This window comes from Bombus bifarius, unplaced genomic scaffold (genome assembly GCF_011952205.1).
Source record: "Bombus bifarius isolate JDL3187 unplaced genomic scaffold, Bbif_JDL3187 scf7180000009537, whole genome shotgun sequence".
Classification (NCBI taxonomy): Eukaryota; Metazoa; Arthropoda; class Insecta; order Hymenoptera; family Apidae; genus Bombus; species Bombus bifarius.
In genome coordinates this window covers 47,169-119,257 of record NW_022885185.1, presented here as the reverse complement: position 1 = coordinate 119,257, position 72,089 = coordinate 47,169, and the positions used below count along the sequence as shown (strand labels likewise).

The 72,089-nt window shown below is 33.3% G+C and overlaps 1 protein-coding gene and 1 long non-coding RNA gene across 4 annotated transcripts; one reads left to right on the top strand and one right to left on the bottom strand.

Annotated features, from left to right (window-relative positions):
• Nucleotides 1-11,644: 11,644 nt before the first annotated feature.
• On the top strand, nt 11,645-65,452 carry LOC117215350. 3 transcript variants are annotated; one of them, XM_033461715.1, is made up of 3 exons: nt 11,645-11,777; nt 18,863-19,151; nt 65,171-65,451. In XM_033461715.1, the coding sequence occupies exons 2-3, from the start codon at nt 18,945-18,947 to the stop codon at nt 65,330-65,332; spliced, it is 369 nt and encodes a 122-aa protein (XP_033317606.1). In that variant the 5' UTR covers nt 11,645-11,777; nt 18,863-18,944; the 3' UTR covers nt 65,333-65,451. The 3 variants fall into 3 exon arrangements, with proteins under 3 accessions (XP_033317606.1, XP_033317605.1, XP_033317607.1); XM_033461714.1 differs by having other exon boundaries at nt 11,663-11,782; nt 65,171-65,442; XM_033461716.1 differs by lacking the exon at nt 11,645-11,777 and adding an exon at nt 11,935-12,137 and having other exon boundaries at nt 65,171-65,452.
• Nucleotides 21,705-27,665, bottom strand: LOC117215352. The gene is made up of 4 exons (XR_004489073.1): nt 27,322-27,665; nt 24,191-24,421; nt 23,282-23,538; nt 21,705-22,183 (listed from the first exon to the last, which is right to left on the bottom strand). It is a non-coding gene; the product is annotated as an uncharacterized LOC117215352 (long non-coding RNA).
• Nucleotides 65,453-72,089: the final 6,637 nt, after the last annotated feature.

Below are 72,089 nucleotides of genomic sequence, written 5' to 3'. Positions count from 1 at the left end.
TAACGTATTACGTTATATGGTATAACGTTATAACGTATTACGTTATATGGTATAACGTCATATGGTATAACGTTATAACGTATTACGTTATATGGTATAACGATATAACGTATTACGTTATATGGTATAACGTTATAACGTATTAGGTTATATGGGATAACGTTATAACGTATTACGGTATATGGTATAACGTTATAACGTATTACGTTATAGGGTATAACGTTATAACGTATTACGTTATATGGTATAACGTTATAACGTATTAAATTATATGGTATAACGTTATAACGTACTACGTTATGTGGTATAACGTTATAACGTATTACGTTATATGGTATAACGTTATAACGTATTACGTTATATGGTATAACGATATAACGTATTACATTATATGGTATAACGTTATAACGTATTACGGTATATGGTATAACGTTATAACGTATTACGTTATAGGGCATAACGTTATAACGTATTATGTTATAGGGTATAACGTTATAACGTATTACGTTATATGGTATAACGTTATAACGTATTACGTTATATTGTTATACGTATTACGTTATATTATAACGTATTACGTTATATGTATTACGTTATATCGTATTACGTTATATGGGACGACGATATAACGTATTACGTTATATGGTATAACGTTAGAACGTATTACGTTATATCTTATGACGTTATAACGTATTACGTTATATGGGACGACGTCATAACGTATTACGTTATATGGCATAACGTTATAATGTATTACGGTATATGGTATAACGTTATAACGTATTACGTTATATGGTATAACGTCATATAGTATAACGTTATAACGTATTACGTTGTATGGGATAACGTCATATGGTATAACGTTATAACGTATTACGTTATATGGTATAACGTTATAACGTATTACGTTATATGGGACGACGATATAACGTATTACGTTATATGGGACGACGTTATAACGTATTACGTTATATGGCATAACGTTATAACGTATTACGTTATATGTTATAACGTTATAACGTAACACGTTATATCTTATGACGTTATAACGTATTACGTTATATGGTATGACGTTATAACGTATTAAGTTATATTGTACGACGTTATAACGTATTACGTTATATGGTATTAGGTGAAGTAAAAAGTTCTGAGCGCTTTTTCGCTTTATTTCGACGATGAAATTAACATAGTCAAGATTATTCGATTTAGATTAAATATGCGCCGTTTTGTTCGATTACTTTTGTCCATTTTGAAGGCAATTTCATAATTCCGCGGTTGAAGAAGTCCTCGTCCCTATTGGTAAAAAACTTGACCAGCTCATTTTCACAAGCCTCTCTTGAGGCCAGTTTTGTACCATCAAGAAAATTTTGCAAAAACTTAAAAAGGTGATAATCGCTTGGTGCCAGGTCTGGACTGTACGGCGGATGCGATAGAACCTCCCAGCCAAGCTCTCGGAGCTTCTGACGCGTCGTTAAAGATGTGTGCGGCCTGGCGTTGTCTTGATGGAACACAACACCTTTCCTATTGGCCAATTCTGGCCGCTTCTGGTCGATCGCCTGCTTCAGTCTGGTCAGTTGTTGACAATAGAGGTCCGAATTAAGTGTTTGCCCCGATGGGAGCAGCTCATAATGGATGATTCCCTTCCAATCCCACCAAACACACAATAAAACCTTCTTGGCCGTTAATCCACGCTTGGCGATCGTTTGGGCCGGCCCACCGCGATTGGACCACGATCTTTTTCGGCTGTTGTTCTCGTATGTGACCCATTTTTCATCGCCAGTCACCATCCGCTTCAAAAATGGGTCGATTTCGTTACGTCTCAACAAAGAATCGCAGGCATCAATTCGGTCCAAAAGGTTCTTTTGCGTCAATTCATGTGGCACCCATACGTCGAGCTTCTTCTTGAGACCAGCCTTATGCAAATGGTTCCAAACGGTTTTCTGGCTAATCTTCAGTTCCTGGGCAATGGAATAAGTGCTCACATGCCGGTCCGACTCGACGATTTCCATGATTTTATCCACATTTTCGACGATTGGCCTACCAGAGCGTGCCTCATCTTCGACGTCCATATTACCAGAACGGAATCGTTGGAACCACCGCTTTGCTGTTGCATTCGATACTGTACTGGGTCCATAAACAGCACAAATTTTTTTGGCCGCCTGCTCCGCCTTTTCACCTTGGTCGTAGTGGTACTGAAGAATGTATCGAATTTTCTCTTTTTTTATCTCCATTTTCGAACGCTGTAACACACAACTGGCTTCACCGAACACAAAACTGACAAAGAACCTTTTTGATGCGTAATATCACCTTGAAATCGGTGTATACTATGACTCGATGCGATGTGCACATCGTGAGATATGGCTCACTAAAGACATCTAGCGAAAAACGCTCAGAACTTTTTACTTAACCTAATATAACGTTATAACGTATTACGTTATATGGGACGACGTTATAACGTATTACGTTATATGGCATAACGTTATAACGTATTACGTTATATGTTATAACGTTATAACGTAATACGTTATATCTTATGACGTTATAACGTATTACGTTATATGGTATGACGTTATAACGTATTAAGTTATATTGTACGACGTTATAACGTATTACGTTATATTGTATAACGTTATATCGTATTACGTTATATGGGACGACGATATAACGTATTACGTTATATGGTATAACGTTAGAACGTATTACGTTATATCTTATGACGTTATAACGTATTACGTTATATGGGACGACGTCATAACGTATTACGTTATATGGCATAACGTTATAATGTATTACGGTATATGGTATAACGTTATAACGTATTACGTTATAGGGTATAACGTTATAACGTATTACGTTATATGGTATAACGTTATAACGTATTACGTTATATGGTATAACGATATAACCTATTACATTATATGGTATAACGTTATAACGTATTACGTTATATGGTATAACGTCATATGGTATAACGTTATAACGGATTACGTTGTTTGGTATTATGTTATAACGGATAACGTTATATGGCATTACGTAATAAGGTATAACGTTTTATACTACTACGTAATAACGTATGATGTTGTATAGTGTTACGTTATAACGAATGACGTTGTATAGTATTACGTTATAACGTGTAACGTTTGAGGCGAATGTAAAGAGAGAGAGAGTGCGTTTCGTCCCGGGACTACCGGTGGACTCGTCAGTAAGGCTATGCCCGGTAGTCCCTGCCTTAGACGTAGAGGGAGTCTCGCTAGGTGCGGTATTTATATCAATCGCTCGTATATTCGACCGCTAGCGAGTTAGACAGACAGACTCGTTGTCGTCGTAGCCCTCTAGTGTTGGCGGTTGGTACCCGCGGATCGCCCGGGAGGTGTTGCGCCGCGTTGATGCCTCTACCTGTCGGCGTCCTGTTGATACCGATCCGCCACACAGCCTCCCCCTAGCGCTATAGCGTGACCCCAAAGCTATATAGCGCGATACAAGTTAGAGGGAATGGCTCGTCGTCGATGATGGAAGGCTGATCGTCGTGGGGACGAGGTGGTTGTCGCCTCTGCTGACGTGCTGCTGGAGGTGATGCCCATGAACTATTGCAATGGCTACATCACTTCCTGGCTTGGTCGTCGTCGGTGGTTGGCTCCTTTCCTGACTCCTTCTCCAAAGGTGCGTGTTCGTTGTCGATGGTCACCAATGAGGCGAATGAAAAGAGAGGGAGTTGTGCGTTTCGTCCCGAGGCTACCGGTGGACTCGTCAGTAAGGCTATGCCCGGTAGTCCCTGCCTTAGACGTAGAGGGAGTCTCGCTAGGTGCGGTATTTATATCAATCGCTCGTATATTCGACCGCTAGCGAGTTAGATAGACAGACTCGTTGTCGTCGTAGCCCTCTAGTGTTGGCGGTTGGTACCCGCGGATCGCCCGGGAGGTGTTGCGCCGCGTTGATGCCTCGACCTGTCGGCGTCCTGTTGATACCGATCCGCCACACGTTATATACTATTACGTTATAAGGTATAACGTTGTATAGCATTACGTTATAACGTATAACGTAATAAAGTATTACGTTATATAGTATTACTATACAACGTATAACGTTATATAGTATTTTGTTATAACGTATGACACTATATTGTATTTCGTTATAGCGTATTACGAGAAATAGGATGGAGTTATAATGCATTACTTTATATAGTATAACGTTATAGTGTATTACTGTATATTGTATCACCTCATATTGTATCACAATATAATGTATTACGTTATATGGTATTACGTTATATTATATTATATTATAATGTATTGCGCAATATACTATTATTTTGTATTACGTGCATGTAATATATGCTATGTGAAAACACGCCAGCTTGTCTTTATATGTTATGTGTAGGCTAATCGGCTCAATACTCTAAATGGTCTGAAGGACAGTGTTAAAATTTTAAATGATAATTTTCTATTACGGTTACTGTTGAAAAATATGCTTAGCGTAAGATTATGTGATATGTCATAATTCAAATCATATGCATTAGGTACCTTGTTATGGAATGTGTTAATTTATATTGGCCGGCAAGGAATCTATCATGTAATTGTTGAAAATTGCGATGCGGTTTACGGAACAAGAGTTTGAAACTATTTAGAATTATTTGACGAGACTATTTCAAACTGTTACAAAATATTAAATTATATATTTAGAGTCTGATGGAATTTCAAGGTTGCACTGTGTTTGGAATAACACATGACAGAGAAAGTTGTGTACATACATGTAAAATAACGTGAGTGATATTGAAAAAATCATAAAAAATAAAATTTATGTGAAAATTGCTCTTCCATCTTATTCGTCTCTTGATGTCATGTGCGTAAAAAACATTTCTCTTAATATTACAGGTGTGGAAATCATTTACGTAGCCTGTTTTAAACGAACCAACCTGTTTATACATATACAGGTTTATGTTTATTCACATGACAAATGTAAGTTCGAAATGAAGTTATAAATTGTTTGAAAATGGTATCACGCTTCTGCAGATATTTCGGTACGTATATCTAGTCAAAGTGTCTAGTGGTGACGCTCGTGAACATAGGAGTAACTATTAATTTCAGATGCAGTTTATATGTTTCACCGGCAGAAGTTTGCTCTTAGTTAGATTAAGTTATATGTGCTGGATTTCTGAACAATGATCCAACTATTATTGGAGTTATAGTGTAGAAAAACAGTAGCAATACCCAATGAATGGTTATACATGCTATGTGAAAACAAATATGTATGTAGAATATTTCCATATGTTACGAGAAACTATACTTGTAAACTGTTTTACTTGTAAGGTATAATGATTTTTTAGTTTTTTATTTTAAATGATTTTTTCGATCTGTAATATCTTTCAAGCGTCATACCTATATTATTTTATATCAAGGTATTAAATTTTATTTGCAATTACTCAATATTTGCATATTAATTCAAGGATTACAAAGAACTTTTTAATCGAAAATTCTGATTGCCATCCGGTTGAAAAAAATACTTTTTAGAATTTTGTTACACCGCAAAAGATTAAATATATGAAGTGGAGAATTATCTTCAACACAAATATGTTAAATAGTACAAAATTTTCTTTGCTTTTAATGATTTCGTGTTAATAAGTAATATCGTGTTAATAAGTATTTATATACTGAACAGCAAAATTGTGCAAAATTGAGAATGATTCGGAATTCTCTTTAATTTAGTGAATATGACTAATATCCAGACATGTAAAACATAAGTGCTTATTGGGCAGTACTATCGACATCGATTACGGCAGATGAGCGGTGGCCGCGTGACGATGAAACACTGTATCGACACTTTTTTGATCTGTTCCAATTAAAAATTGCTCCGACACTTTATCTGTATTGCTTCTCCTTTAGAAATTTTTGCAGAATTTAGCACTGTGTTATGAAATCGTGCTACATAACAACTGCAGAAGTACAGATATCGATGCTTTCCTAATCTCTTGAATCGATCTTCCTACTTCTTCAGCTTTTATCGTTTTTGTAAAAATTCACGGCTTTTAAAAATAGAGTAGTCATATTACTTCTTCGTTTGTGTTTAAAACGAGGAATTGTACAATGATTTCCCAGTGGATATTACAGACCAACATTGGTGTTACATAATGGAATTACAGCAACAGTAGATTTTTCAATAACGTAGAAAGATGTTAGAAAAATAGAAAGACGAGATGTATCAGAAATTGCTTTCAACCACAAGTACAATTTGATTTAAATTTTGCTCACTTTGAGATTTCCATTTTTCATTAAAAAAATATTTTATAAAAACATCTGATTATTTAACTACTAGAATTACTTAATCGATTATTTAATCATATGATTATTTATCTAATTATTTAATTTAAATTATTAACATTATACAATTTACATTTTTAAAGATGTTATTATAACTATCATGTTATTAACATTTCATTATAAACAAAGAAGGAGAAGAAGTTAAAACAAAATGTTTGAAAATCTGTGTTTATGTTAATTGCATGTGTATGTATGTTGATTTCCGTAATTGTTTCCGTTATTCTATATACATAATCTGGGTAATTTATATAATATTTTATGCAATTTTTGTTCATCATACTCATCGTGTAATATGGCTACAATTGGAGGAAATATACGAAGATATGATCTGAATTGTCAAGGGGATTGGAAGACTTGAACCTGTCCTATATGGGTTGATAAATTGAACGAAACAGACGATTGAAACCTTTCCCTGTAACCTTTGGGAATTCGATGTACATATGCGGACAGGAAAGCAAATTAAGCAAGGTTGCCTTCGTGTGAGTAGTAGAATTCTAGCATCTTCCATGTGTATAAGTAATTGAATATAAATTTGTATATGGAAATATTATGCATTGCAATATTAAAATCAAGCTGATATCAGCTTTACTATGAATTTACGGCCATAAATTTACGGGTTATAAGATTTATCAATTGCAATAATATAAATTATAATTTACAAATGAATAAACAATTAATATAATAAATTCGGTTATATCTGTATCCTTTAAATTAATTACGATTTACATCTCTAATTTAATTATAATTTAGTTTCCAAAAATAACATATCATAAATAATATTTTGTTTCAGCGTTTAAATATTGACGTACACATATACATTATAAACACAACGAATCTAAAATTAGAGAAGTGTGTCGAATATCCATTATTGATTCCTTATAACCCTTAATACAGAGGGCTTACAAAATTTGTTAATTCTGATATCATTACTGAAGATGTTACTACGTACTTCTTATTTATTGTTGCAAAACGACAGCTCAGTCAAGTGTTGAATATTTAATAAACATTATTTTATATACACAAACATTATCTGTACTATTTTTAAATACGAAAATATAAAAATTACAGATTATGAATACCTGTAAGTGAGCAATCCAGTCCACACTCAATCAATCTCTCATTGTTTATTCGAGTAATAATTTAAGTAAGTTAGCCTGCTCATTTGCTCATCAATGCACAACGATAAACAAATAAAAGAAGTGTCGTCTTCAGCTCTTTATCCTCTTGATTGATTGAGGGAATCTGTAATTTTGACACAATCGATGGATGAAAGATACGATTCTCTTGGTAAAGGTGATTAAAGTGGAACAAAAGTAAATTAGTTTAATACAAATACAATTTGTGTAATCTGAATGAAGATATTTTACTACGAAATAAAACGTAGTTTAATTTATCAATCAAATTTTGTTTACACGAATTTAATTTCGGAAGATATCTATATTTCTATTAAAAAGTTTCTTAATAAATCTACAAATTCTATTTCTATTGATTTATGTGAATTGTTAAATACACACACAATAAAATATTTGGCGATATTATCTTTTATAGCTCGTGAATAGTTGCGAATCGATAGATGATCTCACACGTTCGTTTTTGGGTTGAATTGCGAGGCATAGAGTAAATCGATAGTGCTGATCCAAGAAGATTATTGGTCACTTGCCAGGTCTTCTTCAATATGGCACTTCATATCAAACCCAGCACCTTTATCATTCCTTCGTAATCACTCGATTCTTCCATACATAATGTATAATACATACAACGATCTTACAAAAATATCTCAGCTTGTAAAACTATTTGAAAATAATGTTATTAACTATGTTTACAAGATTGTACATATCGATGTATCTCTTAGTTATTTATTATTGTTTATTCATAATTCATGTTTTGCGGCTATATCGATGCATCTCTTTATTTATGCGATGTGAGTTTATTATATTATGTATATTGTATATAGCATTATAGCACAAGCAGATGAAAATGTCTCTGAAATTTTTGAATGATTTCGTCGCATTTAATTCAGTTGAAATAATTTAATGTACTGATTTTGCGAACATATAATTCTTGTTTTAAATTGGACAAAAGTTTAACAATTTTTTCAACAAAATTATTATGAATACGTTCGGATTTGAGTCCAGTTTATTAAATTAGAATTCTAAGGATCCTTAGCACGTAACAAAATTAAACGTTTAAAGCTCTGTTTACTATCGGATTTATCCGGATTATGATCATTGCAAACTTGAATCCTATTATATTCAAACGCAACTAATTGGGATACAGGAATATTTAAGAACCTGAAATGAGAAGATTAATAAAGTAGGTCACGAAGTAATTTGTTCTATTATCATCAGTGTATAAAAATGACGATTGGAACGAAATAAACTCTAATTGTTCCAATCCAATTAAGAGCTGCAGATTGATTTGCGAATTCGAATTTGTCGATTTTCAGGTCAGACCAGGCTTATTCTGGAGTTTTAAAGTACAATAGCTGGCAGATGAATTAAAAGAACTTTAATACTTGACAAATAATTCGGTCGAAGTTCCCAAGTCTTTCTACCCTTCATTTTACGCTTACCTCCTTTTTTCTATTTCTCGATTCACCAAGAAGGAGATTGGCATTCGAGGTTCAATGATAAATGAGCTGCGCTGAATTGGAACGACCCTTCCTTGCTATTTTCTCTTCTCAGTTTTCTCTCACTTCATGAACTCCCCTCTACTTTGCTGCTTATTCCTCCGCATCCACCTTAATCTATCGGCTTGGCAGCATGCTGCACGATAATTTTGAAGCTGACACGAAACAACTTTTGCTTAATTTCTGAAGCAACATTTCTTTATTTTACTTTGATAATGATGTGACATGAATTTAATTAAAATTGTAGAACAATTTTGTTTCATAAATTTTTTGTCTTATATCCTGAGATAAATTTACTTAATAGTAATAAAATTGTTAGCTAACAATAATAAACCAATTTGTCATAAGTATCGGTTGTAGTTTTTCAGTTTTGGTGCTGTTTGAAGTTTCTGTAAGTACAAGTTTTGTTTTTATAAACAACGTAAGAAAATGCAAATATTATTAAGATTAGAATACACTAACCTGATGTTATTGAAATTTATTGAAAAATGATGCACAGTAAAGATAATTCATCTCATTTCTGGCATTCAGTCCATTTCATTTATTCAATCAATGATCAAAATATGTATAAATAAAATTTCTTTCTAATTTCCTATGACAATACAAAATAATATTTTATTGAATTTTTCGTTTTTCTGGATATATGTGAAACGATGTGTCCATACGTCTTTGTTTCTATCTGTTATTTATTGTGCGGTAAGTATACATTTATGTGAATGGACTACGCGGAGCTAAGTTTCTGCAAGATATCCCAAGAGTTCCATACACATAACATGCACTATTGGTCTACGATGGAAACGCCACAAGAAATACCATTCAACCGCTTATGTATCGTGTGCAGAGACGTATCGATGCAGGCGGCTAGCTCTTTGAATATCCTACAAAACAAGTAGATTTATTATTTTTATAGTGTTCCAATTTAAATTAACCTTTGTTCCGTAAAGTCACTTCTAAATTATGATGTCATAGTTCGTTAAATTCATCTCGATGCTAGCTACTATGTTATGTTATAAAAAAAACATGTGTTAATATGTAAAAAGATAACAGTGATATTAAGCAAATCTTAAATAAATGATTTTAGGATTGAAACCGTTTAAACGACCCTTCGTCATTTGTTTATTTTTAACAACAGTGGAAGTAATTTAAACATTCGATTTAAGCGTGACTGTATATATGTAATGAAAAAACATATTAATGCAAATCGTGGACTTGTGATCAGACCGACAGTAGCGAAAAGAAGTCTGAAATGGTTTATGTATGGTAAAGTATCCTCAAGAGACGACTCTTAATCAACATAAAATTTTTAGTACCTTTGAGTAAGCATGGAGGAAGAGAATGTTTTTTCTCATATACAAAACCTAAAGGATTGGTAATAGTTGCGATCATGTAGAATAAGTAACGTAGTAAATTTAAGAATAAGAAGATCACGTTTCAAAGATTGTTTCGGTTTGTTTCTTTTCTTATTATATGAACTATTTCTATACTTTATTTTTTAAAGAGTATTATATTTTGATATTTACGCATTTCGTTTTAAGCGTGTTGGTGCTGAACTATATGTTTTAAGCATTATTTAAGTGATCACTGTAATTTGTGATGCAATTAAAATAATTGTTTAAAATAACAAACGTAAAAAGGAAATTTATTATGATCGCGTTGTATATTCATAATATAAGAGAAAATTTGTATTATAAAACTGTATAGCTATTTTAGATGTCAATCTGGTACAATTATGTCGTTTTTTATTAAATTTCTATTAAATTTTTTCGGCAGAGTTACACTTTTTAAAGTTACAAGTGTAATACAATTTTTAAATAAAAACGTCATCAGTTACAACGAATTTTAATATAATTTTTAAGAAACCTATTAATATCATTGAAACAACTGATCACATATTAAGAATCGAAAACAATGAAAAATAATTACTAATTTTTCATGAATGGAAGAAGAATTTTTTCCTAAAGGATTAAATATAGCAACCTAACCCTAACCTATATTATCTGCAATTGTTTTCAAAGTTGGTCTAAGCTTCTAATATAATAGTATGGACTATAATACACTAAAATTCCAGAAAAAGGTGTTTAAGCATAACTTTCAAGCCGTGATACGTAGTTTATGCTAAAACTGTATATCCTAATAATATCCTAATAAAACAATGATATCAGAAAAATGAGAATAATTCTCCCCACAGTAGCTTTTCCTATTTTTAAAAATGAACATTATCTACGTAGGGTAAAAGATACCTTTTGAAGCGAGAATAGAAGATTTCTTTTAATTCTTCTGAAGCACACTTGACGATTCAGGTAAGATTAGAATTCACGAAACCGCTGTTAGTAGTAAAATCTCCGCAAGAACTATATCCCATTAGCTCTTCCTCATTCTTCACTCGTTAGTGATTCAATTATCCGCGTCGTTTGCGCAGATCAAAGAAAGGGCTTAATCTTTTCTACAACGAAGCCTTTCGTGGGCGGAGCATCGACACCTTTTTTTTTTGAGATAGCACCTTGCCGACTATTGTACCAATACACCGCGTCGCGTGCATACATAAAGGCATCGCGCTTATGCGCGCGCAAGATTGGTCCAGATTCCTACCCGACTCTTCGTTGTCCTCTCTGTCTTTTTCTCTCTCTGGATCTTGGTGTTCTCCTGTTACGCTTTCGCGGCTCTCCTGGTACGTGTGCGTGCCCAGTGGCGCCGCCGGCCGGGCGAAATCCTAGAACCCTAGAACGACAGCCGAGACTCGGACCCCCCCGTTGTTCAGTCGTGGGTGCAGTGCGTGCGAGTGTGCAGTGGTTTCGGGAGCTGTTTCAACACCGGCGTGGCCTGGAGCGTGCGAGGTTAAGTCAGTGTCATATTGCCAACCCTCGTTGCGATTAATATACGCTTCGATCTTTGCTTATTTTTTTACGGTACTAACGTTTCTTATTTTTCGTCAATTTGTTTACTCTCGTAATGCATAAACTCCACGCTTTATGACAGAAGATTTTTACAAATCCAGGGATTAATGTTTCATGTGTTTAGTTCTTAACAGCGTTTGTCATTTGTGTATGCAGATTGTTCGAACAACGACACAGTTTACGTTTGCCAGGGATACAGTTTAGACTGTTGGCAATTAATTAATCACTTAACGAAACGTGATAAAAGCTTGATACCCTTGTGAAGCAACCGATGGTTCTTATCGGTCATAATTGTTTATCGTAAATTTTCGTTATTTATTTTTCGTTCAGCCCGCACGGTTAATTTCTTCAAAGGTTCATAAACCGTACATTCGTGCAACTGCGAAGCCCGCCATAAACTTTTTGTGTATATTGATGGCGATCGTGATTGAACGGAGGGAAATAGCGAGAAGTGTTCACGAAGGGTAAAGCACGGCGAAAATACACCGTGTGAAAATCGCGGGCGCGTTAATGACTTGGTGTTGGTGTGTTACGACGAACGAAGACGTCGCGCAGTTCTCGCAAAAGAAGGTCACCTGTTTCATGAGCTGCGATTATCCGAAATAAAATATCATTGACCTAGTTAGCAGCGCAAAAGTAATTAGACATTCAGACTAGTAGGGACCGTAGGTGAGAGTAGAGTGTTGATCGATCCTTCGTCATTGCCGAGCGCATGTACGTGATCCATCGTAAATTCACGTTTCCACTTGTGTATCGGTGCGTGCGGTGACACCGAGTTGAAATACGGCACGCGGGCCGCCCATCGGTGAGTCGCGATGCTTAGAAGAGGAGGAAATTTAGTCTCGTACGGGTAATTCAAATCTCCAGCCAGCTACGAGACGGAAACGAATGGCCGGATTTTCTCCCTAACGACTAACGACATTCATATTCGTTAGCTTCGCTCTCTCGTTTTTCCCCCTCTTTTTTGCTTTTCGACGTTCGATGGCGGAATCTTGTTTCCCCTATCTGACTAGCGCACTATCGATCTATCATCGATATCGATCATGAATCTGCGATCTCCATTACGATGTTTCGAGTTGTGCATTGTGTCAGTCTTCTAGTGTTTTCGATAGTATTAACTACGTATTTCAGTTTCAAATTTTGAATTCGAATAACGGTACTTTTTACTTGCTTAATACGTTTTTACTTGTATTTTGCCAATATCAATTTTCATTGCTCTATTTTATGTATAAAAAGTCCAGTTGATAATTTGTCGATATCTTGTTTCCAGCAATGTGCGATTATGTTTACAACATATGGCAGACATTAAAATCTGTATACAACTATGAAGGAAGTATATCAATAATATCAAATAATTTCCGACATTGCAAGATATTTTATGTGTGCATTTGTCATTGACATGTTTATTTCAATTAATCGAACTGTATGGCATTGCTGAAACACATTCTTCACCAAATGAAACAAGTGAAATTAGTTTAATCATAATTGATGCATCAAACGTCATGAATTAACCGCATAGAAGCTCGGAATGTTCGAGATTATCTTCAAAGATTTATGACAAAGTCGCGAAGAGCGATAGATGATCTATTGGCAGAAGTAGTTATATCGAATACTTTGGTAATATTGGATACTTTGTGTATGTTTATAAGTAACAATAACAGTATACCTAATACTATATTCCTTGCTGATATACATATATGTAATCGAACTGTAGATTTCAACATTTATATCTATGTTTAACGTAACATAAATATAACATTTTTATGAGTAGACTGAATGTAACATTTCTTATTCTTAAAAGATAAAACCTAGATAGACAATTGATTTATTAAATATAATAACAAGTATTATATTTTTGGTTTACTTACATGCTTTTCTTTATTACGTGCATTTTTTGGGGCCGTCAAATTTCCTACGAATATATAAAAAGTCGCAGTCTACTTATGAGAAATAATAATATTATGAGAATATAAACGTATTATCTCGCTATTATTATCAGGAAAGATACGCTACCTGCGTTCAGGATCCGATACATGTATAACATCAGCAACTATTCGTGATTGAATCGTAACGATATTGTCTTCTGTTTACGTGAATGTTTGTAGCATAGCGTAATTTGTGAGTGGAAAACGTACGAGTTGCCAGTTTGATATCCAAGTGGAAAATCCATTGAGCTAATCCTAATCCCAGCACCGATGAGTGGTTCACCTGGACTGATCAGACTACCTGCATAACGATCGTTGAAAATCGGATTAAATGCTGTCAGGTATAGGCTTGAATTTACATCCAGCGGTTATCTCGTTGAATTGCAGCGTACTTTCCTCTAATGGCCTTTCGCGAGATACGCGAATCAATCAGTTGCTTGCCAATGTACCGCTCGGAAATGATGGGTGCAACGTTTCGTTGTCCTTTAATAGCGACACTAGCGTTCTTATTTGCTTTCGCTTCTGAGAAATTAAGCACACCTTTCCGATTTCTACTATTCATTGCATTTGTATTTTGAACTTTAGTGGCAATTACTTTCGACTTTCCGTTGATTACTTTCGAATAAATGACGCATTAAAATGCAATTAAGCGAGTATTAATAACTAACCTAATTGCATACATAGCTAGGATACTTTCTGGTGTTTACAGGTTACCACCTTTGTGCGTTACCAGTTCTTTTAATTACGGTGCCATGCGCGTTTAATTTAAAATTGTACTTTTATTCCTTTTAGTTAAATTTCCTGTATTCTTTGGATCATCTCTGACTAAATCATATTTTCCTATCGTTGGAAAGTATCATAAGTTTCAGGAGAATAAGAAAGAATTGTTATCGATAGGTACGTATAATTTTTTATTTTAGTATTTCTCTAAAAATATTCTTGAAACGTTGAAAGTCTTTTTTTCGATAGAGATGGAAGTGAATCGAGTAAAATTCGAGGATCCTAACAGGATGAAGAGTCACTTATTTAAATTATCTGTATGAGTATGAATCGATAAAGTATTATCTATCAGGTTTGAAATGTCTGTCTCACGAATCTGTTACTCGTGCCATTAACGTTTCGTTCACCTGACATTATGGTTCTTCTCGAATTTCAAGACTGTCCGACTACAATTTCTTTTCGTAATGAAATATCGTATTTCGCTTTTACTTTTTGAAGAAGGCAATTCTTCTATCAATTTTCTTGCTCTTAATACCTCAGTCGGAACTTATTAAACGGATTAATCCAACTTTGAATAGCGACTTGACTGACTGTAGTTCGTTCTCTGCAGAACAGGTAATTAATATAATTGCGAATGGCGTCTAAGTTGATTCTAAGTATTATACCCCTGCGAAACATGGAAATTTTATTATGGCGCAGATGCATGGCAAATGGAAGTCTTGGAACTTAAAGTAAGCTGCACGACAGTATTAATAGCTTTTTAATGTCAGGGAAAATATGATTACCGCAACTCTCTTAATATACATTATCGTGGGACCGATGTGCGATAAATTAAGTTATTTAAATTATATTCCGGAGCGTGCTAGGCATTCAATTTTGTACCTTTCAACGATAGGTTAGCGAAGGCGCTTTTTGTCTTTCCTCTTAATCTAATTCGTCGCTTGACGTTTAACTTCTATAAAGTATAAAGGGAAATCCAACATTTTTTCTATGTATATATCGTACTTCATATTTCATTGAAACCAAGACATAAATATTGTACACGGTTATTTTTGCACTTATTATACTATATATTGCATAATTGTCTCGATTTATTTGCACGATAAATACTTCTAAGAGGTCCGAATTTGTTATATAATTACCATAAAATTTGCAATCATTTTGAGCCAGTTACGTCACAATTATTGAATGTTTAATGTTCTCGGCTTAATTACACCTGGGCGGTGTAACGTTCTCCTAAACTGGATGTCGTTAGCAAGTGTGACGTATCTTTACTTTGCTTAGGTGATGAGAATAGAATGGCCGTTGAGATCGTATTTGCCACTCTTACGTCGAATGTGTTCTTCTAGTTGATCGAGATTCTTAATGAAGGTCTGATAGGCTAAGGCAAATACAATCTCTTCTCCATGAATTTTCTTAATACATTGGATGTAATTGTCTAAAGTTTAGACGACATTTGGAACTATATTTGATTGTCGTTGCTGAAAGTACTCCTTTGCTGTCGTGTTAAATAATATTTTATGTTCTTATGTCGTTCTTACAACGTTTTACTAATTATATTTTTTAGAATTATATTATTTGTATTTTAAATAACGTGTTAAGTATTAAATCTGGTATTTTATTATATGAAAGAGAAACGAAGGGAAAAGAGATTATTATGTAAACTGTGGATATATTTATGCGAATTCATATTTGGAAGAACGCAATTAAACAAATAGTATCTATACAAAGATTAATTTCACGTATTATCATGAATATTATATGTACGAATATTGCAATATATTCTATGTGTTCTTGTACGCATAAAACTCTGCAGTCTAGAAGTCGTAAACTGTAACAATCTCACGTTAGTGAATTGTTTTATATTTCTTAAATCTGAATATAGTATGTGATATATTTCAAGTAGACGAGTTACTAAAAATATCCGGGACACGCTTTAGGTCTTAAAAATGCAAAATTTTAATTTCTGGAGATACAGCTATCAACATTCTTCTCTTAGTACTTTTTGGGTTGCATCGTCGCACGAGAAGAATATATACTTCGACAGCTCTTGCCAAGTTTTTTTTTCACTTGTCCTGTACAAGATTTAAATTCAGTTTATCTCGTAAAATATGGCAATAGTATTTCTAGAATAATACTGCCGACTGTTCTGTTTTAACAAGTTATGATGAAAATTATTGAATTGAATAAATTGTGTGTATATATGTATATATAATAAAATATGAAACAACTATTGAAATATATTGTTAGGGAAATACAAAGTGGCATAACAAGACAATGGATAAGCAGAGTATCGATACATTTTTGTGTCTTTCTTTTCATTCTAAAGGAATTCTATTGCGTTAAATTACTATTTATATTTATATTGGTTATATTAATTATATAGTTAATTATACTACTTAATTATAGTATACCAGTTATATTAATATATATGTGTTAGTAAAATTTGGTTAAGTAACAAATGAATTTTTCAAAAATTCTGTGACATAGTAGTACAGTTTATTACAGCCATTTGGAAATCCATTCTCCATTGCAAAATCTGCGCTCGAATATGTAACAAACATGCCTTATCGATTATTGTTCGATTCTACCATATTAGACAAGTATGTTTCACAATCAAATTTCACTTCATTAGATATAGGAAACCAATGAAATGTCTTACTTCATAGTTTGAAGATATCGATGCAGCTGATATGGTTGGAGTATCTACTATTTGAAAGCATTGAAATTCGCGCATTTCATGGATACTTCAATACATTCCATGGTCAGATTGATCGTACACCTATCATACCAGTACAATCTGGAATCATGACAATTCAGATAATTGGAGAAATACTCTACAGCATCGCATCTATGCCTACCTGACATTTTCAACCGCTTTAATAGCTTAACGCTGGTGAAACATTTTTTCAAGTACAATTTAGAACATTATCATATGGCTTACAGCTATTTTCGTTTTAGTAGCACTATAGCAGATTTTTCATATACAGCTTATATCTAAATTGCTCTAATTATTTAAATGTATGTTATTCGTAGACTTCCGAAAATTCTTGAAAATCTAATTAAGTATCTTTAGAAAGGCTGTTGAAAATGATTAGCTCTTTAAGCTAATTTTATGCGAGATATAATTTATGCCATTTGTAATGAAATAATATATAGTAATGTTCACAGATGAACAAGACACATATTTCAAATTTCAGAACATGTAAACAATATAATGTAACATGTAACAATATTAATTATGACTGAGGTAAACGAACAAAATATTTAAGATTTAAAACCTTTCTTCAAACTTAAAAGACTTGTCGTAGGATCCAAAATTCAATTGCAGATTCAGCGTTTGTTTTATGTTGTTCTTTTATGTAGTCTAAATTGCGTTAACTTTTATACATGTAGTCATGTAAATAGTGGTAGATGTTAATAGAAAGTGAGATGAAAACAATACAAAATATATTTACGTTTGTCATTTACAATAATTTTAGCTTTCTTAACTTCTTTTAACTGTAATATTCGTAATAGTAATCGTCTCATTACAATAAAACAGCAACAGAAATTATCGTTTCGATGCATTATCGTAATAGTACTACAAAATCAGTTATTTCACATTCGGTTATTTTTATTTGTATAAAATTAGGATTTTTAGTATACCATACTCGTATTATACCATATCCAAAAACTAGTATGAGTCAACAAATGCGGAATCTTCTTGTACTTAATCTTCTACATACAAGCTGAGACTTGTTTGTGTAAAAGAATAAACGTAGTTGATTACAATTTCTCTTTTTAATTTCAAAAGTAGGGACCAGCAATTGCAATACAGACGTGCATTACTTGGTATCAGTACAATGATGTATTAAATAAAACACAAACAGTATGCAGAGATAAGCAAATAGAATTTTATAAATATTCATAATACTTTTCTCCTATGGTACATTGGTAGACTTACACAAATTTATTACTATCTACATGATAATATTGTAACAACGTTAAATGTCATTGTACGTATTCATTATTGAAATTATAAAAATAAAATATTGTTACATTCTTTTACATATACCTAATGCAATATAACATTCAATTGAAATTTATAGCAAAATAATCGGTTCAGATCTATAATAAAATAATTCAATTCAGATTTATAAGAAAACAAACAATTTATATTTATAAGGAAACATTCGATTCAGGTTTATAACAAACTATTCAATTCAGATTTCTACATCGATCACATACGTTATAAAAGTATTGTATCGTTAATATTGTCTTTACAGCGATATTTTCAAATAAAAGATGTTCATTCAATAATTATCTCTGAAATATTAGAATTCCATTATCATTAAGAATTCACAAGTTTATACGCGTTTTATTTGATACTTTTTACAGATTCGTGGTTCGTGGTTAGTGCAGTCGAGCAGGAGTTCGATAGGGACGAGTGTGTTAGCCATAGTGGAGGAAGCAGGGGTCCATGATGCCCCCCATAATAGGGGAAACACTGCGCGTATGGTTCCTCTCGGCGTTGGTGGTTCACGGTGCTGTCGCCGGCAATCCAGACGCGAAACGCCTTTACGACGACTTGCTTTCTAACTATAACAAACTAGTGCGCCCTGTTGTGAATACCTCGGACGTACTACGTGTATGCATTAAATTGAAACTTTCGCAGCTCATCGATGTGGTGAGTACAACTATTTGTTCTATTTGTTTTGTTTACACCGTGATCTGGCGGATAATAGAAGGGCGTCGTGGCATCTGTGAAATTAGTTTCCCGTGTAATTTAACGAACGAAAAACGGGGATCGTTTTGAAGTTTCTCAAGCCTGCGATTATTATCTTATTATAGAAAAATGGCAGATTAAAATGAAATAAATTTCCGTAGATATAACATCAAATTTATCTCTTAAGAAGTTATATTTATGATTTTCTAATACTTCTAAAATACAGCTGTTTCTTTTTAAATTTTACTCAACCCTTTGACTGAAACTTTAATTTTACTGGCGTCATCTGCACACTGGGTCGTTTACGTTCATGTTTAGAGATTTGAAGGCTCTTGTGTTTTTAAATATCCCTTAAAACTCTTCAACATTCTTCCAGGTTTCTAGAATATCGTCCCATAATTTCTACTGCTATATGTTACCTTAATTTATTTAAGCAGAGCACAATTTAAATGAAGATATAGGAAAAGTAAGAAATTATTTAAAATTATTGTCAGAAGCAAACCAGTACGTGGATGGAGGGTTAAGATAATTAACTCTTTATACGCGCCAAGTTAAATGTATTTTTCTTGAATAGCGAGGCTCGTCTGTAGCTTCCCCTAGTCCCATGCGCACCTCTTAATCCGCAGAGAGACAGGAAAATGTATGTATTTTATCTGGATTGTTTCTTCGGAAGAAGTGGCCTTTGTACTTCTTACACTTTGCCGGTTTATGGCACATTTCATCACGGTATGCGCAGTAATCGCTCGTCAACGAGATTGAGGGGAAGCAAGGGACCGTGACGGTACGCCGTGGTTAAAATCGCACGTAGTAGTGTGCTCGTATTTGGGCTAAAGTGGATGGATACGATTATTCGATTACATGGTTATTATGTCGTTACTGGAAATGAATTTAGTCGTCGATTGTACATACATAGATATATGTATCTAATCGATGAAGACTAACAAGTTATACGCATTGAAAATTGGTTAGGAATTACGCGCTATTATACGTTGCATGTTACATAATTTCCTTTTTGGAAAATATTTCTTTTACTCGCTTATGTGATTAGCACTGGTTATGTGAAAACGTATCGTGGATGATTATAACTAAACAAATCTTCCTTTAGATTATTTCATAAATAGTAACTGTGGTCGTAGGTTTGTGAATTTATAAAAGTTACATGATATTATTGTAACAATTTTATTGTATCTATATATTCATTAAAATTACAAATTATAAAATATTATTTGTTTTATATATAGTATAACAGAGTATTCAATTGAGATTTCTACATTGAATTTGTGCATAGTTTACGCAATATATTGGAATTTTTAGTAAGTCATTTTTAATATTAAATGGAAATAATACTGATCTTCCATAGATTCCTTAGTCCTGCATTCGAACTTAAAAACTTATAATTACTACTAAACTTATTAATAAACTCGGTTTCTATTAAATATATTGCGAGGAATTACATTAAAAGCGAAAGCAAGAAATCAATTTTAGCAAGTTCTATTTGAGCAATAAGATGTCTGTACCGTGTTCATTTAATGTATTACCGAAGCATTATTTGAATTCAGCATGCAAATGCTTTCGCAATCAGTTGATTAAATAGACAATACAATTTCAACATTATTTCAAACGCGTATACATTAATATAATATCGAAGCGAATACAGAATATATTGACCGTTATTGTGATTTAAATTTGGCAAACTGTCTAACATAAAATCGAAGCAGATGATCTTTCGTGATTTCTAAAAGCATTAATTAAAATTCTCGATATCTTTTCGATCCTCATTTTCATTTTGAATTTGTCAGATTATTCTAACTGCGTAATCTTCTAAATTATATTTTGTCATAACAGAAACGGAAGATCGGTTATTTCAATCCTATGCGAAGCATCTTGACGCGAAATGTACGTTTCCATAAAAATTTCCATTACCTTTTTGAACTTTTTGACAAGTAAATCTGTTGATTAGATTCTTTTCGCCTTTTATAGAATCAGAGTAGGTTACAGCTATTTCACCTCGCGCTCAAAAGAATATGTAAATGGATAAGCGCCTCGCGTTGAAGGTTTAAAAAGTTACACCCTCGAGGAGTATGAGTTCACTACCTAGGGATTCTATGTTACCTAGAGCTCCTCTTGATCTTCAGAGTCTTAATTGCGTCAAGTGTTTGATTGACAACCTGCAGAGGTACTGGTCTTTATTAATTAAATACTTCGTGTGATAAATTGTCTTTTGTAGGCACGTGATGATTTATTCTGCCTTAATTTGCATTTAATCATTCATTAACTTTTCACTTTTCACTTTTTTTATCGCCGTTCGAAAGTTTTAGAACAGCTATTATGTTGGCTCCAAAACTGAAAAGAACAAACCATATAATAAAAATATCAGGACGTGAGATTTCATCTAATTTTTATATTATTGTATATTTGCGATTCTTGAAATATGCGCGCAATTTAAAATTTCTATTCTACACCAAGTATTAAAATTTTATTAAAATTCAAATTAGAAGATTCCCCAAGACTTTTGAGCGAGAGTGTATGTACATCTTTAAATGATTTTTGTTAGAAAAAGTCTTTTCCACAAGCTTCATCTTATATTATTAAACATGTAATTCGTTTGGACGACAATAATGTCATTATCACTTAAATGCTGTTATGGATTGTATCGAGAATTCACGGTATCGATAGGAAAGTATTCCTCAAAATTAATAACATCGTTTATGCTGTTCTTTTATTCAACGTTCTTGTCAATATCCATTATACTCTTATTTCTTGTTGAAGGAATTAAGTTCGCAGATTATCTAGATTGCATGATCTCTAGTATTCATTTCGTAATAATTTTCCACTTGAATACGATTTTCATAATTCACGGAGATGAGATGCTGCATACCAGAGGTTTTATCCAGGTTCAATCGACAGGCGGAATTCAACCTATTTAATTCTTCCGATGCAGCATCCCGAATCTTACAGACCAGTTATATCCACTATGAATTAGTCAAATCTGTCTGAAATGTCAAATAGTTGTAGTAATTATTTACATATTTCATGATAAGAAGTCTATTTAAAAAATATGAAATTATCTCTGATATTGGTTCTTTAAAATTTTGGGTAAATTTGGGCCATCGACTCTTGGCGTTATTTACAAATTTCATGATAGGCAGTCTATTTAAAATATATAAAATTATTTCTGATATTGGCTTTTTAAATTTTGTATGCTTCAACATTAAAACCATCCGTTTCTCGTATTAATTTTTCTATTATTGTTACAATTTTCTATTATTGTTACAAAATATAGAATCTGTGAATTGTTAAAAAGAAAACTATTTGTCATATATATCAAACTATCACGCGGTTATTAATATTTATTGTAATATACGTAGCAACGATTTGTTTGCAAACTTTAGTATAGTAGTTATATATGCAATGTCAATGAAATAAAAATAAATACACTTTTTGAAAGATTTTTATATAAAACTAAATAAATTTCCTTTAATCTCTTCATATTTTTTATCAACGAAATAAACGTAGCTCGTTCTCTTTCTCTCTTCGAAAATCGAACCAAGACATTAATATTGGAAATCTATAGTTCATACGCGTCAGCAAATAAATTAAATAAAATTTAAGGAAGATCAATTTTCCCAAATAGTATCAAGAATTTTATTTTTGGGAGATACAGATTTATTAAAATATGTGCGAAATACTAACACGAGATTTATCTCGTTTTCATTTATTGATAGGTAGAAATATTCTCTGAACAAATATAATACCTTCTAGTAATATATCTTATCGTTGCTAAATAGACGTTAACACAAGATTGCTTCAATTTTAATATCAACTATATATCAATTACTTATGTGCAAGTATATCTTAAAATGTTTGTATACGTATAACTTCGTAATAACGTATCATTAACGAAGACATCGAACTTTATTACAAGTAATTAATACAGTTAGCGTACGACGTTAACGAACTGATATTTGATATCGTTTTAACGACGTAATCTATAACGTGAAATTACTTAATTGTTTCTCGATGTCACCTGCTGAAGAAGGGGATCCTGAGAACCATTAATGCGCTGAGGTGAAAATACAGAAATTACAGACCTTCTGTAAAGAAATAAGTTCGAGGGGAAGTCGTGGAATTATTTCCATTAGCATGTACTGGTTGTATGGGTGGCGTGGCAGCAAATTGCGTGGCTGTATGCATATATACATTCTTCGGGTAGATTGCGTGGTTTCTCCATGCTATTACGTCGATTTGAGGAGAGTATTCGCACGAGTTCTGATAACTTTCCTTAGAATTTTCCTTTCTATCGAACCTTGCACGAAATTACATTCATTCTTGGCTCCATTGGATAACTCTGGTATTTTAATGGACGACTTTTTATTATGTAATTTAGAAACATTTTTTTTAGAATGATATTTATGGCATAAACAAGAAAATACATATTGTTTGATAGAGTAGTTACACTATCTTGGTTTTACTTTTTAATTCTGGTAATAACGATATTTTTCTAAGAGCCAGAAGCCTAACGGTTTATTTTTTAATCTGATCATGCATCATGATAGTGTTTCCAATGCCGAAGTTATTGATTCGGTAGTTAAACGTTCTATTTTGTCAAAGTTTTGAATAGATCAATGTTTATTTAGACTTAAGTATAATTTTTGCACGCGTTCTTTACGATAAACGTGTATTATATTATTTATCTAATTATACTTACTTCATTGAAAACGTTTTTATTGGAAAAGAAACGATTATGTTATTATGCAGATTGGCTATGTAGATTCTTAAAAATAAAAATAATTGTTTTGAAAATATATCGTTCTCACGTCGTTCTACGAAAATGATAGTTTTGTATGGTACCGAATATGATTTTCAAAATGCATTAAAATCAGTTCTATTCTTGCTTTGACTCTTCAGAATAAAGAGTAGCTCATAGAGAAATAAAGGAGAAGAACTCAAGGAGGAGAGAATAATTGTAATAATTGTTTATTGGAAAATTATTATCACACCCTCGATATCGTCTCTACGACGATACTATCGTCTTCAAGCAACTCCTCTCAAAGGCAAATTCTTTCAAGTCAACTTCCCAACGTTAAACTTGTGATTATCTTCAAATCCGATCAACTTATCTTCGCTCTTAAGAAGTAGCTTCTCCCCATTAATTTCATGTGCAGCGTGCTAAGAACATCATCGCGTCACGTAATCTTTGTAGTGTATTGATGATCGGTGACGACGCTCTTCTATAATACGGTTTCTATAATACGGTTAAATAGCTTTATACTTGTTTTAGTTTCATTTGTAATGGGGCATGTATATAAAGATATACATTGTTAGCTTATATAAAATTATACAATGATATATATGTATATGTATACAAGAGTATGCCAAGTTTAAACGATTAAAATTCACCAATATGTTCCGAAATATATTAAATATATTATAGATATATAATAATGTATATGTATGTATATAATATTATATAATAATACATAATATATATAATAAATGAAATGTATTATAGAAATAATGAAGAAACGTAATATAAACGTGGATACGTACACGCTTTCCACTATTATTAATAATTATTTAATGCGCATTGAATGAATGTATTATGAAAATAGAAAAGTCTTGAAGCACTGGAATATAATTACAATGGCACAATCAAGTACACCAGTTCTCTTGTGTTAATGAATAATACACACGACATAATGTTAGTTTAACATAAGCAACAGTAACGTTCCATGTAAATTATGTTTATATTATACCTTAATGAGTGTAGCTGTTAGTTACGTTAATTCATTGTTGTGAACACAATATTTTACTATAAGCTAGTTATCATTTGCTTCAAAGGCGTTAACTTATTAATATTACAACGAAATTTTCAAACTGTGTATTATACGAACCATATATGGCATTTTTGGATATTAATTTAAATCGTAAAAAAAACAGATAAAAATTACTCTTGAACAATGTGCGCTAATATCTGATAAATATTTCATTATACATAATTTTACATATTATACGTAATTTGTCTAGTGATAGCTCGGTTATAATATTAATTAGTTGATTACTTAGAAGAAAATGTTAAAATAATTTGTAGTAAAGCATTGTACTTGTAATTTCGAACTAAGCTTCAGCGAACACTCTTTTGTGCTTGTACGGTTTGTTCAAATATAGTTTTTAACAGAAAAAGCGGAAACGATGGTAGATCTCTTTTTAAACGTTTTCATTTTCTGTTCACTGTAAAATTGTGCTGTTATCGTTGATTCCTGCGTGAGATGCCCACTTGCTACGAGGGGAACTGATTGGGTGCTAAAGCGCTTCTAAAGCACACGAAATCTAGCGTGATCCGGGTTTCAACACGCGAGGGATTACAGTTTGATCGAATCGAAAAAAAGGAAAAAAACAGCAGATATCGAAGTACGAGTAATCGTAAATACTGTAAAATCAATTCTTATAATGCTGCGATGTAAATTTTCAATCACAAAACGATAATACGTTTGCAGTGTACTATATATTAATAGCATATCAACAGATAAAAATCAAATTTTTTCTCGCTAATTGATAGAATATTTCGTGCCTATTTATTATATAACCATTTTTTTTCAATGATTAAAAGGCAATTTATGAATATTTTTATAACGATAAAGACCAATAATTTTAAGTATGTATATAATTTATTTATGTAATTATAGAAAAGTTAGAAGGCCGTAAAATTTGTATACTTTTTGTGGATTTTTAAATTGATTAACAATAACTTGCAGAGCAGGACATAGTGAAAATGCAGAAAGTTCTGTAGTTCACAGAGAAATTGGTAGTTCACCTCAAAGTTTCCCTACTTTGTATTTCAAGTTTTGCAGAAGTTTCTCCGTGCTATTGTCATTTGAAATTTGCATATTTCTTTACTTTAATCCCGCAGCGATATTTGATTCGTGTGGATTTAAGGGAGAACCAGACGTTAAAGATTTCGAAATCACCGCATTAAAAAAATGTTTTTCTTATATTAGGCATATAGTAATTCAATTTATGGGAAATATATCGAACCGGGGGAAAAAGAAGTTGAAGTAAAATATAAAATCGAACTTTCCAACTCAATGTACATTCTAACAAAAATGAATTGTTGATAAACGTAGATTTATGAAAGTCTATAACACAACAGCGTTATTAAATTTTCCACTTATAAAATAATTGTTGACGCATCATTAACTGTAGCTTTAATCTAGCCCAGCAGGCGGTTTATTGAATTATTTATTCAGTATACTTTACGGCTACTATTAATGGAATCGTGCTTACATTGTAGGAGCAGAGTAAAGTATAATCTGCTAAAATGTTGTTTCATTATTTTATGCTCAATATTTGCAATTAATTTTTATGCAAACGATATTTTCATCCAAATATCCAAAATATTTATAAGCTATCTCCTTACGGTGGAACTAAACCTAATTTTGTATTTAGATACAATTAACGTAGTTTATAGTGCAATAAGAAAGGCGAAGAATATGCATTAAATGTTGAATATATGTGTTGTTCCACTATTTATGAAATATCGGGAAAAGGAATGATTGTACATGAAAAATAATCGAAAATATACAAAGAATTTTTTAGATTTGAGGCTTTGTTTTCAACGAAATCAGCTTCGAAAATTTATTTGTTATACGTCAATTTGGCCACTTACTAATTGAATATAGTTGCAATACTTCTCGTCTTAATATCGATGTTATCTATTAAATATACATATTTATAATATCTTTTTTCTGAGACAATTGAAATGAAACTTCAGATTCAAAAATATTTCTGTCAGCGTTATGACAGAATATACTATCAATAAAAACTGGGATTCTTATCACTATTGTGTTAAATATTTTTGCGTACATCATTAAAGAAATAGAACCTAAGCAAACATTCTGTTCATACTTTATTACAATTTTATTCTAAATATTTTCGTGCATTTCAATTTTTCTTGAACGCGTAAGCACCCGCAATCTACTTATAATTCTAACTGTATGATAAATGACCTTTGAATTCGCGGGACGATTTAATTTCTCAAGGCCCGAGCAATCAGGAAGATTCATGAAAGTTAGGGAGGAAACATCTTAAAGAAATTCTGTTTGATTTACGTAGGACATACCGATCTACATACGTTCATATACAGCTATTTATGATGTTGACGTAGGTATTGCGAAGCTGGCTCCATTGTCAGGATGATCTATCATAAGCACTGTACTCTATGCGCAACCCTGGCAATATATGGGCCAGGTATTCGCAACACAAATGTGTCGCTCGGGTTGAAGTTCTCGAGGACTGCCGATTGAATTCCATTAGAGTTCATTAAGGCGTATTACGAAGTCCCCGCGGTAAGGTGATCCATCGATCCTAAATCGAGCAACGAAGTTTATTAGGAGAAGCAAATAGTTGAGAATTTAAGGTTGAAATTTAGGCTTCCTGTAGGAGTGGTCATAATGGTTGCTACGATTTTTTACACTCTATCAATGGCCCGATAAAAAAAGCTCTTTATCAAAAGTTAGATGCTATCGAATAGCTAGTCGACTATGAAATCATCGAACAAAATTTTTGTTAAATAAAAGAGTCATCTGCACTTTTTTAAATAGCATTGTATAATTCTTTCTAGCCAATGTATTATATTCGGAAACACTGAAATCTACGGATACGAATTTCATTGAATAACTTGATTAGGAAATAGTCTTTTGAAATTATTATTGATAAACTTCTTTACGGACGTCTAGCCATAGGTCTAGAAACAATGTGATTCACTGATAGTTTATAACTAAGTGTAGGTAATATGTGCACTTACACGTTAGAATTTATTCGCGTTCCTATTTTTGTAAATATATGTGGAAGAATATTTTGATAGATTTTCGGATTACAGAGCTGAAACTTTAAGGAAATATAATACTAAAGGTAATTTGATATTAATAGGAGCGTTAGCGAATGCGTCATGGAATTCTAGAAAACTTTCCTGTAATTTTAGGTCACATAATATAGTCGCTGCCATTTTCAGCACATTATGTCTACTGCATAGTACTGCAGTGTCCGAAATTCGACATCACAGAATTTTTACAAAATAGCAAAGTAACGTTAAATTTAGTGATACTAAATTTGTGAATTAATTTAATGATTAATTCTTTTCTAAACAATTTGCTCTGTTTTCTTTTAATTGTGAAATGTATCTGAAACAAGTTTTTAATAAGTAATATTTGCGAAAAGGTATTAAAATTTTAATTTAAGCATAACATTCTACGATATATTTTCTAATTTCGATGGATGTGTATTTATCAGTGTGTATTTTAACAAAAAATGATGCTTAGAAAAAATGTATTCTCAGATACGAATAATGTATTCAGTGGCAATATGACCTGATTTTCAATTGATCAACAAATTTCCAAATCATTCACTCATTTCTCTATTAATGCGACAAAACAAAGAGCTGTTGATAAAAAATACACGTATTTACGCCATGTGCAGCCAACCTCTATATCTTCGACAGGGTTGAACTCATTCCATTAAATTGTTATTGTACTTAATCGATTCAACCATAAATTCATGTCCCCATTGATCTATATAGCTTCAATTTACATTTTCGAATATTTGTATAATTTGAGAGAAGATGAATAGTACTTGGACGCGTATACCGATAATAACAGTATAGATTTATATCCAAAAAGATATTTTATGAAAAGAGCCCTAGAGATTTGGAATATGTTTACAAACTTTCAACAATCTTTTAATAAATAAAGCTACTTTACAATCTATTTTTACTTTTTGTAAGATATTAATCATTCTTGGGACGTCGCAGAATTCTTCCATGAAATACCATCAGTGTTATAAGTAACTCATTAAATATGTGTAACAAATATACAAAGCAACAACACAATTGTTTACCGTTCGATAAAGTAAAAGAACAGATTGGCGATGTTTGATATAGTTTCATTTTAAAATGTTACCTGCTCTTCTGTTACGACCGTTCGCGGAGAGACGCGGTCGCGTCAGCGAGAGGCGTAAATTCTCGCTACGATTATGTTAATCGACGCCGCGAAATAGTCGTTCCCCTGTTTCGGTTAAGATAACAAAGGTGGTTTAATGAATGTAACACTGTATTAACAGGTTAACATAGAATAATATATTTTACAATAATATGATGAATATGTTACAGAAATTTGACTCGACTTTGCGATATCTCTAGATAAATTCGTTTGCTCGTCAGATTTGTCGAAGTGTCACGTTAGACTCGTCAGAAGGAACTGAACGCCCTTCGATTATTCCTTTGTCTCATTTGGAAGACGACCCCCACTATGCTCGGGTCACGCCACTCGGCTCGCGCCTATGATCACGTATGCCCCTTCTAGTGTGAAAAACGTAACGGTCAAAAATCGACGTTTCTAGAGCTCGCTGCTTGGCGACAACTATGCTCTCGTCGATACATTGTATATGATCCGGCGGGCAGATAAGACGGTTTGCCTGCGACGTTGTAGGACCGCGAGCGACGATTAGAAAATACAGCCTGTGGTAAGCCTCGTGGCGTAACATCTTCCATAAATGATATTTATAAAAGATTGAATTTATCGCACTAAGAAATCCACATTGATTTTCTTTAATTTCAATTGGCCTACAAATTTGCTTATTGTTGAGGTTGACTGATAGAGGAACGAGTGGATGAATTTGTAATAGAAAAATGTATTGAAATAAGTATAGGTATAAGTACAGGTATAGTGTATGCTGATCCAGATCCTCACTCTTACAGTGTTACAATACAATAGGAAGGATGATAGGGAGCACGTTCATATATTTATAGCAAAGGACATTACCAGAAAGTTAACTTTGGTTTGTAGCTCTAGTTGAATGCTACAAGAAATAGCAATAGAAATCTACTTATAGCTTTTTTTTTGTAGACCGTGTAACCCAAAACAACATTCATATTGAAAGCCACAATAATACGGACCTCTCCTTGTTTTTAGTTTTTTTGCTTCACTAAATTCTATTTTCTACGTAACAGCGGTGTCCAAATTACGGATATACAAAAAAAAAGGTATAGTGTTCTTCTTGAAGTAATTACTTCAACACTTATATTAATTCCTCATACATAATCATTTATACTTAGTAGCTTTTTATTTTCCCTGGTAAGAATTTCGCGATATGATATATATTAGATTGTCCGAAAAGTTTACTTAATACTTAATTCGTACATTCAATGTGCCAAACTAATGTAAAGTCTCCCAAAACGAAAAGAAGCAAATAGCGTTATATAAACTGGCGAACTTCATGAGAAACTATCGCCATTTATTAATTCGCGATAAAAATTCGTCGTTATTTATGTTGTTTCTCGATCAGCCGAGAAATGGAAATATGCAATGGTCATTACTCATCGTTATCGTAACAGGCCGTTTTCTATCGAAAAAGACATACTTTCCGCAGGTGTCGGTAGTTCTCGTACGAGAACGGGATACTGGAACTCTACGAAAGTTTCGCTGACAAATCGTCGACAATCCAGAAATGTAGGTGCACATTCGCGATACTCGCATAGGTGCAGGACGTACCGTTAGAGAACTTTCGCCATAACCATTGTTCATTCAGCTGACACGTACGGAAAGCGTTCTTTGTTTATATTTCCCTGGGTAATCTAGCTTTCTCTCTCTCTGCTTTTTTCTTGTTCACCTTGTTTTGTTCTCTTTACGTACTTCCTGTCTCTCTTTCGACCCCCTTTTTACCCGCCCCCGTCGCCTCCACGATTTTTCTCACGCGCGCATTTTCAATGTCTATGTGCGTACGTGTCGGCATATTTTCAACTGAAACGGACGTAAATTTTTGTCGCTGCTCCGTCCTCAGAAATTACGCTCCACTGCGACAACTGACAAAGCATTCTGGCGGCTGTTCTAAAACTAGTATGGGAATTAGTCGGTTATATCAATGCTCATTTACTACCTTTTAAACATTTTAACAAATGTTTTATCAGAAACAGTATGTTTTAACAGAAGAATGTACTCAACACGTTTTTTCATTCTCATTTTTCTTCTTTTTCTAGCAGAAAAATTTCATCGATCTATATATTTTCGTGCTTTAACTATGACAAGTCGTTTGAGGATGGCTACATTCGCATAGTTTCCTAGAACAAAAGCAAATACGTTTAGTAGCTTTTTTGTTCCTTCAGCGTTATTGTTAATGATTATATTCATTTTCTACCTTTGATTTCGTTATTATTATTCGTTATTATCTCTTCGGGGCAAATGGAACAATATGTCTCGAGATAGGTGCCTAACTTTTAAAAAAATTAAAAAATGAAATTATAAAGTGTTCCACGTAACTGGGCCAAGTTGTAGCTCTGAAACGATAGATGACAGAAAAAGTTTTACTAGGCAGAGTTAAACGATTTCGACTCGTATTTCAACTCGTATTCATCCAGCCTGCACATCTAAAGATTTGAAATTTAGCTATAAATTTTTATGTGCACCAAACCAGTGCAACAGTATTCCGTTGTATTTTATAAAATTGTAGCTAAAATATCATGCAAATTATTCAATATTATACTCAAGTGTATAATATTTTCTTACAGAGAGTGATAAAGTGCATTGATCGGTGTAAAAATGAATTTATAATAACATAATATTTATTAATTTTGGCCTTCGCAGCTTTGAAATAGACTTGGCAACTTCTAAACATTCATCCATCTAAACCTTCACATACGTTCTTATGAATTATAGATCAATATCCTGTCTTTACTTCGTGACATTTATAAGTCATAAATATGCTACTTATTGCTGCCTCTGACTTTGCACTTTCATTTTTCTTTTTCTCTAAGAAGAGGAATATTTTCCTTCCCCAGTTCCTTTCATGTTACCTCTCAACCTTCGCATTCTTTCGCATTTCGTTACATAGCGTATAAATGAATTTATATCTCCCATACAAAAAAAAAAAAAAGAAATGTTGTTTCTGCAGTGGACACGTACATCAGCTTGAATTTTGCCGCATGAAAATTTGTTGTTTCCTCTACCACTTTGGAGCTATAGTTTGGCCGAATTTTGTGAAACACCGCACGACATCCCACTTTGAAAGTCACGCTTAGCTGAATTTCCTTGAAATTTGAATTTATTATCGCCCGTACTATCACGTTATTGCGTTCATCGCTAAAAGAAATTCGTCTCGGAAGGTTTTAAAACATTCAGAAGATGCTGAATTCTTGAGCCTGTTCGCGACGAAATTAATATTCTCGGCTCAGACTAGATTGGCATAATATTATTAAGTTGCCAAGCACCTCGACGCCGGCAACTTTCAATTAACTTAAACGCAAATCGTTAACAGATAAATCCATTGAGATCTGCAGCTATGTTCCCCTCGGATATGATTAACCGCATGGTAAATGAACTAGATACGCCAGGCACCTGTTCCATAGCTATCTACGATACTCCCAATGGATCGTAGGCCTCGTCCAGCAAATCAAATTAAATCATGCTGCAGCTCGATTAAATACCAGCGGAAACCTCGCTTACACCTATTTCAAAATGTTCGCAAGGCCCCGAACTCGATTAACTACGTAATCATCTACCAGTGACGGCTACCCAGTGACTATCTCCTGCGATTATTGCAGCAATAATTAATACGCGTTAAACTTACAACTCTACCGTCGTGCATAGCTAACATTTTGTAGTTTTCAATTTAAAATCGATTGGAACGACGTGTTTTGGAATTAATTTCAAGCAGTTGTTTTAATATCGCGTAATTTCAATAATCTGTTTAAAAAAGATTTTGAATCACAAATCGTCTGGAATGATGCGTTTTGGAAATAATATTAGACAATCGTTTTAATATCATATATGTTACTCATGTTATAAATTATCTATCAGAAAGGTTTTGAATTTAAAATCGATTGGAACGACGTGCTTTGTAATGAATTTTAGGCAATTGTTTTAACATCAGGTATGTTAAATTATCTATTAATAAGATTTGATAGGAATTTAAAATCGACTAGGATGATGTGTTCTAGAAGTAATTTTGTCTTTCTAATTTAACAATTGTTCTGATGTTATGTATGTTGAAGCGTCTATTAAAAAGATGTATTTCCTTTCCGTCTATTTTTTGTAGTTTCATACTTTTGGTTTTAAGAAAAGTTCAATTTTAAATTTAATTATTTATAAATGAGTGTATTAACAATTAGCACTGTAATTAGCTACCTGGCTTTGTTTGTTCTAATATATATATACATACATACATATAATATAATAATAGCCATTGAATATTTGAATTTGATATTGAAATTTCATCTTTTACTTATTTTCCTAATTCTTCTCAGATGAATATCTCTAATAATATTACAACATACATTTTTGTCAATCTTCAGAAGCATTTTTTTGTAAGACGGTTTGTTTTAAGATGTATAAAACACTGTGAAGTCGCAAATATCAAATATCTTGTTAGATTTGTTATCCAGCAGAATAAACTTTCTTGAGTAAATCATAATTGCGTTATAATTTGCCGAGAACACGTTATTTATTAACGTTTAGTATCGATGTAGATTTATGTTTCACTAGTATCATTAGAAATGTAATATATACGTGTATAATTTTATAATGATATGGGTGTATATGTACGGATTAAGCATATGTGAATACGAATGACTATATTTATGGAAATGATCAAATAATAGAAGTGGAAATTATGGAAACGAATAATAATGAAATTAAATATATGTAAAATTCGGACGATAAATTTTTGTAATAATATCTCCATTAACTTGTACTTACACATATATTACAATCAAAGATGTGCTATACTACCGTGAAAGGACAATAAACATTTGAAAGTGATTTTATTGAGTAATAATAAATATTAATATTACCTAGATAAGTAGTAAGTGAAACAGTAAATTATTTATGCATTTATACATTTTCTAGCAATTAATAGAAATTCTTGCTTAGTATACATGTATAGTGTTCATAGCTTGCAACATCTGAAGATGGATAGAAGATGCTAATCTAAATATTTAACTTGTTATTTACATTTATCAGTTTAATGTATCGACTAAAAGTGTAGCAACTGTCAATAATATTGTCAGTGTGCCGAAGTTTTTGGTCGAAAACAGTCGCGCAGCAGTATTGGCAGTTGTCTCTATTAATAGTTTATTAACTTTAACTAGGCCAGAGTAGTTGAACTCCCGATATTTTAATCTTTGACCTCAGGATTTATAGACTCGGCGTGATTTTGAATACAGGCGTTATTTATCGGGGATAGCATGTAATATTTGATATTATCAAGTGGCTGTGTAAATATCATGGATGCTCGGTGCTCCGCCACTTAAATTGGAATTGTTCAAGCGTTTCCTATTGGCATTGCGAATTATCTGAACTGCACTTACTTTTGTTAAATTTCTGCCATTTGCGAATAAACTTTCCCATATATTACAGAATATCACAGAGATCCAAAATGTTCGAATATCGCAGTAGCGTTTGATTTTCAAATTTCATTGTGATTCGCGTGCAAGTAAAATAAGAAAGGCAAAACAAATGTAAATATTTGCAGCAACAGATAGGAATATTTGGGTAAAGGATTTAGGGAAAAAACCTTTTTAAGATATATTATCCTATATTGGACAAGTGCCATAAGTCCAAGTTCTTAAAATATTTACTGCGTCATATGTATAATATATATGTATATATATTTAGCAATATTGTATTAAATGGTAATATACAATATATAATTGAATAGATTAATAATATTATTATATTATAACTGATTGTAATAAAGATAATTCTGTAAATAGAGAAAGAAAATACACCTAGTTAAATAATTATTCTTGATCGTAACAAATTAATCCGCGTAAAGTTTTACATAATTAAATAATTCGATAATTTTATATAATTCATAAATATGTATAGTTCAATACAATTTTCTTTCTAATAAGAAGTATCGTAATTTTCAAAACCATCTTGTTTATGTTAATATATTTATTTCGGTAACAATCTTGATGTAAATACAAGGTCCATTAGTTAAATTAAATATACACATAAATACGATACGATTGACGTAAATACGATACGATGAAATAGAATTTATGCATTGCATAATATCCCGTATTCCTAATTATGTTAATTGATTTCATAAAAATATTACGGAACGTACTAAGCTGCATCCTCTTTACGAGCGAACGTTATTTACATTAGAATCTCGATTTAAACGCATATCATTTGCAGAAACAAATTTAATATAGAAAGTATAATGAGAAGTTGCTATCGAAGTTGACTAATTAAACGTTACGAAACAGGATCACGGTTAATGCAGTTTCGTAGCGCAGCAATTCGAATGAAAGCTTAGAAAGATATGAAAGGAGAAAAAAAGTTCGATTGTGCCGCCTACGTGCACAAGGGGATAACCAGGAAACGAAAGAGGAAAAATAATCTGGGAGAACAATGACTGCCTGTACGTGGAACAAACGAGCAGCCGGCATGCAAACAGAAAAGTCGTCTGACAAATACAGTCAAGCGACCACTTAACCTGCTCCTCGTCTGCTTCGCCTTTGGATTGTGGCGGACCATTAAAATATTATTAAATATTAATAAAACACTGTTACTCCAGCGAATACGACGCTTGACAATTAAAAAAAATCATTTTCGCTTGCAACGAGTGACTTTATTCCCCATTAAAGACACGAAACGTCGTACAAACAATATTACTTATTGCATCGTCGATCGTTTTAAACATTTACATCTTGCAAAACATCCTTGTGGAGAATATCGTTACCGCGATGCTCGCATTTATTTAACAACGAAAAGAGAAATCGTCACGAATTACTTTTATTTACAACATGAACTTTTGAACAGATTTTTAACTAACTCCTCTCTCGTTAAATTCCAATTGTACTGGAAAAGAAAAATAAACAGTGGCCGATTATATTTAACTTTGCGAACATATGTCCGGAACAATTTCGTATAACAGTTTTAGTATATGGTGAATTAATCGCGTAGAACTCGATGAACTTGTAAGGGATACCTGCTACATAGTGAAGATAAAAGTAAAAGTGCTGACGCGCCAGAAGGGATGGGAAATCATCACGAGTCATCGGGTCCAAGGACACGTCCGTGACCCTTTCGGAAAAAGGGTTCTTGGCAACGCGAACACGACCATATTTGATCGTGGACGAATGGAAAAGCGTGTGTGTGATGAGAGGACAGAAACTCTTAAAAAAGGATGCTTTGGCAGAAAAAGGAAGAGTCGTCGTTAGTTATCGTTAATTGTCATGAGTTGTGAGTTGTCGTTAGTCGTTACTAGTTGACCAGTTGTATTGATTTAGTTGCTCTAGTTGTAATTTATTACTTTATTAAGAAACAGTTTTAGTTAATTAGTTATAGTTTCTATCGTTTGTAAATAAATATATATAAAATAAAACCCTTGTAATAGGTACGTATCGTTTTGTATAGTATTATAAAATGGCTTTCGAGAATGTTTCGAAAATATCGAAAGGTATATCAGTGGCAAGTTATACTAACTGGAAAAGAGTACATACATATATCGATGAGAGATTGTAACAGCGAGTATACATACGTGAATTTTATTTCAATTTTTGAAAGTTGTGTGCGTGGTACTCCTGGTACACTCATATTATTATTAACGAAACAAAAGGTACATCTAGCAATATGCTTTAGCACCTCTTCGTTCGCTAAACTTGACATGACAATCCTGTTGTTTAATTTTACATCATAATACTTTATAAATGTTTGCATCATTTGCAATGCTATCGCAGTGAGTATCTTCTTTTTAATGAAATTTCGAATTGTGAAATATCGAAGTATCTGTTGCAGTATATGATAATTTTATGTACCATGGTTAAGATTATAGCAATGTCAAATATTTGCAATGGGATTAATTGCAGATCCTATTATTTTAGTTCAGTAAAATCATTTTATAGAGTGTTAGACTTTCACTGCCGGCACTTGTTGTTATTTGTTTCTATCTGAAGTTTCTCTTCTATGGATGTAGTTGACCATTATACACTTATATAATGTGATATATAGATTATACAATATGGATATAATTTTTCGAACAGTGACAATTGGGAAATAGACCACGCGACGGAAATCAAAATTCTGGGCAAAGATAACTTTTCCGATAAATATTGTAGTTTGCTACTGTAAATAATCAGTTCAATTTAATCAAATAATTATTTTATTCGATTAAATGATCAGTTCAATTTACAACAATCTAAACAGAGAGAAATAGCTGTCAGAATTTCTGAAATCATAAGCGATTAGTTACAAGAATAAATCGTAGCTGGCAAACGTATTGCAATTAACAGAATTACAAATATAAATAAGGGCTCACCTTTAACTGTAATTAAATCTGTTCTGTTGCGCCCAACAATAGAATTATCTTAATTTTCAAATCAATAGATTACATGGTCGAACTTAAATATACAGTTCGTGGTGCGATAATTAGTAGCCGTACTTTGTTTCATTAAAATCGCTAGAAGACAAGTACTACTTCATCGCAACCGGAGCCTGATGGCTACGTCCACTTTAACGATCCAGCCAAACTCACGTTAATTAGTCGAGATTCACATCGCATGCTCTGGCATTCAAGAACCCTTAAAGGAGTGATCGCTTGTCAAGAACTATTTTCGAAGCTATGGAATGCTTGTAATCAAACCTTTCTTACACGTGTACACAACTATTCTGTCCACCACTTTTCGAGCAGTTCTTGCTTTGTTTGTTTTTTTTTTTTTTTTAGTAGTAATTTATGGATATATTTAGTACAATTTGGTTTTCAGTAAATAAAAATAGTTGATAATATTTCTGTAACTTTACGTAATTACATTGACACAAATATATGTGAGTTTCGAAATTTTAAATGATTTATTTATTTATGGTTAATTTACAATCAAAGGTTTGTATGTTCGCCTGAAAGTTCAGAGTTGTTTTTAACGAAACGCAACGAGAAGTTCTTATCGTCGATTAACTTGAGTTGATCCATATGTCGATACGAAAACAAGAAGTCGTTTCCTTCTAATAATTTCCTTCTTAATTGTGTTTTCTGGTTCTTTGATTAAATTCAATTACAAATTGTTGTAAATTAAACTCAATTACGGGTTGTAATAAAGATTACTATAGCTTTTTAAATATTCATTATTTACATGATTTGTTTATTGAATAATTATAGATTCATAATTACACAATAATTTTGATAAATATTGCTCGTAAGTAAACCGTGAACTTTTATGCAAATTCATACTTTTATAAACACGGCTATAGAACTGAGATCTCTTTTACACAGAGAATATCGTTGCAAAAGCTTCTTTAATTTAGATATTTAACGCACTTTTGCATATTGTACTGCGTATTATGTTCATTTCCACATCCGTAAATTTTCCATAAATACATAAATATCCGCAATCTATTAATAAATAATTGAGCGTTGAGAGTATATATTTCTTAAATCAACTTTAACATCGAAAGGATTGTTCATTAGAGGGGAACACAGTTAACGACGCTGCTCTTTCGCTAAGAGGAAAACAAATACCTTTCGTCCTATTTTATCAATTAATTACAGATAGTTTTCCCTAACACGATGGCATTCTAAGCATTCCTAATGGACAATTACCACGTAAATTCTATCGGGAGTTCAGAGCGTTAGCTTGGCTTGTTTATTTTTCGCGCCGTGAACGAGAAAACAAGGCAACCTAGGCGAATAAGGATGTCTCGTCAAAGTTAAATTGTTCTTGATGTATCCGAAATCTGTTCGGAAGATAATGCGGCTTTACCATAGATTTACCATAACGCGCAATGAATACGGAAAAGTAGAGTCTTATCTGAGTGTTCACCGATCGGAAAGAAAAACGAATTCAACGTTGACTGTGTTATTAAAGAACGTAAGTTGAAACAAAATAACAACAAGGATCTAAGTGTTTGATATTTTATCTTAATCCATTTTAGTCGTCTTAATTGTTTGTTAAAAAAAAGTACATATTCGTTAATAGAATTTTGCATGTACAGGATGTCCCACGTCTCAACCGACAAGCTTTGTCAACGCGTTTGGGAACTTATTTTGAGCAAAAGATGTTACGTACAGTATGAGTCGATTCGTCTTCGTTTTTCAGATATGAAAGGAAAAGTAGTATAAATCAGAAGCTATTTAACTTATGATGATAATCGTTTATTTCAAACTATATTTTTACGCTGATTTACACTAGTGTATGTTGGTTTACACGAACTTTCCGAAATGTTCTATCGATACAAAACAAACATTACGTAAACGAACGTACAGCTCGTTTCAACGAGTGCGAGAATAATGTGCTAACTCGACAACGAAGACGAATGGACTAATATTTTTAGCTGAAGATGACCTCCAAACATGTTGGCAAAGTATGTCGGTTGACATCTGGGACATCCTCTATGACGATAATATAATTTTAAATTATGATGTTTAATAATCCTTTATAAACCAACCTATCGTACACGCAAATTCTGTCAGATACCCAGATGTGTCAAAAATAAAGCTCATGCTCTATCTTGCTGAAAAATTAATTACCACGGAACATCAACGAGCTCATAGAGTATCGCAGAAAAAATTGAAATATGAAGACATTATTTATCTCCACGCATATATTTTACGTGACAGATTCACAAAATTATTGGGACAGTCTGTATATATACAGACGTATAAAGTATCCCTATTCCTTCACGTATCATCATTTTTATAAAAAAAATATTCTTTTACAAATATCGTAAATACTGTTCTAAATCTTTGACGTAATATTACGTGATATTCTGTAGAGAAGTCAGAACAGCTATTACTAGCGCATAACAATCTAAAAGCTCGCTAGATGCTTGGTTGTTGTCTAGAGTAGGATACGTTAGAACTGTACCGAAGACTCATCGCAACCAAATTGCCTCTGAAACGTCTCACACGACGCAACGAGATAACCCCGTATCGTGGCGTAGCACTCTGCGCCATTTACCGTACGAGACAACGAAGCCGAGCATGTTGTATTAGCAATGTGATGGAAGAATACGCGGTGTTCACTTGCTGATGCAGATAGTTGACGCCTAAATCGTGTTAGGAAATGATTTATACACCAGCGTGCAAAAATAAAGGATCGCTAAATTTTCGATGTAAAATTGTCGATATTTAAACAGTTACATTCGTATAAACTTTCGTCTAGACATCGTAACAAACATCACCTAAGCTCGTCTGAAATTTTAAAGTGTGACAGCTAAACTTTCACAAGTCTGAGTTGATTTTTTTCAAAGATGTTTTTTTACACTATTTAGCGGATGGGAAACTAAAAATAGTTTTTCTCAAACTTAAATGCACCAAGCACACGTACTATACACAAGGTACAAGTTCAACTTCTTCCCGGTGTATTTTTCGTTATTTTAGTGTCTGCGGCGCAGTGCATTCAGAGTTTGATAAAACGGTGATAAAATGTCGCACATAAAGTTTTAAGAGGTCATCTGTAAAGGAGAGACTTCAATCTTTAAACTCATTGTGGTTTCAGTCATAAGAAACATTTCCAATGTCCGTAGAGACGTTTGGATTTGTACAATATTCGAGAAGAAGAAGCATCTTCGCTTTTATACCTGCATAATGTAGGAACACCTGTTTCTAAAAAGCTGGTAGCTGCACATCAGTCAACGGAAGATTCGAATCGGTAGTGACTCGTATTGTTGTGCCTTGGAGTGTCAACATTGTTTTGGTTTGTTAGGTTCAAAGGTAAACAAACTCCGGACAAAATATTATCGCCGTTATTTGTAATCGTCAACCAGAGTTACATTTGTACCTTTTGTAATAGCACCGGCCGATACAAATAGACGAACATGTTCTCAAGGACAAACAGTATAGCGAATCATTATAGCGAGTCACACAGTCGAATAACGAACGTAGAGTTGAACAGTAGCATTGAGCGAGCGACGATTACGACCGGGATACACTGTCTCTGTACTTGTATTTAAAGTGATTTTAATATACACTGACTATTACAATTTTATTACTCGTCTCTTTAATAAACCAACCAATACTTATAATAATCCACCTCAAGGTGAACTAAGGATTGTGAAAGTTAAAGCTTCACGCTTTAAAATGAACCACGCTGGATTTTTGTACCACATCTTTGCACGAAGTTATAGCAGTTTAAACATCGAAAATTATCATCAATAACTTAATCATTATTCACTTTTGCATGTGAATGTAACACGTATCATTTTACTGTTTGATATACATGAGGTGATCGTCGGTGAAGGTGCTCACAAGAAATACTCTTGATTTTCAACAATAACGTTTATTAAATTCTGGACAATTAACAACAAATAACAATTAACCACGATTAACGTTTAACAACGATTAATAACAAGTAACGATTAACACTGAACTCTCAAGAGACAATAACCCGTTTCTCTAATTGTGTTGGCTTCGCTTGACCTTTCGCACTTCGCAGCTCGAGGCAGAATGAATCTTTCAGTTCAAAACCAAACAGATTCTTTCCTTTGTTGCCTCTCGATATCCCCACTACGCGCGCGTTTATTAGAAGTCCGCGACGGTTGCCGCATATGCATTCTACCGAATATTCGGCGAAAGAACCGTAGGGATATCGATGATACATTAGGCCTATCGACTTTACTCTTTGTATAGGGCTTTGTGTCGCGAAGCCGTTGGAAATTTCCGTGGTCGAGTGCCGCCACATACGTAAGAAATATACCGAAGGAATGTGTATATGTTGTTGAATTAGTTTTTAATTTCACTAATATTAATTTGAGGTTGTTGATTGTTAAACGCTTCAATTTGGTGCAATTCAGTATAAAATATATATTTTTCTCAGAAGTGAACGTGAACTTTCGCAGAAATAAAACTCAGAATTAATAAAAAAAAAATGATTTTCAAAATATCTAGATACGATCGTGATAACGCATTTCGAATAAGATTTATGACGCGAACGATGTTATCTGATGAGCAGAAATTTTATCGATAGCACAGGTGGAAAGGAATTATTTGATGTTTTATCGATAGCACTGGTATTCCAATATTAAACACGAAGTTCATATCTGAATTCTTTCTCAAACAAATGTAATAATGTCAATTTAAGAAATGCAGTTGTTCCCCTTTCATCCGCAATAACGCGAGTTCATTTGGATTTAATTGCACAAGAGATGTGTATCATAAAAGAAAGCAAACGTCACTTGGGTTAAGAATGTTACTGTTTTAGATGGTTTCAAGTAGTTTCATGTTACAAATAAGGATGCTTCGGACATGTTTGAGTTTAGCAAAGCATTCGACTGTTTTCTCAATGAATGAACAGTTTTTTTTGTTTGTTTGTTTATGAAAGGGATTTGGAGTGTACGAAAGAGCGAGAGGATTTTTTCATTTCGCGAAAGTAATGGATCCAGAAGCCAAATGCTTTACATTTCAAACTAACGTGATGGAAACATCGTAACGTATTTCTACAACGAAATGGATCACCTTACTTAAAAGGAATTGTCATCAGCCGCTGACAACCGCGCTGCTTTCCCGCAATATCAAGATTTTTTACTTTCGCAAGATATTTGTCATAACCGATATTACGGTACACGAGGCAGAAGATATTTATAACGGCCATTATTGCAACAGGCATAAGTAGATAATATATTACACTCGCACCTTGTTTCTGCCTAATATGCATCTAACAAAGCTAAAATAATTTTCTACCGTGCTACCCGATATAACGTTTCACCGGAGGCTCAATTAATCATCCTTCTCATCAAAATTCGATCCGCTTCCTTTACACTGTGAAATAACGATAACAAAGCTGGAGCCAGCCTGGATATTGTAATTTGGAGAATATCGCTGATCTTCGGCTGAAAGGTGGAGGTATTATATGTCGGCAAAACTTACGATTACTTCGATCTTTTGCCGTTAGGCACACAGAGTCGCGAAGACAGAGGGAAAGGACGGAAAAAAATAAAAAGAAAGGAAGGAATGTTCGCGGTGCGAGTGACGAGGAGGTGAGAGAGTCGTTACGCGAGTAGCCTATTTGAGAAAATATCGACGAGCACAGAAGGAGAAAAGAAATGGGATCGTGAGAGGAGTAGGAGAGAGACTGGAGATAGAAACAGCAGTGGGAACGCTGTCTAACTGAGAATCGATAGAAATTTCCAGTGTGCGCGTCGCGAGCCGCGATATCCATTTCTCTGAACAAATGGCCCAGTATCGTAATCTTTTTCAAGTGTTCGCCTCTTACTCTCTCGTTATTTTTCGATATCCGACTGCCCCGGAAGTTTGACCTGAATCGGAGACAGGCAGGCAAATAGAAATAGATCCTCCCACGAAGCATGGGTGGTTGAAATTCCAACGTGCAAATGCTTTCGCTATGCTCTATGTATGAAACGTATTTATAATGGCGAGATCTTAAACATACTTTCTGTTGCGGTGCACGTTTTGGTTACTTTCACTAGCCTCTGTCTATCCAAGTAGGTACCTTGGCGTGAAATATAAATTTGTTCAACGATTCGATTAATTTCCCCATGTGATATTTCTTATTACAGACGATCATTTTCCAGGCAGATCTTATCGAGAAACGTGAAACGACAACGCTATATTGAGTTTCTTTTCTTATCTAGAATTCTTCGCGATATTAATAGGGGTACACACGTGTATATATATCATAAATTCATCTTGTTCTGGAATAGATATACAAAATATTAATATAATATTATTATACTCTATTATTGTTTTATATTATATTAATATTAATATGATATCAGTATAAATACCGCAAAATAGTAATAAAATAAATTGTTACTATTATTGTAAATAATAAAATATTGTTACGACCGTTCGCGGAGAGACGCGGTCGCGTCAGCGAGAGGCGTAAATTCTCGCTACGATTATGTTAATCGACGCCGCGAAATAGTCGTTCCCCTGTTTCGGTTAAGATAACAGAGGTGGTTTAATGAATGTAACACTGTATTAACAGGTTAACATAGAATAATATATTTTACAATAATATGATGAATATGTTACAGAAATTTGATTCGACTTTGCGATATCTCTAGATAAATTCGTTTGCTCGTCAGATTTGTCGAAGTGTCACGTTTGACTCGTCAGAAGGAACTGAACGCCCTTCGATTATTCCTTTGTCTCATTTGGAAGACGACCCCCACTATGCTCGGGTCACGCCACTCGGCTCGCGCCTATGATCACGTATGCCCCTTCTAATGTGAAAAACGTAACGGTCAAAAATCGACGTTTCTAGAGCTCGCTGCTTGGCGACAACTATGCTCTCGTCGATACATTGTATATGATCCGGCGGGCAGATAAGACGGTCTGCCTGCGACGTTGTAGGACCGCGAGCGACGGTTAGAAAATACAGCCTGTGGTAAGCCTCGTGGCGTAACAAATATAATTGTTATTATTATTATATTATTATTATTATATATAATACATAATATATATTAATATATATTAATGTAATATTAATATAATAACGTATATTAGTATTTCAATATATGAAGGTTTCAAAATAATTGCAGTAAAATATCTTATAGATGCTACTCTAGTAAAAAAAAAGTTTGCAACGTTTAGTGAAAATGGTTATAAAATGTTGTGAGATAATAGCTAGGTTAATATTTGCATTAATAGATTAGTTAAGAGATTAGTTAATTTATGAAGGAATATGTATATAAATAATATATCAGAAGGATATACGGGTCAGATAACTGTTACATAGTTTGATAAGAGGAGTGTGTAAATAATATCTATCAGAAGGATGTACGTGGAGAGTGCAAGGTAAAGAAAAAAAAAAAATTGTAAACCGAGTGCTTTTTCACGACCGGCAGGCTGAAATATAAGCTGCTATTATTGTTATAAAGAGATGTGAAAATAATGGAGTTTATCATAGCTTCCCATATAGAGCAACATTTTCACATTTTCTTGACTGCAAGGTCATTAACGATGATATTGGGTCTGGATGGGATATATCTTCAAATAGATATATATTTGTCTCTTCAAAATAGTTTATCCTGTTTCCTACGTGGTTCTCTAATGTCAAAGCCGTGTTCGGTTTTGCGTTGTATTTCTGCCTTTGTGCTTTTTACATTTATTCTATGCGCATCCGAAAATGATACCAGCACAATACATGAGCCTCTAAAGGAAAAAAATGTTCGCTCACGTCGTGTTCGTTTTATAGAACGTGGTTAATTCGCTGGAATTTTACCTCATTAGTATTTAGTAATGGTTACAGGAATTTACAAGATCATACTTTGCTAGGAAGCCACTGTAGATTCGATTCTCGTTTTAGCGAAGTGATTAATGGCGATGCAGTACAGACAATAGTGGAAGTACGTACTTAGCTACAGAGGATTTTTCGTTGCAGGAATTGCGGAACGTCTTTCTGCTTCCTTCTCCCAATGGTTATCTGTTCCGTAATTGCGACAATTTAATTAATCAGCGCGAGCAAGATAGATAACAGGTAAAATCGAATGGACGATCAGCGTGATGAACGAGTATTGCCGACAACTGCCTTAGTCCGTAAATGATTAATTTTATGGATTAACAGGAAGTATTGGAAACGAAGCATTACACGTGGAAATAGGATTTAGGGCGAGCTGTTTAGCTTTACGCCCGAATTTTCATTCAATCAGTGCATTAATTGCAACGTTTTCTAAACGGAGAATTGTCTTTCTTAAAAATAGTTATAGAATCAAATATTTCACGCTTTTGTTCAGAAGTTGCGAAAAATGAATTAAGCTACATAGCTTTCTATGAGAAATATTTTAGATAAAATATTGGCGTTAGTCAGATATAAAATTTTCTAATTGTTCTAATTAAAATGTAGCAACTTTGCATACTTCTACCGAGTAAATGATAAACATTAAATCCTGTGTTTCTCTATGCAAAGTTTAACTTCTATAATGGAATCTTTTAGAAAACAAGCAAACAGCTTTAGAGCGTAAAAGTACAAAGTTTGCGAATGTGTGATATGGTAATACGCAAGATGCCTCGTCTGAAAAGAGCCTGTCGTTGCTATGATGATATCCAACAGTAAACGATTCTGTCCGTTATATCATCTACAAACGAGACAATTAATATAACAACGAATTATGTTTTATATTTTCTTACCTTTTGGAGACATTGTAATAATTAAAATGGGCTTTCATCGGCATAGAACGTTTGCAAAACTAAATTTCATAAATTTTGAGATCTCTTCAATTTTGTATTGGTACATAAATCGTTATTTATTTGTCATTAATTTATTAATCACGGCTGTAGAAAGTGCGTGCAAATTTTGCAATTTTATTAATTACAAATAGTTCTACAATCATCGATGTTTACATGCAGTAGGTGTACATTTTCTCCTTTTACAATTGCGATTCATATCGATATATGTATGTTCATACATGTATAATAATGTGACATTGGCTTTCCTAGTGTTAAGACAGTGGAACTAAAGCTTTAACACAAAACTTACCAGGCCTGGCCAAATGACTGGTTTTAAAATTTAATTTAAGATTGTACATTCATTGTTACTTCGTTCGTTCATCTAATTTTCTGTAAATTCATATATTATTTGATTAATCAATTTCTCAATTTTTGTTGATATAAGAATTTACATAAAGTTAGACGAAAAAAAGAAATAACAATGAATGTACGATCTTAAATTAAATTTTAACATCAGTCATTTGACCGAACCTACTGAAGTTAGCGTTAAAACTTCTCACGAAATTTCCCTGAAGCTTCCGACGAAAGTGAAAAATTGTAATTCTCATTAAACGTGCTTATAATGCAGATACGGGCAAAATTTCGGATAAAACTGCATTCAGAAAATCTTTGAATGGTGAAACTACATTCCTTACGAACTTTGGACTTTGACTATAAGCGAAAGTCGTGTTAATTTTACTTCTGGTCGAATAAAAAGTTGTGAAACATTTATCGATGTCCCAATGCATTGTATTGGAAACTTGAACAATTGTACATATTATCACAGTTAGAGATGACTCAAAGATGAACCATTAGTCTGGTTTATGCGCGACACTTAACGTCTGATATCCTTTTAAGGAAAAAGATAGTGATATTTTAACACGAAATTAAAATTAGAAGCTAGTGCGCGAGATTATACAAATTATGCTTAAGAAACGGGTTTGAAAGTTATCCTACCTCAAAGTGAATATTTTGGACAGCTTAGTCGCAAGTTTTAAACACTCGTCTTCTTCGCGTTTTTGATAGTCGCTAGACAGCCAGGAAAGAACAGAGGGAAAAAAGTGGCGAGAGAGATGAAATGTTCGCGTTTAAAGCCGCAGCCATAACGCGTGAAATCCCTTCTTTTTCCTTTCCTGCTTATTATACGCGTCCCCTTTTTCAGTATTTTCTTCGTGCACTGCGCAAAAATAAATTCCAAAGTTAGTTCTATGCTTTGCTACATACACTCTTCTGTTCTACGTACATTCAATGTAACTTTTCTACTATTTTTTGTGTAAATGTTCCAGTTGCAACAAAGTTTCACTTTGTACATGGTGGCAAGATGACTTTGTTCCTTTAATTTATTAAGGAAACGTCAAATACTTTTAATTCGATTAGTTTGAGAAGAAATTATGGAGATGTTAACAAAATGCATAGTTTTGCATGAAAATGTAAAATGTAATAACCTCAAGCTGTTCTTTAATCGTAACAATTAAAAGCACGATTAAAGAATTCTAAATGAATATGCATGTGTAGATTTATACTAACTTTCCACGTTCTTATTTTTATTAATGCAGTTCAAATGCCTATGAAAAGATTATTTTGCGATATATCGGGCATTATACATTATTAAACAAAGTTATAATTTATAATACATTATTTTCGTAAATTGCATTAAATTACCTCGCAACATTTTTCTCCGTAAAACTCTTAAAAGCTCTTTTAATCTCTGTTTTCTTTCTGCACATCTTTCCTAAGACAGTCAATTAATTTCTCAACATTTTCCGAAATTGCAATGGTCTGGCGAATAACTTTCGTGTGTTCGTTAAACAAATTTTGTCTCCTGCAAGCGTAACCACGTTATTTCGAAACTAGCTACCATTCTCTGTTCTTAGTTCCAGTATACCATTTCATGTTCTAAAGATATAACTGATAAAACAATAAAATTTAACTGTAAAGGAAAGAAAAAAAAGTAGCGTCGAATTTTCTGTCCAAATAAATCGAAACCTTCGAATATATTAGAAATATATCTAATATATTAAACTGTATTAAAATATGTCCGCGTATTATTCGTGAAATCTTTTCGTATATTCCGTAAATTTCGTTATGCTTTATTTCAGCTTAATTATTTCTCTCTGCAAACTTTCTTCCAGATGTTACACGGTACTGGAAAACCACAGTTAGTATGGTAAGAACATAATGGCACGTATTAAAATTCACTACCGCCTTGGCTAAGCTGTACTACATTGCAGCTAACAGGCTGTGTAACACGTAAAGTTTAACATTTCAGGCGTGTCTGCATTACGCTTGGATGTGCTTCATTCGCGGATGTTATATTTTTTATTCGATTCTACTTCGCGAATTTCTGTAATAACCACACACATACAGAGAGAGAAAGAGGGAGAGAGAGAGAGAGAGAGAGAGGACTCATTTTATCACGTTTTATTGTAACGTAGTATGAAAGTTAGAGTTTAAAAATATTCCGAGCCGACTGTTGATCTTAAATCATAAACCACGCAATTAAAATATTATGTTTTTCCTACGCAGATACATTCTTTATTTCATGGAGCAAAAAGCGTAAAAAATATGAAAGAGTGGAAAAATGTGGACGTTGCGAAGAGGTGGAAAGTAAGGAACGTACATGACTGACCCAGTTCGTATAAGATGTATACATTGTTATATGTTTACATGTTGGATAATCGAAGGTCATTGATGAAAACGCGATAAGTCGCATTTTTCATCTCTTATAGGAAAGTAATGTGCAAATTCGACACGCTATCAACCAATCCTACGTGAAATCTAATTTTCCGTTCGATTTTTGGTTTACATTTGAAGTATGTGACTTGTCACACTTTTGGACGTTTTATTTATTTATTTTATTTTCTCCATTCGTACATCGCATGTGTTTTTACATTGCAACTAGTAGAATTAATATAAATTAACATAATTCTATACAAGAGCCTCCTGAGCATTTAAAGAATACAAATAACATTAATCACGCAGACTAATTATTAAATTAATTAAGTCAAACTAACACAATAACCAAACAAAATTCTTTAATTGTTTTTTAACCTTTTAATCGCCATAAAGGTTAACAAATCACAAAGCAAAATGAATTTACAGGGCAGATCCTAAAATTGAACTTGTCAAAAGAAAAGTCAACGTACTTACAACACGATCGAAACTCGTAAATTAACGCATTTTTATCATCGTATCTAATCATCGTGAAAGTTGAAAATCTAGAATGATGCACTTATTATACGTATTTTTCATTGTGCTCTATAATTAGAGACAAAAGCATCGTACGGCCTTGAATAGTTTCATTCACGTAGCATTTGATGTCGACGCGAGCGGATGTCGCAGCGACAATCTACAGCCTCAAGCGACACTTATAAGAAAATTGTTCCATGATAGCGTTAAACATTAATGGTTCGAAGGTTATCCGTTGACTTCTCGCACAATTGAAAAGTTGCTCAGGGTCGGTTTTGAAGTGGGCTGCTGTGTCGTTCGAGAAAATGAAGCCGAAGAACAAAGCACGCTGATTACTAGCGTGGTCAAAAGACAATGCAATGTAATGGGAATGGTTGGAACAATACCGGAGAGACTGAACTATCACAAGGCGAGTGCCTATCAACATGTACTTCGATGAAGTGCGCATACTGACAGAAGAAACGCGCGGGCAACAGATAAATACGCCCCCTTGCTGCGCTGAATACCTTCCGGGAATGTACAATTTTTCTGTCCCATTGATATTTCGTTTCTCCAAGATGGAAGGAGTTGTATATTTGACAACGTGGTTTGTTGGTTCTCCGCAATAGGTTAATTGGTATACTCTCCTTGTTCTAAAATATTTTAACGTAACATGTCTTAAAGAGTAAAACGATAACAATAACGGAAGATGGAGCAAGAAATTTAATTGGAATATACTTTTTCAATATTTAAGCATGAAATCTCTTAGGATATTTGAAGTTTCTTGAAGGATATTTTTTTAAGGATATTTTTAGGATGTTTTGTTATGATATTTTTAATTGGAGAAGGAATTTATTTTCTTAGATATAAGTAAACGCGATGCACATTTCAGAAGAGTAATACAGTTAATTATGGAATAATGAATTATATTAAAAATCTCGAAATCTGTATATCTGTATATACCGGAATTGATTAATATTTACCATGCTGGCTACTGTATTAACTAATTCATAGTTCATTAATGTTTAACCAATCAACAGATTAACGTAAATTTACTTCTATTTTCGAATTTCGAAACTTCATACATTGATATATTCTGTTCTTAATTTGATAACTTTAGAATTCGTTCTAACTTGCAAAACAATGTACCTGTACAATCTTTGCGCCACTCACAGTTATATCACATTTTGAATAGACCAGTGAGGTATAATTTAGATGAGACAGTAGATAGATCTTTAATTACAAGGAACTTTTCTCAAATAAAATTAGAGTACCTCAAATTTCAAGAGAGATAGTTGGGCTGAGTGCCAGGGACAACAGCATCAAGTCTAATCAAATAATTACCTTCTTCGAGTATCACCAATCTAAATATTTATATCTGTATAAAAATTAGTTAATTGAAATATGCTTGTGTATTATTATAATATTATTATTATTTCAATTAGAATTGACATAATTCTCCAACTCAATATTAATGATATGCAGCATTGTAATCCCTTGAATAGATTGCATTTTAATTGTTTAATTATTTCTCTGAATAGGAAACATTATATTGAATATATATTCATATTCTCTTTAAGTAAAAAATTAAATTGATACGCGAAATGAAAAAAATTATAGAAAAGGTTAATGTTCTGATATAATAGTTTCTAATGTGATGAAAGCACAATTGTCAATTATAATTTATACACTGTAATTTATTATTTGAATAAAAAATCAAAATGTAGGAGCTACTTTACGAAAGTGGAACTGCTGGGTCTTGTTTACTTGATTGTGATAGACGTGTTGTAAATCCATGTCATCGCCTCCAAGTCCTAATTCGTGGAAATAAAGGCCATTTCCCTTGGGCCTAGTTTCTCACTGTTGATCTGCATTAGCACTTTGCTAACCTCCAAGGTATCAAGATGAAAGGGATGTTTGGGATCCTAAAGGGGCGTCCAGACGATCAATATTATTGTCAATATTATTGTCAATATTTAAGGTTCTCAACATCGTATTGGCATCGTATGTAAGTACATGTATTGATTGTTTAGACTGTCTAGAGATTCTCTTACGTACAATAATGTTGAGAATCTTAAATATTGACAATAATATTGACAATGATATCGATCGCCTAAACGCCCCTTAAGAGGACTACCCAGGTTCCAAGATGTCCATCGATCCATTATCAGCGTTTATTTTTCGTAACGCGATATAAATCAACAGAGAAACTAGTCTGAGAAATTTTGTAATGCTCGACACAACAAGTTATTTTTACAAAACTATCTTATACAGGCAAATTAAACGATATTAAGCCACGCTTGAATTTTCTTTGCAATATTCTTCGAACTAGCGTCTTAACTTTCCCTTTATTTAAGATTTTAGTGGAATAAATTAATTAAATTTCTGTATTAACTGGTTAACTGACCATCCATTTCAAAGACTATTGGGATTGTTAATGGACACTGGAAAAATCGCTAAATATAATACAATTACCTTCCAATCATTCGTTTCAGGTTGGTAAGTGGCTAAAGGTTAATAGGAATATTTGATTGCGAGTAAGTTAACCTGGTGAGAGTTGCGTGGAGACTGGCGTTATAATGAACGAGTATCTGTCCAAGCAAATTTGTTTACAGCGTTCGCGGTATATACGTAAACAGTAGCCCATAAACTATGCTATCTACTGGTTCGGATTTTGAGTTATTCATATGTTAATATATGTATTTCCATATTTGGCAATTGGCCAACTACACTCTCCTCCATATTGTTCCGTATGCAAGCTGATATTCCTACAGCGTCCCATACATCCGCGAACCATTCTTCTTTGCCCTGATATTTTATGTGATCCAGCAAATCGATTTCTATAAGCTCGTTATTCTTCGCCACTTGATTTTTTGCTCCCTGCCATTCTTTTGCCGGCCTTTCTGCTTCCATCCATCTGCATTCAGTCGATTCTCTTGTAATTTTCATATCCATATAGCTTTTTATTTGACTGTTTCTTTTCTTGTCGCGAATATGGGAAATGAAGTCGCGGCGATAAAGAGAGGTGGAAGGAAATTCGCTGTGGAATCTGCATGCACACAAACGGAAGCACGCAGAGGCACACAAAGAAACACGCGAGTCAACGGGTAGAAGAGATTGGGCTTATACAGAAACGGGTTAGGCAAAGAGGTAAACGTACGCGTGAAATATTTGTAGAATGCAAACGTACATTCGACCACGAAAAGGAAACGACGTTGTTTATTGCACAACCATACCGTACATCGAGTGCAGTCACAAGCCATTGTGCCAATGTTTCCCTCAGCTTGTCCTGGGAATAATGTCTAGCGATATTAGTTTCAGAATTCGCTACAGATCTCACATCTTTATCTTAATATTTTTATGTCTGCTATCCAGAAACACCTAGGCATCAACTGAATATTCTGTAGTCGCTCGATAGATTTTAAACTTTCATAACAAATTTTAGCATATAATAGAAGGACACAGACGGAGAGAATATGCCTTAAATTTAGATTTATAAAACATAGACAATTTATTTTATGGTATTTGAAGATAAAAAATGGAAGTTTCAATATTTCTATGAATGGTGCGAACGTTTGCATTTTATTATTAAAAATAAACGAGATATTTAGAAGCTTGGTTTTGACGGAGACACTTTATATAGAAGGATACACATTTCACAAATTTCAATGACTTTGTTATATGTTGCCAAGGTTAATCTTTCGTATATGTATAATTCTAATTTTGTATATGTATAACACCTATTCATTGTATATTTCTTCACACACATTCATTTGTATTATTGTATATTATTTCACACAACATTAGCCTCGCTGTACCATTCATTTTCCCAATGTTAGCTGCATTTACGGTAATGAGGCACGCGCATAATATGCGCGCGAAAGGTATTCGCCAAAGCAATACAATATCATCCATGCGTTATATTCGCGTTGAGTATCAATATCTCACTCAGTCGTTATTTCTCGTTCGCTCATATTAATTCCCGAAACAGTTAGTCAAATAAACATCCAGATATGATTTCTACTGTATTTACACGTATGTACTGTCATGAATATTTTCGATTACGAACATCAATGAAACTAAAACTGATCACTGCGGTTACAGATACAAAAATCACACGAGAAGAAACATAATAACCACATTCTGTTGATTCTTCTGTTTCAATGTCGTTTTTATCAGAGTATTTTAATGTGTCATATGTAGCTGAAAATGCAGGGAATCTGTTAGACTCAAAGATGTAAGTATTTTGAAAAATTGTTGAGTGGTACAGGACTGAAGAATCCTTTCGGTAAAAAGACTAAAGATACGATTATGTATCGAGAAGCAACGTTTTACAAAGTAATGAAACATCAGATGTTTAGCCTGAGAATCAAATAGAAAGAGAAGTTTGATAACGCGATTGAAATCAATTGACAACGTAGATACTGAAGGTTAAAACTTCTCTGTAACAATGGAAAATCTGTAAAGTGTGATTATAAAAAGAGATAGTCAATATATAAGAGAGACGCGTGGGAGAAACTCTAAGGTAACGGAAGAAGGAAGTAAATAGCGAAATGGTGGAAATTCGTGATCAAAGAATGCTAATTAAGTTCAAACGGAACTCGGGAGAAAATTAAAACCAGTTGCAATGTGAAAGAAGTTGAAAGAAATTGTAAAACAATAGCAAAGTGAGCATAGGAAATTATCTCGTACAACAGACTCATACAAAGACTATGAGAAACGTAGCGAAGGAATTGAAGTAGCTGAAGCGAACGCTCATTATAAATACAAACATTCACAGGATGATAATGTCGTAGTTCTATCGCGATAGATTCATCAAATGTCAAATGTAATTCAATAGTGTTGTTAGGCTAAATATGCTGCTGCCATATAACCAGCTATGAAACATAATCATACATATATTTGATTTCTGATTAGGATTCACAGTCACGATGTTGTTCTACAGTGGCTACAAAAAATGTTTGCTCATCACACAATATTCATTATAGCATTTACATTCTACTTGCTTAAGTGCAAGTATATTAAATTTCGCATCATTTAGTAATACTTTAGCGCGACTAAAAAAATTTGGTACTACGAAAATGAAACGTAGAAGCTAAGAAACGTACGTACAAATACAAAAATTGAATTTTTTTCAATTTCAAATTCAATTTCAAATCCATTTTTCTCGTCTCAAGCGATTTAAATTTATCTTCTTTCGATTTATTTTTCCACCTAGAATCACTACCCGACCTCTTGTACCATGATTTCGAACACACCCTGTATATTTGTTCCTAAAGTTTTCCCAATGAATTCGATCTCATTTCAAACGTCAGTTGTGGAATTATACATGTTTATTCATTGATTGGAATTCTGCTTGGCTTTGGATTGGAATTGATTGGCTTCTTATCACATGAATAACAGATGAAGACAAGTTATAAATATCGTCTCGTAGCAACGGTAATTGTATAAGCGGACGTTGTTTTATCCCATATCTTGCGCTTTTCCTGCAGCTTTAAGGCAGAACCACGTATTTACTATCGAGCATTTTTATCGCCGATGTCACCCCGTACTGGAACGTGTTATTGTCGTCCCAGTTGGAAATTATCCAGGGTACGACCGCTGCCGATTTCACCGGAGATCTGGGAACAACGCAAATATCAATATCTGCTACCGCGCATTTTCCTATAGGAGCTCGCATTTCATTGGTATTAAAGATATCCGATATGCATGGAATTGCGATTGCACTTGGACAGCCGCGTTAACTTGTTCTTTCTATCTACCATATTCTTAAACGTTTCAAACTTAAAGGTCGTTTAAAATTTATTATCCACGTTGACCGAGGTCTTGTCGATCAATCCAATTTACATACGCAATTTAATCTCGTCGAAATCAAATAATTGTGAGCACTGCATTCGGAAGAAACTTGTATTCTAATCTTGGTTGGTAGAATCGTGGATCTGAGAATCGCGCACAATTCCCCCATTCTACGGATAACAGTATTTGAAAGTAAAATCGAATTAGTCTCGTACAGAGTAGAAGAAACGGTTCATAGTGTATTTCAATGCGTTTACTGTTGAGATTTTCACAGTTTTCATTTTTACGCTGCGCTGGCTTAATTCGAAATTTAAACGCTAAAAGATTGAAACCCTTTCATTTTGTAAGAGACTTTGCTACGACTCTGCCACTCTTACGTTTTCGCTGGGTCAGTTCTTTTAACTCAAGCACACGAGGCTAACCAGGAACATTTTCTCGCTTTTACTGACCTAAATCAACGGAGAACGAACGGCCGAGTTGCAAAGCTCGTAAAATTGTCGCATGAGATCTCTCCTTTGGTAATTTCCGATATCTATGATCTCGTCACCCTCGTGGTCATATGCTTTTTGCCCTGTCCCGTTCACGTGCTCTTTAATCCTTTCACAAGACAGGTCCCATTTTTATTCCGGCAAAGTGATATGAATTCTTTTTTTCTTTAATGTTACGCGCGTACACAGAGAAGTGCATGCACGCGGAGCAAAAATTGGTGCTCTTGATTAATTTGTCATGCAATTTCCGTCATTACTTGTAATTTCCTGTAATCACTTTAATATTCACACGTAGTATATCACGCTTTTAAGCAGAAAAATAAATAAAAATATATGTTCTGATCGTTGGAATTTTTACAGAAAATTTCACTCGTTGCTTACAACATTAATTTGTTATACAGTTACAGTCGTTATTTTTAATGTCGTATAACTACTTTAATATTCAGCCGTATAACCCTTCCATGCAAACGTATGGATTTTAATTAAGTTACTTACTGAAATTTGTACGGAAGGTACTTAACTACATTATCTATAGGTGGAATATCGAGTAAAAAATTGGCTACTTTAAAAATTAGAGAATATGTTAGGACTGTTAAATATCCTTGTGAAAAATCTTTGTATTTACTCTCTTGGTACTCTTTTAATCGACCACTTAGTGACATTCAGCGCTACTTTAATGGACCATTACATTGCTTTAATGTATCACAGACAATTCTTTGCGATGTAATATTCCATTTTATTCGTTTAATTATCACCTGTTATTTAGAGTAATGTATCGATTGTCCCATTACGTTTGAACTGTCTGTAATTAGCTATTGCTTTGTAATTTTATCGACAATATAATATCTTCTTTAGATATTATAAGATTTTTCTAAAAGATCGATGTTCGTTGCTTGTTTAAATATTATGTGATTTCGAAAAGAGTATCTTTCGGTATCGTTGATACGATTTGTATTCAGGATCGAGGAAACCACAATGTAAAACGTATTTTTCTATCTGAAAATCTTCTCCTTGATTAATATAATACTTCAACATTTTTATATAATTAACTTTCTATGATATAAAACTTTGTCCCCTGTCAAATAATAACAATTTTTAAATTCCTGTCGAATATTGAAGCTCTTTTCGAAATTCTTGAGATTTTAGTACCAAAGTATTTTGTATAATTTCATCGACCTCTTTTTACTTTTTGTTTTGTCAATCGATTCGGTATAAACTATATGTATGAGCATTATGCAAAGGAACAGGCAAGGAATTTAAAATATTGTGCTAAGTAATTGATTATGGAAGCAAAGCTTGCAAAAGGTAAAAACAGCTTTTGGAGAGAATACGCAAGGTAAAGAGACGAGGAGAAAAGTTAAGAAAGAAAGCCAGTATGAAGCCATGAAAATGCGTTAAAGTTTCCTACTTAGTTTATGATGGAAATTTGGGTTAAAATTTTGCAAAGTTATTGGCTATTTTATATGTTTTCGTATGTAATTACCGATAACCACTGGTAGTAATTACCCGATGTTAAATAATAATAATAAATATGAAATAATTAAACGTATGTAATTGTGAAAATCAGTGCATGAACCTTATTTGCAATGGCTTTTGAACAAGAACCAACATGACATTAATTGGCAGCTTCTATAGAAATGTATATTTGGAAACAATAAATGAAAGCAGATTTTTGTTTGCAGTAGAAATATAGTCATTAACGGTGGCCAATAGGTAAAATGGCAGTTACAACGAAAGAGTAACGGTTTGTGCTTTTGTTTAATGCTAGAACCACAACGGCGAAAATTACCAATTCGTAATTTGTCGTAAAAATTTTGTAGGTTGACAACGATGCATTTTTAGAGATCCAAACGAGTTTTCGTAAAATATACGAATAGAAGCTTGAACGCAGGGAATAGGTGAAACTTTCAAACGAGAGATACAAGTTTTAACATTTTTAATCGTCTGAAGGATCGAATGAATGGATCAATGAATCGTAATAGAGAGAATATTTAAAGATAAAATATTCAGAGATAAAGAAGAGAGATGACCAAAGAACTGATATATTTTTATGCTATTCTAAGTTAACTGAAACTTCAGTTTTAGTTCTGTCTCATCCTAACCCTAATCTACCTAAAGCTAAGTCCAATTTCTAGTCCATCAGGCTGAAATAAACAAAGAAATTCATACTTTAGTAATTCCAGTATTAAAGTTTCGCAATGGATCTTCTGTGGCAAGTTGTTCATAATTTTGTATCTTCGTATGGCGCGGTGTGCACGGTGTGTAGGATCGGTATGTAGGTTAGAACAAAGCAGCCACCTTGCTGCCTTCCTTCCTCTGTAACGTAACCCCTGTTCGAGCCAAGTTAACTCAGTCGAGCTAACATATCCCTGGGATTTAGGATTATTTAAGTCGGTAATAACAAAGCTGGCTTCGGTGTCGTTCTCGTTTTCCTTGCAGTTGTTCACGCTGTCAGACGTAACACCTCTCTATTCCTCTTCTCTGTCTTCCGCGCCGACTCCTGCCACTGCCCTCTTTAACATATACAGTGAAATTTAATTACTTCGAGCGGGCACTCGCCAAAACTCCACTTGAGCGTGTAATAATTTCGTCGGAAGCCGAGAGAAATGCCGGGAATGAGGAGGATTGGGAAAACGAACGCTTCCCAAACCCTCGACAGGAACTCGCGACTAGCAGAGATATTCTAATCCTTCCCGCTTGCTTCCCCTTTTAATCCCTGTCTATCTGTACACCTTGCCTGCACCGCGATTAATCGAATTCCCACTTTTTGCACCTCTTCCACGTCTTGGATGCCGTAATCTTCCTGCTAATGACTCGGTTACGGCAGCCCCATCAAATTTAACGCGATTTAAGTCGATTTCATTCGTTACATTTCTTTAGTCGTTCTGCAAGTTTTGTTAATTTCGTTAAAGAACGAACGCAAGAAATTGTCAGCGTGTGTGCCGGCCGACACGCGTGACTTTGTCGAGCCGCGGCTATCGCTTCGTCTTTTCTTGTTCGCAACGAGAACGAGACGAAGATCGGCGTTAATAGCGGGCCTCTACAGAATCATTAAGAATTTTCTCAGCTTCTCAGGATGGGAACAAGTCACAATCTCGAGGATCAAAACAAATTGTACGGAATCAATCTGGTCATGTCTCTTGGAGAAATCCGATTTGTTCTAGTTCCGATCTTGTTCCGATATGTGATGAGTGCAGCACAAAAATGATCGTCGATCATCTCGTCATATGGTGTGACAAATTTCTACAATAGGGAAAATTATAATATGTTATTTCGAGTAAATTTTGCTCTGATTGACCTGTTATTTGGTACAATCCTTTTATTATACAATTATTATACAATATTTTTGATTATATATTTTTACAATATTTTATCGAAAATTATTATCGAACAATTTGCTAACTTTAGTATTGGAATTTGTGGTATTAATAACAGATTTCTTAGTTTTCAATGTAACCATTCTGAATATTCTTCTGTTAGTGTGATATTTAACGTTGAGAATATCATGTAGGTAGCTTTTGTTAGTTGCATTTAATGTATATACGTGTATAATATTAAAAGTTTCGTACATATTTTCATGGCTAATGTAATCAGCTTTTTGTAAAATATGTCTCAAGTTTCAAGAAGCAATATATCTTCAGCATTTCCCAGTTGCAGATCTTCAGAGAAGTTACGATTCGGGTATACTTCAAGTTTTAAACTTTAACATTTTCACGTTTCGACCAGAGCTTCAACTTTTTTGCGCCATTCATCATAGCGTATCTCTATGTGACATCGTATATTTTTTCAACGTTATTATTTTTACATTTTTATATCTCTGAGTATTGAAATTTCTTAAACGTAGCATACAGAATAACGCATAAATAATATTTCACTGTTTGCATGTTTATAACTAAGCTAGCAGGGGAGCATGTAGTAGCAGAAACATCACAGAAGATCAGATGTTTGATGCTGTTGTTCGTGAATAAGTCAAAAGTTCCCAACTGTACTTCCTTAACCAAAATTCTTTAACCAAGAAATAAAATAGCTTTTTTTGTAGCAGCATAGGTACGCTTAAAAGCCGTGGTTACAAAATTACAAATATTTTCTCATTTTTGTTACAATTACATATATTTTTTAACGATCAATGATAACAACTAGATAGCATTATTAATTACATATTAACGAGTATATAATTTTTGGTGATTTAAATCATTTTTAGTTTGTACATTTTTTCTACTTTGTTGTTGTTTGTACATTTTGTTTGTACATATTTTTGTTTCAAATGTTATGCATCCTGTGAATACCATTTACGGTGTTGCGAATATTTTATCCTACAGCATACTGATATCAATTTAAAAGTAAATACACAAATACACTAAAATTAATAAAATCTTAAAACAGTTAATTCTGTTTATCGTGCAAATAAAATATGAAAATAAAAGTAATATTGTTCTAATGAAGGTAATCATCGCGTAGCGGCACATGAGCCAACGGAAGACTCAAATCGGAGCGACTCATATTGTTGTGCCTTGGAGTGTCAACATTGCTTTAATTTGCTAGGTTCAAAAGTAAACAAACTCCGAACAAAACATTATCGCCCTTCGTAATCGTCAACCAGAGTTACATTTGGACTTTTTGTAAACTCCCCGATCGATATAAATAGACGAACGTGCTCTCTAGGACAATCAGTATAACGGAGCAGTATAAGGGCTCATCATAGCGGATCATCATAGCGGATCATCATTGCGAATCATTGTAACGAATCATTTTAACGAATCATTGTAACGAATCATTGTAACGAATCATTGTAACGAATCATTGTAACGAATCATTGTAACGAATCATTGTAACGAATCATTGTAACGAATCATTGTAACGAATCATTGTTGTGAATCATCATAGCGAATCATTATAGCGAGTTATACAGTATCATTGAGCAAGTGACGGTTACTTACAGGTCTCTGTGCTTGTATTTGAAGTGATTTTAATATACACTGACTATTACAATTTTGTCACTCGTCTTTTTGATAAACTAACGCGTTTAATAAACCACCTCAATCGTATTTCATGCAAATTGTGAAAACAGAATGTTTCTGTTTATATGCTCAACGCGCAACATTGTATCTACATACTTTAGTTTTGTTATTTCATGTGTTGGAAAATACGCGTATTAAATGCTTGTAATTGTTGAAAATGGCATTTGAACTTTGCGCTGTGTATCAGCACTACAGATTACGCAGCATACACGTGGTATACTAATTAAGAAATATTAGAAAAATCGTCCTAACGTAGGAAACTATGGATGTGATTATTGATATTCCTAATTAAGTTTGGCAAACGTCAACGCTTCGATTAGACAAGGTTTCGTTTTAATCGATTATCGTTGAAATTATATGGCCACTGATTAACAAAGTTATACGAAGACTTACAAAAGACATATCGATTAATAGATGTTCGTTTGATCGAGACTTTCTAATTTAAAACACGTTCCATAATTCCATCTTGGAAACGATATTATTATGCCACAAGAAAATAACTTGCTTCGGTGCATACAAGTAATAAATCATAGCTACGAGTTGAAAAATATTTTCGTTAAAAAGCTATTAGCTTAAAACACATTTGAGTTCGTTACTATTAATCTTGGTTCGATATTATATAGTACATCTATGTACACTTATATATTTTTGAAAATGTCACGTCTACTTTTACTACTTTACCTTTTTCTAGATTTTCAATTATTAATTTTTGATTTTCTCAACGAAAGTAACAAATTTACTCGAATGCTCAAATGTTCAGGAACAATGCTTTTGTAGTTATTATCGCGATATGCGTTTGTCTTATCCCTCTACAACTATTTTCAAGCGCTTTAAGGATTTCTCAAGTAATAAAGTAAAATGCGTTTGTAATCCGCTCTTTCATGTTACCTACTGTTGTTGGTAACTGTTCATAAGCTGAGGATTCTTCGTTTTACATAATCCCACAGAAAGAAATCCGTGGCTCCTAAATCAAGGGATCTCCGTGGCTATTCCGCACAGCCTCCTCTATCAATTCAATGATGTGGATAATGTTCATTCGCAGAGTTCCAAATACAATGATCACAGCGGGGTAGAGCCCTATCGTGTTGATATCAGTATCTGTGCAACGCTCTTAAGTCAAAGTCTTCGAGCAGACTTGGCCTTTCGTATCGAAAGAGAATGAAGTACATTTTGTATGTTTAACCCAGTTGCATACAGCGAAGAAAATATTTGTAGAAACATTTCACGTACACATGAGAACAACAATGAGAGAAACTGAGCACACACCCTCTAAAGCAGAATAATTTTTGCAAAATTGGACCAAACTCGATCTTTTATCAGAAGTTAGGGGAATTAGTTTGCTAGATTCGCTAGATTTGCTAGATTCGCTAGATTTGCTAGATCTATTAGGTATAGAAATTTTTTTTGAAAAACGTGCAATTGGTCGGAATCGCAAAGGTAAGGTAAATACGATTCCTTACAACTTTTTTATCTGGACCTGTAATTAAATTTAAACAACACATTCTAAAGATTGTGCTCATTGATATAACGAATAATCGACTGTTCGAATACTTTGCTCTACAATCTTACAAAATTCAAAATATAAAACACAAAAATACAAAATACAAAATACAATAAAATCTTACAAAATTCAATCACGATAATTGTATCTCGCTACGATGCTAATATTTTACAGGCAAAATATTTTTTACAATATGTACAGTCGTGAGAGAAAGTGATTAGTTGTTGGAATTTCTGTCATACAAACTTACGCTGTTACACAAATTTACAAATTTTCTATGTGTCTTACGTAATTGCAGAATCATGAAATTTCTAAGTTTAGAGCGTTCTATACTCGTGGGATTAAAGAATATCGCGCTGCGGATTCTACGTGTAAGACTTGACGAGGATTTGTGGCCGAAAAGAAGAAACACATTTTCACGTGTACCATGAAAAATGTACTGCCGGAAAGTGATACATGAAAGATATCCTGGTTGCCGCACCATATTGTGGTCACGTATATCTAGAAAAAAAAAACCAGAACAGTCTCCCTTCCTGTCATAGTTCATGGCTCTTAAAATGGACTCTGATGTCCAACCGGAGTAATAATTTTTCTTAACGGTTACTTTAACCCCGTTCGCTCTCCGCGTTCTTGTCCCGACCTTTTACTTCGCTATAGAATCTTTACTGCTGTGAACGGTATTATTGAATCGATGAGTCTGTCGTTTCGTTTAACAGCTGGCCCCGTTACGATTTAGTTATAATGGACTTTAAAGATGACACCTTGTTTACTTTTTTAGTGGTTTCTTGTTAATTTGTTGCGTGGTTAAAGCAAATTTTTAAATAACTGTGCAAGGAAAGAATTGTACTTCTTTTATTGCAGAAATATTAAACCAGTTCTTTTTCTAGATCAAAATTGTTACTGTTGGTAAATGTAGTCTTTCTTATATTTTGTTGGATGTTGCTGTTGTATTTTAATATATCAAAATAATGTTACATGGAAAATTTTGGAGATTTTAATCTCACGTTTTAAATAAAGAAATATTATTTCTTCGAATATAGAAACGAGAAAATTGTGTATTTTATATTGTAATAAAATAGACATTCTATAATTAATCAACATTAATAATTGTTTCGTATCTCACAAGAAATACAATTGAATTTTGCTTATCTGCAGCGTTAATATTTCAGACGACGTTTATACGCGCTGTGAATATGAATTAACTTATTTTGTGAAATAATTTGAGAGAGGTAATACTTTGATGTCTTGAGTAAATACAATTTTGTTTTCAGTATGAAACTCCAGAGTATAACCATTCTCTTATCTTCGAGGTGCGCTGTACGAGCTCTGCAAAATATCGTAGCTCGAGTTCTTTTCCGCAAATCCCATAAACCGAATCATACTATTTTTCTTACGAATTATGGAAAATGAATTTATTGTCATATAAATTCACGCCTGATGTTTTTCACGACAAGTTTAGAAAACTTTCTTCTTTATTCCCTCCATTGTACCTTTGTTACATTTCTACAAATCATGTTATCCATGGTACACGCCTGCTTTATCGATATAAGTCAGACAGACCAAATAATTTAATACGACTTCTCCTTTTCTTTGTTGCTTCGTCATCGAAACTGAATACGATAATGCGTCGTTGCGCGCGTGTATCCAACAGTCTGAGAATAGTAGGAAATACAGCTTTACAAGCTTTAGAGCTTGCAGCACAGATCAAAAGATTAACCAATGGACAAATTATAAATAACATTCGATCAATGTGCGACGACGCGACTTTCTATACTTCAAAGACTTGTCTGTCATAATCCCCGTTTGAAAGCTATTTCGAGATGCAAAAGCGAGCGAATAACGAGCACACATAAAACATCAAAGAGGATTATTTGAGTTTGACCAAATTTACCGGCGTTAATGAGTACAAACTTACATTCATCTAAGGTATCTATTACGCTAAACACCATACGCGTTTCCCATGTCGATACTCGTCGCTACGAGTATATACATCAAACGTTATTTCTCTGTAACGAGGACATTAACAAGCATCGAGTTCCCTTTTCGTACAAATGTGTTCTCTGGTTGATCTTTGCTATCTCGGTTTCTTAGGCTCAGATCTACATACTCTTCCTAATGAGTTCACCAGCAGATCCTATATGAAACTCCCTCGTCTTTTCCTCCCTTTGCTTCTTTTCTAACGTTACAATGACATACTCGTTTTAATACAACTCTCATGAAACTAAAATTTAGCGATAAAGATATTCGTGTAATTTAGGCAAGAAGACAGTTTATCTATCTGCAAGAAAAGATATCTTTTATACTTTGGCTAGAAGATCGAGCAAACTTTTTTTAGATAGAAATTGGGCATTTTTTACAGAGGTAGATATGTATTTTTTTTTAATCTATATGTATAGTGATTCTCTAAAAATCGTTTGAACAAAATCAGGCTAGTAATAGCTATCTTTTTTAATTCAAAGAAACGTTTAATATCGAGTAAAAAAGAAAATACGTAACATATGGTAGCATTAAATGATGAAATGATTTAGAAATTCTTCTATTAATGTATTATCGTCAAATGATACGTCAAATTTTATGTATGAATTTATCTTAGTCAGAATATGGTAATAGTAAAAATGAAATAATTTGAAACAAAAGTTACATCAACCTGTTATAATGCATTGTTTAAAATTCATATTCTGTAGAAGTATTAAGAATGTGGTTAAAACGGTGCAATGTATGCATAGTAATTTCTAATGTATTCCAATGTATCATAATAAATAGATAAAAGTTGTTACTCGAGGAAATTTGTTTATCCCAGAAAACGTACGGTGTGTACATATTATGAGAGTATGTACATAACTTTCTCGTTTCCAGGTTGTTCTAGATATAAGACAAGCCGGAATTACAGGCATGAACCGATTTCGATTTATCCATCCAACATGTATGGCATCTGTTTGGTTCACACAAGGTGCAGGTAGCACAACATGCCATGCGGAGTCGAGGTTTACCTGTCATCATGTATATTCGCTTAATTAGCTGATTCTCGTACCGCAGATGACTAAATTGCTTCAGTCTGTGCCAGGAAATTAACAATTCCATCTCAAACAGTCTCCCGTTTTTCTTCTTATTCTTTTCTCTTTTATTATCATGCACACTGACATATTTAGTTCATAGAGTTTCATTTTTCTATTTTTTACTACCCTTCAGGTACGAAAAAAGTAGTAACTGAAAGATTTTATTTCGCTTATATTCCTCAGCAGATTTATTACAAATTTGGGAAACTTTAGTTTGTCATATTGTTTTATACAGCTTCTTCTTCTCATTCTTCTTTCGTTTTTTATTCTGACTGGACAAATTGTGCTATTCGTCAGAATACTTGGTTTAATTTATTCCTCGAAGTGCTGACAGACCAAATATTTAATGTATAAAAATCAGTATTGTCTTTAAATGTTACAGATAATTCTTGAAAAGGTTTTGTTTTTGCAGATTTTTATGCGAAATTTAAAGACGCAAAAGTGCGCAATACATGTAAATACAATATGCAAGAGATTCAAAGTGACCTACTTGGGATTTTTTGCTGGCTAAAACGAATCTCCATTAAAATTCTATTTCTTTAATTCTGTCCATGAAAGCATAAATCCGCATAATAACTCGCAGTCTGGTAATGAGTAATTCCATGTACGTACAGGGCAATTATAAATATGCGGGCACCGCTTATAGGTTTGATCCAACATAACAAGAGAATAAAAAAGCTTTATGCGCGCAAACGTGGACTGAGTTTTGCAGCTGTAAATAATTAAATTTTGCGCTGCAAATATTTGTACGCGTGCAGCCCATCACATACCGTCGTAGGCATTTGGCGAGTGACATTGTGACGTGTTACGGAATGTTCCCAGTTGTCCAGGAAATGCGTATGTCCGAGTAAAGTACAGACGTGTCTAGCGTAAAATTAAATTGTTTTTAACTTGGAAAAATTGACACCGAGATTTACGCGCTTTTACTACATTGTTTAATTAAAATCTCACGTAACAACAATAAGGTACTACAAAATATACGTTGCAGTCGTTTTTATTATTTATTACCTGACTGGAATTTACATCTAACTCAAACGCAAAAAGCTCTGACAAGATATATACTGTTACACATATAATATTAAATTAATTAATTAATATTTGCACGTATGTATCTTGCAAACTATAATGGTAATTATACACGTGTATGTGAATCTACTATGTGTATATAACGGGTGATAACATAAGTCAAGATCATTGAAATCGATGAGCTGTATGTTCTTTTATTTCATTTCTATTATAATTTATAATTCGATACAATCAATTAAATTTTATAATTCTATTTTAATTTTCATTATGTACGTAATATGTTACAATATTGTAAAAAATAAGGTGGAGATATCAGCCATATCGCTTGTGTTATAAATACTATATCCGGTAGATTTATTTGTTCAACTTATTGCAGCTGTTCGTGTACGCAGAGTGATCTAACGCAAAAGTTTTATAGTAAATATATAAATATTAGTATAGTAAATATATATACGTAACGTATAAAGTGAAATTGTGTATAAAGTAAAAATCATAATAACATTTTACGTTGCAAAATGTCACGCCAGTAAATTTTTCGTACCAAAGTCAATCAACGCGTGTCGATGTTTTTTTCGGAATATTTTATGTATTTCACTTCAATAATGCCCTTTTATTCAAATTTTATTTAGGTGTATTTTAAACAAAAACACATTTATTATTCCATGCATAACAAGGAGATTGAAGGCAGTAAAATAAAATATGCTACAAGATATTGTTACTGGTTATAAAAAATGCATATTGGATAAAACTTTTATCGTAAAAGTTATCGAGTAGTATTAAATTTGCAATCAGTTTTAGTTATAACTGTTTTTTTTATTTTACAACTGAAATATATTTGTATGCCGATAAGAAGTAGATTATGTAATTAATAATTCCTTTTAAGCGAGAAATTCTTCTTCCATATCACTGATTCAATTTCAAAGAAAATTGTAGTTTTCGATTTGAAGTATTAAAAATAAAATAATATATTTCGAATTTGTAAGAAGCGTGGATAACAAATTGCACTATTTAACAATAATATCACGACACCAATTGAATATCTGCAATTTTTCGAAAATTGTAATGCGATCTTCACATTCAAAATGATTCAGTCAAAAATAGCTCAAATCGTACGTATCATTTCGAAGCTTCTGGCATTTTTTTTATCAATTTTACTTCAAAATGCAGACATTCAGATTCATTTGTTCGTCATCGTTAATCGAAATGTTTCAGACTTAAATGGACAAACGCAATCGCATCTGCGTATCATACTAATAAGCGTAAAAAAACACATTTAAAAATTCATTAAATTTACTGAAGTGGCCATAGCCTCAAATTACGGACATTTCTGCGAGATTGCACCTAAAAAGGAACGAACAAAATATTGTACGAGGTTGACACGATTAGGAAAATGGAAGAATTTTTTTATAAAATTTCACCCTTTACGGTCCACCTCTGTAATTTGCGCATAATTGTCGCGTACTATCTTGAAATTCTATCTTCGTAACATTACGCAGCTAGATTTTACGTGTTTAACTTCTCGTCATAAATATCAGGACAGAGAGTTTCTCCAGCAAATAATTTTTTCTATAATTTTAGTTAACCAGAGATTAATTAATTTAAACGATCGTGTAAAATCAAAGTTATGCTTTTTATATTTTAGTTTAAAACTAAAAGATTTTCTAAAGCGAATAAAAATCGAACAATTAGACGCGTAAATTCTCTTGTTGAGAGCAATACTCAAATGCGCGGATACTCAAATAAAAACATTCTATTGACTCACTCCCAGCCATTAATGAATCACGCACACACTGTGACAAGAGACAAATAGCTAATTAAAATAAATAAAATAAAGACAAATAAGACAACAACAAACTCTCACCAGTGATCATCGGTGACGATATTAAACAGGACGATATAATACAAAATCATTTGTATTAATTAAAGGACAAAGCAAACGTAAATATTTGTGCCACGAAATAGGAACATTTAAACGAAGGATTTAAAAAGAGAAAGTTGTGGTTAGAATTACAAGCGATATCAGCAGGTAAACAAAGAAAGAGCACACGGAAGGAGGAGTAATGGACACGAGAAGAAAAATTCACACTTGATCCATCGATGTATATCTCTGGGAAACGAGTCTCCGTGCTATCAAGTCTTGAGTGTTAGTAATGTTACTGGAACAACGAGAGTAAACGTAGCTTATGCGTATAAGACCTCGAGATTGAAAATCGCGTTGAGAATATTCGAGAGAAACACGAGCATGACAGTCATAAAGATTGCAGCAGCTTAAGAAAAATATATTATTTCTAGGAAGAAGTATTTTATAGTATTGACGTTACTTAATGTTCTGAACCACGCCTGAAATTTAGATCAGTTTACGTATTATGATTTTACGAGGATGTTGCTTGAGATTTTTAATTGACGAGGTTCTTCCTTTTACCTGCGACGTGATTTTATCGCGGTTTGTCGCACCAGCTACGTTCTATATCCAGGACAGTAATTATTACTAAACTGCGGATATTTTCACGCAAATTTATATTTTCATAAACAGAATTAGGAAAACGAAAAGCGACGAAAAATTTTTTATTTCATGATACAGTACATGTAGCAACATAATTCATATCGTTTTAACGATTCTTATGTTAAACTGAGATTCGAATGAAACCGATGAAGGTTTTGTATGGAACTTCTGATTATACAGAGTGTCCTTAAAGATCGCCAGCAAACTTATATTACGTGTTAATCAGGTCAAGTATGTAAAAGACGTTCGTATAAATGAAATACCTGGAAATGTTTAATTGGAGAGTTACAAGTGTCTAAAAATTTGTATTAATTGCTCTAGCAATCACGATAAATGTTCGAAATTTCTTCCGTCTGCAAGAATGCAGGCTTTCATTCGTCGAATCAATGATCTATCGAAGTAAAAACAGTAGCAGTAAATGCATCTGTGTTCGTCTGCGATTCTGTACAACGAATCTTTAAGAACAACTTTCTGGGAGATCTTTGAACGCTCGTGATTCGAACATAAGTTTATTTGAACTTTTTCTACACGCTTGCTCTCATTAACACGTAATATAATAGACACCCGGTATAATACGCTGATAGAATCTCCGTAAAATGGTAATATATTTTAGCTGAACAAATAATGCGCTATCTGCAACGCTTTATATTCAATTGTAACGAAACATGTTGTTTGTGTCGTGGGCAGAATGTAGCGAATCCTAACACCCTTTGCGATTTATTCACAGTAATTTATTTGCATAAATAATTACTCGTTGAATTTCTGCCCTAATTTACGTAACAGTTGTGTAACTAGCGCTAACTTGCGCTGAAATTATGCGCTTTAACACCGACAATCAATTTCTGCGTTAACGTTAACAACGCGGCAGTCTCCGAAATGTGAGAAAATTAAGCACCTTTTTATTATTACGTTATCATGACATTTATCTGGTCATTATCGATAACTATGTTAAGAATTAACCAAGATATTTGTTCTTCAAAAATGTAGCGGATAGTAGACAACCATAATTTTCGAATTTACGATAAAGTTTAGCAAGAACAAAAATGAAAATTGGTGGTTTAGAACGTGCAAACAATTGTTTAATCATTGTCCAACAATTCTTATAGATTGGTATAATTAAAACAATAGCAATAAAATTTATGCAAATTTAATAATGCTGTGACTATGGCTATTATGTTTCATATTTAATGACGTTTCATTCTTCGATAATTTTATGGTTAATATATATCTAAAATGTTAATTTTTCATTTTCAGTCGAAACTTAAAGATTTCATTTTAATGACGCTGCATGAAATTTTAAATATGATATGACGAACGTGACATATACTGATATTGATTTTTTTACTTAGTATCTGAAGTTGTGGTTTCAAACGAATTATAAGAGTATATGTACATTAAATTCTGAAACACGTTCGCATTTTCAGTATATTATGCTATCAGATTTAATAAAAAAAAATTATCAATTTTTATGTAGCATTCAAACGTAAATGTTTTTGATAAGTAAGGACGGTTAATTATTTATTAATTATTAAATATGGATGGCACTTACTGCTCATGCACTTAAATGGTCTTACTGCACTTAAATGGTCAATTTATAAAACATTGAGAAAATAAAATTGCAAAAAAAATGAGAAGTATATACATATACATATACAAATTTGTTCAAAACTCTCTTCCAGGCGTATACAGAAAATTATTAAATTAATTGTTATTCATTTACCATTTACACCATTTTAGACCACTAAATTCAACGAATATCCGTATTATGGTTAACAATTTTGATCTTAACACTTCTCCTAACAAATAAACGTGAAACAATTTTGTCGTAGAACAAATGAATGTACATTCGTTTTAACCGATACATTCCCGTTGGGATTACACGCTAACCAATGGAAGTACTGCGAGTATTGAGTGTCGCAAGTATTGAAAAATGAGTAGTCAGCTACACCTTCGTTCGTAATAAATACTCGTGAAATATCATGTGCGCCGTGTTTCATTTCGCTCGCGCTGGATTTTGTCAAAGAAATGAAAAAAAAAGGGGGGGAGAAAAGGAAGAAAAGGTATATTTTTTCACCACGGTAAATGTTGGGATTAAACGCTATACGCATGAGTTGGAGCCGTGAAATGCTTTAACGAAATTTTTCTCGTCCGATTTTACGTGCACCCCCAGCCTGTTCAAATTGCACGATACCAGAATATAAAGAGCGTGTAGAAGAGAAATTTAAATTTCCGTTCGATTAAAGCAATCACCTGTCGCGAATGTTCAACACATTGACAATGTCCACCGATGTTACTTCAAAAGGCGTTACCTTTCGCGAATCCAGCGCTTTGTTTGTCAGTCACCCTGCTTCAACCCTTATATTTCACTCTTTAAACATCCGTACATTTCCATAAATTGCCATAAACCCTCCGAACGCGAAGAATGACGAGGCCAAATACGAGGAAACTATCAATATGCAGATATCGATGATTATCGATTCAATTGAACGTCGCTGGCTGAAGAAAATTTTCAAACGTTCGTTTCGTCGTCTATTAACACACAGTCGTATTTAAAGGGTTAAATGTGTTGTGCTTATCCGAGGTTAAAGAACCCTATACGTACACTGTAAAAATATCCTTTTTAAAAATTATATTGGCTCTTATGAAGCACTCGACGAAAGAAAAATATAAGATACGAGGGTCAGTCAAATATTAACCGGACTTCAGTGAAACATTTTATTGAAATATAAAGTTACAAAGTCCGGTTTATATTTGACTGGCTCTCGTAACAATTCCCATTGACCGGACTGTCTACTAAACTTTCCCAGAGATAAGAAATATTTTAATCTTATTTGCCGTAAAAGTTTACATCAATAATTGAAGAGTGCTTGTAGAAAATACTGTAAGCGTCGAGAAACAAGCTTTCCAGAAGGAAAAGAGAATTTATGCATTAATGTAGTCGAAATTGATGAAAAGTGTATCTATAGAAAAATCTGTATGGTCCACCTCTTTCAGTCGCAAACAAACGTTTCATACATTTAGACAGATGGCACAGACAAAAGCCAAGAAACAATTAACTAATGCTTATTGATACCATATATATATCTTGCTCTATAGAGGGGACGTTGTGACACCGTTTTTTAGCATTGTTAACAACTATTTAGAAAGGGAAATTGCACTTAAATTCTATACCGCAGTATTCTCATTAGTA

What these genes read in the sequence shown, in the direction of transcription:
- LOC117215350 (XM_033461716.1), top strand. Translation starts at nt 18,945, where the DNA reads ATGATGCCCCCCATAATAGGGGAAACACTGCGCGTATGGTTCCTCTCG. An exon ending in TTTCGCAGCTCATCGATGTG is followed by an intron (nt 19,152 to 65,170) that starts GTGAGTACAACT and finishes TCTCGTTTCCAG; the next exon opens with GTTGTTCTAGATATAAGACA.